The following is a 60,756-nucleotide window of genomic DNA, read 5'->3' as shown; positions in this document are numbered from 1 at the left end:
AGACCTAAATTATTTCAAGTTTAGTTATCTGGTCCCTAAATAAGATGAACTTGAAAGGTCTAGCATCCATAGTTATTTGTCCATAACGTAATAAAGATAATGGGGCAGAGTGGTTCAATTGACCACACATGGCTGACAATTGAAACACTATGTGGGGTCAATTGAAACACCCTAATATTTTCGGCACAATTAAAGTAATTTTATCTGTTATAATCTTTTTCATCGCTACCATAGTATACAATGAGCTCATCAAAATTCCACATGCATAACATAAATATTTTACAATTTATGACCTTCTGAACATCTCGATTTAAAAAACGCGCATAAAAAAAATGTATAGGACTTTTAGCTGTCTTTGTTGCTGTTACCTTATAAATTTAACTTAATCGAAGTAGTTATGATTCAAGAGTAAACAAAACAATACAGAATTAAAGTGGAAAAAGCATATTCATTTTTCATACAAAAGTGCTTGTTTCAATTATAACAATGTTTCAATCATAACCACTCCGATATTTTATTTATAAAAATATTTAAGTTCATATGCCAAGATGAAATAAAAATGTTCTTAAACTTTTTCTGATATAAATATATGAATTCCATAAAAATTTAATGAAAATTAAAAATTAGGTCTGTTAGAAATGTTCTTAATATATAAGTAAATGTGTCTACTCCAATAATTATTCGTGATACTTATATATTCTTTATAAACGAAAAATTGTTAATGAACGGTTTCTAAAGAAAATAAAAGTCTATCACGAATAATTATTGCATCAGACACAATATATATTAAGAACAGTTCAATCAGAATACATTTTTAATTTTAATTCAATTTTTACAGCATAATCGAGAAAAACTAACAAAAATGCACCGTTGCCAGCTCAGCAGGTATAAACGCTCTTACAATAACCAACCTTATCTGTTAACAATTGTAGGTACCTACTTATAGTCAGTCTCGTGAAAATACTGAAGTATGTGTAGTTTATACCTAACGCCTTTATGCGAATTTGAAAAAGGAATATTATTAATTGCACATCAAATAAATAATTGCCTATCAATTTATTTTCATCATTTATATACCTTTGTATGTACATCAATTAAATTATTTCAATACAAATAAACTAAATGTTTAGCAAAACTAGTACTGCAGATAATTCGAAAATATACATCAACACAAACTATACAAAAATACTACAATCACATCAAAAATACTGACTGCACAGCAAAAATACTGACTCCACAGCAAATTAACTAGAGCTTGCGTAGATGATACTCATTCTCATAGCAAAATAACTTTTACTGTAAATTTGGCACCGGAAAATTAGGTACGACGACGAGCGGAGCGAGAAAGAGCGTCATTGGCGTATCTAGGGTTATTATTCAGGGGAGGCCTGGCCTAGATTTTTGTGTGAAGATATCAGTATTATATAATTTTGAATCGGTAGCCCAACAACCTGGGGTGGGTAATAGACCATACTGGGGTGGGCACGGCCCACCCGGCCCCCCTCTATACGCCTATGAGGAGCGTTAGGTACAATTGTGACCAGAACCTTATTTATTTGGCCCCTAATAGTGCTGGTTATGTAAAAAGTATACCTATACATGCTGAAAATAAATTGATAGGTAATTATATATTTGATGTGCAAAAATAGAAGCTATATAAAAAAAGAGTTACAAGGTTTTGTATTTTTTTATTAGGTTATATTTTGAGTGGAGTATTTTGCTGTGTTATCCGTAATTTTGATTCGATTTTTTTTTTTTATAAAAAAAGTCTTTTATGTGCGTTTAAACACTATCCTTTGAAATATATATTAAAAAGTATTATTATTTAGCGGTTTTAATTTGACACTACTAAATAAAATATTTTTAACTAGGTCAAAAATAGCAGCAATGTTTGTGAACAGCATGTGCATCGAACACAGAACCTCCTTATATTTGAAGTGGGTTACTTTTGGGGACGATTAAAACGCGTGGATGATAAAAACGTTTCAATCGTCCACAAGCAAGTTGTTTCTACCGTCCCCACATCACATTTTTTAATTCAAGGTCAAATATTACTCATCAAAGACACTCTAAAGCTGATCCATAACAATCAAAACACGCGTTTATTCCTTACTATTACCCTCCAATAATTTAATCAGTCAAAATACAAGAGTAAACAAAGTTATAAGAAAACATAGTAGATCACAAATTCATGTTTTTGACTGCGAAAAATTTCGATGGCTCCTCGACAAGTCCACGCCGCTCGGTCGCTCGAGCGCTATTGGTCGAGGATTCAGCCGTGGCCGACCGCGTGTTCTGAGTGTTGCGTCATACCCGTAGGTATCATAGTTTTCGAGAAATTTGACTTGTTTCAATCATAACGTGTTTCTATTGTCCCCGGTCTACCCTACCTACTCTTTTTTATTTACACCATGCCACCGCCAGGAAGTATGACACTATTTTCCCGGGATAAAAAGTAGCCTATGTCACTAACTATTTTTATGCCAAAAGTCACGTCGATCCGTCGCTTCGTTTCGACTTGAAAGACGGACAAACATACAAACACACACGCACACTTTCTCATTTATAATATTAGTATAGCTATAGGAGGCCGTTTAAAATAAAACATATAACAAATGTGTACCTTACCTATGTATTCCTTAAAAAAAAACAGCAAATCCATATTTTCTATTGCATTTATTAACCGATTAAAAGCGATACAAAAAAATTCTATTAAATCAAAAATACAATAAAATAGTACTTAAGTATAATATGTAGGTAAGTAGGAGCGGAAGGGGCGGCCCGCCCCGTGCTTCCAGTCCCGAGGGGCCTCCAAATGTCCACAAGTTCTCTTGATCAGGTCCACAAATTGGTTAAAAATATACTTAGTATTTATATCGACTTCTAAGGTTTTGAGGCTCATTCAGCTAAAACTGAATGTACCGCCCCATGCCCCATACCATGCCCATACCATGGTTTACCGTGGAGGGATAAACCGACCCAGACCCCGAACGAGCTTAGTCCGCCACTGATTAATTAACTTAAGTAGGTGTACCCTAATCTAAAATACAAACTGAAACATAGATGCACAGAAAAACCAGAAAAAGAGACCAGCGCTGGGAATCGAACCCAGGTCCTCAGCATTCCGTGCTGCGTGCTATACCGCTACACCACCACTGGACAGTAGTACAGTACAGACACAAATTTCTCCTATGCACCACATATCTCAGCTTGTTTTGTTTCTTGTTCACTGCAGCATGCTGCATGTTTCAGAACAAAATTTGGAGTTGAAATAAAAAATAGAAAAAGAATCCAAAAACCAATCTTAGGTACCTTAACGTCTAAAGTTTATGTTTACTCAGAAAATCTCGTATCAACTTGTTGACTAGGACCGGTTTCTCTTGCTGTATGAAATGTCCGCAGTCTGGAACTAAAGTGGTTTCGATGTGAGCGTATTCCGTCTTCATACGTTCGAGGACCGAGTGTGCGATGTACCTGTCTTTGGCAGCGTTTGCTACCATCATAGGGATATTGCGTTCACAGCGCGGTTTTACATGCAGATTAGTGTTGAAATTGGCTCGATAGTAGTTGATAGGCGGAGTTAGAGCATCTGAAAAGTAAATTGTTTCTTTAGAAAATATTTTATACTTAAGTCCTTACATTTTTTACTTAAGAGTTAAGGTTTATTGCTCGAAAACTTGAAAAAAATATATGGAGAGTAATACTCAGAAGGCGTAACTCGAAGAGATGGTCTGGAAATAATCTCCCAAAAGCTGGAGACGTCTATAAGTAAGTAAGTACTTATCGCTGTTTAGCGGTTTTTCTCCAAACGCTCCGGTACACAGTAGGGGAAAGATTTTGGAGGTCATGATCCTAAACATTGGGGGACTGACGAGGTCATTTATCATTGCATTTTCATCAGATCGGATGCATAAAGCGATCTGATGAAAATACCATAATTGACCAATGGAAGTGGTCTGGAAGCTCATTAAACGTATAATAGCGATCTCCCGTAGAAAACCGTAAACTGCTTCAACTTTGCCCTCTGGCCCCAACATTGCCTGATTCAATTTAGAATCGATAACTCAGCACCCTTTAGGTTTTTAAAATTTATCCCTCCGTAATAATAATTCCCTTGTAGTTAAAGTTTAAAACCTATAAGAGTTCTAAGTTATCGACTCTAAATCAAATCAGGCAATGTTGGGGCCAAAGGGCAAAGTTGAAGTAGTTTACGGAACCAATCTTATTTAGTTTAACTAAAATTTTCAAGGTCTCTATATTCACTTGCAAGGTTTAAAGCAAACAAAGAAACATACCAAACATAGTTATTAATGGTTAGTGGCTAAAAGCATACAATAATAATAATTTTAATTAGACTGATTTGTCTGCTTTAATCAGGGAAGCACAGCCAGACTTCTGGTTTTGGGGGCAGCAAATGTTTCGAACTTACAAGGTTTTCCAAACCAGTATTTGTAGCATTCGATATCTTGAGAGCCTTCTTCAGCTGGGATGGTCTTGTCGAATATAGCCATGTCGTCCATCAAGATGAACCGCTCAGGCAGGGCTGGCATACGGAAGAAGAGCACATACCTGGAATGAAGATTGATTTATTTTAGACCTGTGATCTAAATGTATCATTACGTTTTGTTACCTACCATTAGTTAGTTTTCTACGTCGTTCTACGCCTATAAATTACACCAAGTGACTGAGCTAAAACTGGTTGAGCTAAAAAATTAAGTGGCATAATTTTAAAGAGACGTGTTCATGGTGAGCAATAAGAAATTTCTCACTCCATCCACAAATACTCACCAAGACATTTTCTTCTGGACGGCGTCATGCCACATAGCATGCCACCATGCCTCCCGCGATGTGCTGCCAAGCACGATCAACGCGTCCAACGCGTCGGAATGCACGTCGCGTAGACGACACGCGATCAAGCCGCCCCAATCGTGGGCAACTAAGATGCACTTTTCACGACCTGAAAGATCAAGCAAGGTAGGGCAGGTAATCACTACCGTAAGTGGATACAGTTTGCATCGAGAATATAATGTAGGGCTTAATGGTTTTCATTTTATTTTATCGGTAAAGTTCGTTTTTATCGTGCTCTCTCAATTAACTTCAGTACCACTGTACAGCCGTTTTGACTTTTTACACTAAATAATAAATAGATTCCTTATTAGTGGATATGAAAATGTCACTCATTTAATACAATAATTGATTAACACTTCGGGAACCGTCGTATTCCGATTGAAATCCGACATTTCCCGATGAAAATACATAAATTTTGTACTACCTGTACGACTTGTAGGTATGTAAACTCTTTATTGAGTAAAAATAAAGGTACCTACTTACTGTTAAGGTACTGTTACTGTTACACAAGCTAGTTACTAGCACGAAAGCACAATATACGTAACGTTAGTGTTAGTTGTGTGTATTGTGACGAAAGCATGCTACTATTGAGCAAATTCTAACTACTAGCATGTGTGTATATGACATACTACTATTAAAGCAGACCCTGTTATCTTTGAGCATGCTAGTTGATGCGGGGGTGGAAGGGGGAAAGGTAAAAGCAAGTGTGAACGTGTTTGCTTATGATGCTAATGAACGTGCTAGTATAGGTAGTACCACGAGAGTTGAAGTGAATGATTACACACACAGCTACATGAAGTAATGAATGAATAAACAAAGAGTGAATGAAATGAATGAGATGAGTGAATTTAAATGTTAACTTAAACAAAAAACAATTATACTTACTTCCTATTCCTTTTTTTCCTCTTTCTAGCTGAGATAATTTTTTTGGATGCATTGCATTGCCAGTAGAATGATAATTTAATTTAGCTCCATGCAGATGGCTGTTTGATTTTCCATGTTTCGTATGAACTGGCAAAGAGCACGCTATCAAAAAGCTTGTGTATCGGAGTGTTTGCTTTGAGCATGCTTATTTAGAAGATTTTTTTTTTATTCGACTGGATGGCAAACGAGCAAGTGGGTCTCCTGATGGTAAGAGATCACCACCGCCCATAAACATCTGCAACACCAGGGGTATTGCAGATGCGTTGCCAACCTAGAGGCCTAAGATGGGATACCTCTAGTGCCAGTAATTTCACCGGCTGTCTTACTCTCCACGCCGAAACACAACAGTGCAAGCACTGCTGCTTAAAAATAGCATACTTAAAAATAGCATGGTTATTGCTAGCAAATGTAAACGGTCCATGAGCATGCTAGTAATGAGCTACTTCCCCCTTCCACCCCCGCCCCCGCATCAACTAGCATGCTCGAAGATAGCAGGGCCTGCTATTTGATAATATTGCCACTAAAAAGCATGCTCTTATACACTCATGCTAGTGGTAGCATTTGCTCAATAGTAGCATGCTTTCGTGCTAGTAACTAGCATGTGTAACAGAACCTATACGATACAATTAACAAACGTTGAGATACATTTAGGTACACAGGTGACCTTATACCTTTAACCAGTCATCCTTTGAGTATTTTACGTGTAATTATTAATGTAATCAATAAAATATGTATTTGGTTCCCCTGAGCTTGCAGGCAAAGAATATTCAGAATATCTACTTATTAAACAAATATCTAACACTTATTGCTTTGACATGCACCTCCATTTGGTTAAACAAAACTCCTGATTGCGACTGTAATGTTGTTATATAAATAAACCTATTTGTTTTATGCAAATTGTACTTTAAATTCGGTCATAAGTACCTACAGTCAAACCATTTGATTCCTGATCCACCCTCGTCAAGCAATGTGATGTCACTACTTATAACTTTTTCTACGAAAAGGTTCCACAAGTGGGTCACGATTTGGTTTGATAGTACCTACCTAATGGCGTTGCGCCGCTATCTGTTTTAATTTGAGCTTAGCGTTCGAGGCGAAACCAATGCCACTTTATTTTATGTCGACCATTATCTTCAAGTGGTAATAATTAGGTACACGCGGTACGCATTGATTGATACACATCGTATAGGTATGTATTTGGAATTGGGGAAATTACATACATAGCTTTTTGAAAACGATAATCAAGCGTAGGTATATAAGTTAAGTCTTAAAAAAACAGAATAAGTAATAGTATAGAACTGCAGAATTTACCTAATTGACGTATAAGATCCCGAACATCTTCGACAAGCAAATCAAAGTGATAGGCAGAAACATCATCTGGCCTCTCTGAATCACCATACCCTCTCATGTCCACTGCAATACACCTGAAATAACAAAGTAAGATATCTTGTGTTTTGAACGGGCTTTTAATAAATACAGGTGATTAATACAACTTAGTTAATGTATAGCAGTCGTTTACCACCTAGTGCTTTTCTAAGTGTTTATTGCAAATGCCATTTTTTGAAGTTAATAATTAGTTGTAAAGCCACGCCATTTTCTATGCGGGATGTTCTTTAAAATATTTAGATTTTTATTTTTCAGTTTCTTAATGCTCGGTGTGAGAAGATGTATGAGCCACTCGGGAGCAAAATTATTTTCGTCTTGGGCGTTATCACTTGAATTTCGCTACGCTCAGGATTCTATTGTACAATCCTTCGCTACCTTCTGAATTCAATGTACGCCCTCGCCGTAAAAATACACCATTTTGCTCCCTTGTCACACAAATAACTGAAATAACTATTCTTTATTATTTGACGACCAGATGGCCTAGCGGTTAGAGAACCTGACTACGAAGCTTGAGGTCCCGGGTTCGATTCCCGTGTCGGGGCAGATATTTGTATGAAAAATACGAATGTTTGTTCTCGGGTCTTGGGTGTTTAATATGTATTTAAGTATTTATCTATCTATATAATTATATTTATCCGTTGCTTAGTACTTTACCCATAACACAAGCTTTGCTAAGCTTATTTTGGGACTTGGTCAATTGGTGTCAATTGTCCCGTGGTATTTATTTATTTATTATACTCCAAAAGAAACAAAAATCGATCGAAAAATCCGCAAAAAGAGGGGCGTCATAAGTTTGACACCAATGTCTGTCCGTCTGTCTCTCTGTCTGGGGCATCGTAGCTCACAAACGGATGAACTGATTTCGATCGTTTTTTGCGTGGAAGTGAGTTTCCTAGCGGTGGTTCTTATCTTACCTATATTTAATGTGATTGTGGACTATTTTTTTTTATTTTATAAGTATTTAATTTTATCGTCTTGACATTGCACCTAATTTTAACTTTTTGTCCATGTTTTACCCTTGATTATTATTATTATTTTTAAATTTAATTCTAATTTTAACTATCATATGCCTATTATTATTATAATTATTTTGTATACAATCTGACGATCCTTTTGTGAATTTCTTATAATTACCTGACATGTAGGTATTTATAATGTATTTTTTCAATAGGTAATAAATCTAATCTAATCTAATAAATATCGCTTCGGCCATTTTTGTAATATTGAACTTTTGAAATGACAATGTCGGAAGTTTCTCAACTTTTGTAAGTTACTCACAAAAGTTTTGTAAGTTTTTAGTCTGTGTTGGTAAACGGTTGTGTTGCTCTGAAGATGAGCTCGGGTTGAGTTCGAAACGTGAAAGTGTAGTGTGGTGATGGTGATAGATGGGTTTGTGTAATTTGTTTGTGTTCTTACAGTGTGGAAGTGGGAAACTACATGAACACACATTTCTTGCATAAACTTAGCTATCATAAGGTCTCGGGTGCGCAAAGTAATTGTTTCAGTACGTTTTTGTCAGTTGGTTTAGTTATACACATAATGTACTTGGTAGTAATAAATAACAATTATTTATTAGTAGAAAGATAGGTTTAGGGGCTGTTTCACCATCCATTGATTAGTGTTAACTGGCGGTTAGGTGTGATGCCATCTCTATTTGTTTTGTTCGAATAGACGGAGACGGCATCACATTTAACCGTCGGTTAACGCTAATCAATGGATGGTGAAACAGCCTCTTAATGTTTATGGATTTACCAATAGTCCTTATTGAACTCCACGATCTGATGCCTCCATGAAAACCAGAATTCCGGAAATCCGTGCAGGAAAATCATGAGCGGCTTGGACGGATCTCCACTCTCCAGATAGTGTAATTTAACATTCTGAAAACACAAACACCATTATTGTGTAACGTACATAAATAAATCAGAATAAAATCGCACCTATTAAAATACTCAGGTAGGTATGTTATGTATGTTTTGTATAACCGTTGTGTAATGGCCTACCAGTGCCCTTAGTGTAGTTTACAAAATACGTCTCGATCGCGTTTGCGTAAAATCTCAATTTGTATTCAAACACGAACATCGCAAACGTGCCGCTAGAGGCGCTGTTTCGTATTTCCATACAAATTGAGATTTTACGCGAACGCGATCGAGACATATTTTGTAACCGAAAACTTACACTAAGGGCAGATGAGTTTACAGTGACCGTACCGCCGTCGCTATCGAGTACGGTCACTAACTCATGGTAGTGGTACAGGCCTCTCAAGCCTAGGTTCTTGGGTTCAATCTAATCCGGGCTCGCATCTCTTAGTTTTTCGGAATCAATGTGTGAAATTACATTTGAGCTTCATCACGAGCTGTACCGTAAAGGAAAACATCGTGAGGAAACCTGCACTGATAGTCTAAATGTAGAAACACCAATCTGGCTGAAGGGTTACAGGGGCTTTAGCGAAACCATTTTTTGCGTGAAAAGATTCTTCGGGTAAATTGAAAGTCGTTTACGGAAAACGTTGGTTTACATAAGTACTTAGAAGCCACTTCTCCATAAACAGCTTTATTTTCTGAAGCACTATCTACATAATTTGATAGTTAATATACGTGATTGCAAGAGTAAGATATCCCTTAGTATCAAGTTCTGTGCATATAGCTAACTGCATTAAAACTGAAGCACGAAAGCCGTTCTGCTTTCTGGCCGCGCTGCACTCTAGGGGTGAATAAACTGCATTGCATCGCGATGCGAATCCACTCGTTTTCTAAACCACTATGCTATATTTTATACAGGTAAGGTAGGTAAGTATAACTAGTCTAGAAACAAAGTTACATAGTCACAGAAAGTTAAGTTAAAAAATGATATTTTATGTTGGCAAAATCTAATTTTATAATTAGACTTATGTATATTAAGTTAAGGTTATGCGAATGGTCGGAATATCTTATGTCTTTAAAAGAGCAATTTGTATATTTATTTCAGGGATCTCGATAACGGCTCTATGTAAGGCTCTATTTGGCATTTGGGGGGTTTTAGGGGATGAACAACACTCGATCTAGCTTGTTCTTATCTCAGGTAAAATACGTGTTTTGAGTTCTTGTACGTTTTACTTGAGGCTATATTCCATGCACTACAAGATCGATAATTTCAACGGTTCTGTCATCAGCGGCAACGTGGTGCTTCAACAGCGGCATATAGCATCTAACTTGCAAACTGGGAGTTTGGGGTTCAAATCTGTTACAGACGAGACGAGACATACTTTATTATTATTTGTAGAGTCATTCACGATGACGCGTGCCGTGGTTCCTATTACAATGTCATTAATGGCTAATTTTAACAAAATCACGCGTCTTCGTGGACTCCTAAAGTTTTTATCCTCGTTTAAAAAGTAAGTACGATGGTAAAGTCGGCCCACAACAGTCGAGTATTTCTGTTCCTTGTATTGTAATAAGGGGCAAAAAATGTATGTAGGTAGATATAAATATAAATAGAAATCAGAAATCAGAATCGTTTATTTGCTAGAATACAGTATAAATGGTGTTACAGTCTTCTTGTCCATTGTATCCAACCTGCATGCAGGCGTGCAAATTATTAACACATTAAATTTACAATTATAATAATTATCATTAAAATATATTATTCTTTTATACTGGTCTAATGTCCACTAATAGTCGTTCACAAATTAAGTCAAATAAAATTACCTAAAATAAACATCACCCGTTATCTGCCAAATATTCTTTTACACTGTAAAAAACATTTATGTTGTAGCCAATCGATTAATTTAGATTTGAATCTTTGCTTGCTCTGTAGTTTAATATCTTCAGGCAAGCTATTATAGAGGACTATACTCATATTGTAACAGTTTTTCCTATAGATGGAGGTGTGGCAAGGAGGCTGACATAAAAGGCTCCTGTATTGAGCCCTTACGTGCCGAGAACTCGCTTCTGTACGTCGAGTGAAGTAACACGTATTGTCTCTGACAAAAAGACATGCTTCTTTTATATACATGCATGGGAGCGGAAGTATATTAAACTTTTTAAATAATGGTTTGCAGCTATCCAGAATCCCTGCATTATCGAGAGCGCGAATACACTTTTTCTGAATTTTAAAAGCTCTTTCAACCTCAACGGAATTTCCCCACAGCAATAATCCATAGCTTAGAACAGAGGAGACATAACCATGGTATGCTGTGATAGCTGCTTCTGGCGTTATTGTTTGTTTCAGCTTTCTTAAGGCAAACACAAATCTAGCCAATTTCTTGCAGACCTGGTTAACGTGATGCTTCCAATTCAAATTTTTGTCTATGTTGAAGCCTAAGAAGGACACAACATCAACCGTTTCTATGCTTGAAAGGTTGTATCTAATTTGTATGGGTAGTGGCTTTGCATTATACGGACCAAATTGCATAGCTTTAGTCTTAGTCAGGTTAACTTTCAGATTATTGTTATTTAGCCAGTTGATAGCGTCTGATAGTGTACTATTTACGTTTTTTTCAAATACCGAGATATTTTTGTGGTCACCTTTAATTATAAGAGTAGAGTCGTCAGCGAAAAGGATGCAGTCATGATTCAAAGCATTGGGAAAATCGTTAATTGCAATTAGAAATAGTAGTGGTCCGAGAATGCTACCTTGAGGTATTCCAATCTTGTTTGGCAGAAAACTAGATCTAATTGTTTCTTTAGTAATGGCATTCTTGTGTTTCTTGGTGACTCTTTCGATTTCTATGCACTGCATTCTACCAACCAAGTAACTTTGTACCCAGTCGTATGCTTTACCTCGTATCCCATATAACTCCATTTTTTTTAAAGAATATCATGGTCAACGCGGTCAAATGCTTTGCTCATATCCAAAAAAACAGCTATGATCGGTGTGGAATGATTTAAGCTTTCGGAGACTTTTTTTACTAAATCATAGCAAGCCAACGTTGTAGATTTACCCTTGCGAAATCCAAACTGCTTAGAAGTAAGTAAATTAAATTTATTTAGGAAATCGTTGAATCTATGATGTATGACTTTTTCAAAGACCTTTGAGAAGATTGGGATTTTAGTTATCGGTCTATAGTCGTTTGGATTTGATTTATCTCCCTTTTTAAATATAGGAGTAACAATGGAGAGCTTTAGTTGTTCAGGGAAAACTCCGTCTGTAAAGGATAGGTTTATTATGTGTGAAAGTGGATGGCAGATAGCACCAGCACAAAGTTTGAGAACCTCAGTAGTGATTTCATCGTATCCAGAAGCTTTACTATTATTTAAGGACATGAGTATTCTGTAAATTTCACGCTCATCAGTTGGTTTCAGAAAGATAGTGCTAGGGTTGTGCAATGATCCATCAATAGTCATTTTAGGTATCTTAGATTGGTTATCATTACTATCATTAGTCAGGTTTACAAAGTAATTATTCATAATGCTACATATGTCATATGGATCAGAATAAGATTTATTTTCATAATTTATAATGTCAATTTGTTGTTTGCAGCAGTTTTTTGATACCGCAGTGGAAATTATGTTCCAGGTTGCTTTGCACTTATTTTTACTGCGTTTTATGTACTTATTATTGATAATTCTCTGAGCTCTATATATCTTTGTACTTGACTATTCTTAAGAGCCTTTGTACGGTCAAGGACTTTAATTCATGGCCACCATGGAACCATTTCACAGTAAACGTCATAGTGACATCGCATTAATTTTTTAGACTTTTCCTTTGAAAAGGCTCCATAGTGACTCATGAATTAGTCCTTGACTGTACAACTCGTTTTTTTTTCGTTTTACTTTATTTTGTTAGTAAGTACAGTTATCTTTTTTATACTTCCGTCTCAGATTATTGTAGAATGACATCGGTTATTCCTCACGGCACGACTTCGTTCAAAGTTAAGTACGCGTCGTCAGTGCTTGTCCTCAAATGTAGAAAAATTTGCAACGCGTCGTAATATGCGCTTTGTGAATATTACGACACAACCATTAGGTATTCTCATTGTATAAACCACAACGAGAACACGAGACTAACACTAACATAAGAGTTGTCATTCGGTCCGGAAGTTCGTATCGTACCATTCCGCTCACTCTCGTATTAAATAATATAAGAGTCAGCGGGACGGTAAGATAAAGATACCTACGAAGTTCGAATTTTGCACTTCGTAGTTTCGTATAAGGCCTGGCGTGCCTCGGCTGCTGTTGAAAGCAAAGTTACATACCAAGCAGTTGACACTTCAAGTCTCTGTTGCTACTTTACATAAAAAAGACACTTGGATAGGTACTCATATAGAGTCATTAAACGTTTTAGTACTAAGGTAGTAAATAGTAGCAAATAGGTAGTAAATGCTGATGGTACAGTCACCAGCACCATATCTGACACAACAAGCGTGCATAAATATCTGATACGACGCTATTTCTAGGGCCGGAAGGACGTGTCAGATATTTTTGCACGCTCCGCTGTGGCAGATATTAATGCTGGTGACTGTACTCTAATATTGATCTGCCACTTCGGTCAGTCATTCTATTGCTCACAATTTAATGGACGTTTCTGAGTAGGACAAATATGGCAAAATCAGTCCGCTGTCCCATTGAGCCTTATTCAGAGATACGAGTAAGATAACATTATGCATTGTGTTAATTATCCCCACTGAAAATTATCTTTATATAGAGAGATAGGTATCAATCATGATTTTTAACCGACTTCAAACAAGGAGGAGGTTCTATGTTCCAATGTTTGTTTTTTTTATGTATGTTCACCGATTACTCAGTCAATTGTGGACCGATTTTCAAAATTCTTTTTTTAGTCGAATGAGTATTCTTCTGAGGTGGTCCCATTGTCACCAAGTCAAGATCTGATGATGGAATTCTAAGGAAATCGAGTGCAAACCTCAAATTTTATAAGCACACCTATGGCGATTTTGGCATTTTTAGCATTAAGATGTGCATTTACATCCAGAAAATATCATTTGGTAACCTGGACCTGATGAACAAGACCGTAGACGATCAATGGAACTCATCAAAGGTAAATGTATAAACGATCATGATTAATATACCTAGATAAGCGACTAAGAAGAAGCTTTAAGTTAGTCAGTTCTTTCGAACTGATCTGATGCTGAAGCCAGAAGGTAGGCAACGGAACTCTGTTATAAAACAAAGTAACTAAGTTTGGGCTTAATGGAATCGTTGTGAGATGTACTTTGGCTACGAATCACTAAAAAGTGAGAAATAAGTTTTTTTTTAACAAAAAAGTAAAACTTACTCCAAAAAAAAAAAATACTTAACAAAAAATGGAACCGACTACAAAACTCTTGAAAATATTTTTCTAGGTAACTACGTACTATCAAAGTCTAATGTAGCTCGAAGACGGTGACTCAGCACGACCCAACAGGAGGAGAGATTTAAACCCATAGTATGTAGGTGAGGTAGACGACTAATGTCCCACTTCTGCTAGCTCGTGCTGAGGCACCGACTTCGAGCTTCATAGTACGTACCTAGAAAAATATTTTCAAGGGTTTTGTAGTCGGTTCCATTTTCTGTTTTTATTTTATTTTTTTGATCGGTTTTACTTTTTTTGTTAAAAAAAATCTTATTAAGCGTAAGTTTTCAAGTGTAAGAACTTATAGCAAAAGAAAAAAAAAACCTAATATGTTTAATTTACAATTATACATATTATACTCGTAGAATAAAAAACCAAAGCCTCATTGTTTAAACAAAAAATATTAAACTTTTATGACCCCTCATTAAACAACGGTTATATTATAAAATACTATTGAATGCTACGAGTATCTACTATTCAACTATTAAAAATCGCGAATATCTTTTATTGACGGTTTCATTCAAACTATGCAAAAAGCTGGGAAGTTTCTTTACAGAATTTAAAGACTAATTAGCACTTTTATTACACACACCACAATAGCCTCGGCCGACATTACCTGCTATCAGACATTGTAATAAATTATGATATTATGTGCTATTGCGGGAAAGATTATACCGCCTACAATGCTGGTAATTATTAAACTTATGATGAACAAGGAAGAATACTTACATTGACTTTTATGTACTTGTGGTTCCCATATTTGAGGTCCGTAAGGCACGCCGGTGGTTCCAAGCGAAGCTTTTGAGCCCAAGGATCAGAGAACGGATTCCTGATGTATTTCACAGCAAAATATCCAAGAGTCAATATACTGTAGTAAAGCGTCAGCGCATTTATGATAACAATGCGTGAAATCGTTTCTAGGAGGCTCATGATTGAAGCATTTGCAAATTGGACGCGCGCGGATGGAGATGGCGGCACGGGCCGCCGTAACGACCGTACAAGCTAAACTGCGGCGCGAAACTGGTTGGTGGACTTTCAAAGGATCGGAATCGGAACCCATTAGCTAACGCTTGCTAATTCTTTAAACAACTTGAGAGTTCCCTTTGTCTCTCAAAATAACTTTTTTTTTAAGTCAATTATACTATAATGTAACTTAGTATGAGTAGCCCAAATTTAAGTGACCTGTCACTATATAATAATAAGGCAGCACAAGTACCTAGGCAGTTGTTGTATGGTATTTTATATGTAAAGCACGGACCATATCTTTTGAACCACTGCTAATAGGTATGTAATAGGAAATTTAAATACCTACCTACTCGAATTGTTTATTTTTATTCAGGAATAAATCTGTATCGTAATGAGATTTCATACATCATTACAGCACCGAGGGTGACCGGGAGGGCGCAGCTCGTGGGGCAGACATACGTAGTTCTGGTTAATGCAGGTCATTCTCAATGGTTCTTGAACACATAATAGGATGATAGGATTTAATATTATGGATATAGATAAAATATTGTACGCAACTGTACGTAATTAGGCCTTAAAACACTCATGTGACCCTATTATGCAAACTCGTGCTTTAAGGACCCCTATTACGATACAGTTGCAGAATTAACTATTTAATACAAGCTGTTTTGCTGACTGTAGGTACTTGCATTATCATCCAACCTTCATACTATACCAAATTTCAAGACAATCCGAACACTAGGTGTGGATCAGAAGTAATTAGGTACCTAACAAGATTTGAAACGAACCTAGTGAAGCAAATCCGATTGATCGGACAAACGGGAAACACGATTTCCCATTTGTTATAGATCAGTATGGCGAATGGGAAAAAAGTCTTACTGGATCCATTGATTGGTCAAACCATCGGTCAAACGGGAAACACGATTTCCCATTTGTTACAGGAGTATGGGGAATGGGAAAAAAGTCTCACTGGATCCATTGATTGGTCAAACCATCGGTCAAACGGGAAACACGATTTCCCATTTGTTAGATCAGTATGGCGAATGGGAAAAAAGTCTCACTGGATCCATTGATTGGTCAATCCATCGGTCAAACGGGAAACACTATTTCCCATTTGTTACAGGAGTATGGGGAATGGGAAAAAAGTCTCACTGGATCCATTGATTGGTCAAACCATCGGTCAAACGAGAAACACGATTTTCCATTTGTTAGATCAGTATGGCGAATGGGAAAAAAGTCTCACTGGATCCATTGATTGGTCAAACCATCGGTCAAATGGGAAACACGATTTCCCATTTGTTAGATTAGGTAGAATGGCGAACGGGAAAAAAGTCGCACGGGATCGATTGATCGGCCAAATGTTAAACACCCATATAAAAAGCTTGTAAAAATACAGGGAATGACGTATTATTATCTCAATGAAAAACTAATTTAAACGTAATAATTTTTTTATTCGTGGGTTAAAAACAAGTAGATATAAATAAAAAATATTGCTTATAAAACCACATGTCTCATGTCTAACTCATTTAGGTCACCACCTGAAAATAATCATCGGACCCTTCTATGTACTTCGATGATAAATCTAAATATTCTCCCTGGTGGACATAGTTTTCAATAAGCAAGAGAAACAATCAGTATAGGTACCTACGTGTGGTATGTAGCTATCATACGATGCTGTACGTACACTTTCCAATGTCTAAACCCACAGGCGTGACATTTTATAACAAGTACCTACATATTTATCTAACTATACAACGTACGACGACAAGTGGCTAAGACGAGAAAAAAGTAAGCGACAGAAAGACCTACATACTTACCTGGCATTTGTAAAATAGTGAAAGTCTCCACTCACCTAAAATCAACAAAAGTTAGGTCAAAATGTTATACAGCAATCTTACATCAAACATTCACAATTAAATACGATTTCTTTATCGTATCGAGCGAGAGTTACGAAATATGACAATGTGTGAAGAAAGAAAGCTAACAATCCACATTGGTAATATCTCTTTTTAATGTTTGGATTCAACAGTAGTCGTCATGAGGTTTTTGAATAGTACGTCGACTTCGAGTCTTGGATCGGCCATCGGTCCATCCCCTAATCGTGTCCACACATCGCAGTCACTTGAAACTTCGAAACTCGCCACTGATGCAATATCACCGCCGCTTTTACAACTGTACGTCTCCTCTTTCATTTCAGCTTCCTGTTTTAGTCGCTCTAGAGTCTCCCTTTCTATGCTCTCCAATCGTTCAATGGCTCTGGTAGCATCCCCATCGTTTAATCTTTCGTTGAAATCTATATCGATGTCGATTCTAGAAAATACAAAATAATATTAATAAGAGTCAGTAAATAGTAAATATAGAACAAGCGTAGACAATTTCAGCTCGATTCTAATATTCTAAAGGAATAAGTATGACTGATAATGGAAAGAAAAACAAATAGAAATAAGTCTTGAATCTTGAAAAACTATAGGCACTCTTATATTTAGTTAGCACGTCATGTACCTATGCTATATTATTATTAATTCACACGCAAGTGCTTGCAAATTGTTGTGAACCAGTATTAAACTTAATCGCAATCAGTTAAATGTCGGTATCAGGGCTTTAAATACCGTTAAAAAGTGGTAACGTTACCAACTGTCAAACCGATTTAACGTTAAATCATAATTAACGTTAAACGATTTACCGTTACTTATACAACTTTTTATTATATATTTATTGGTAAAAAAAATGGTGACGTTATCAGCTATTCATTGAATTAACGTTAATTCAAAAGTATTGTTAAATCATTTTAACGGTATTTATATTACTATTTACCGGTAAGCTTGGGTAACGTTAAATGGCAGATTATCCTCATTTATCGAGCGAGTATGCACGCGCTAAATTGGCAGCACTCGGCAGCATAGCAAAAATTACCGATAGTGTTACTTCGGTATCGTTATAATAATGTGAATTGGGTAACGTTAACAAGCCCTACAATGTAAAGTAAATTAACCGGTAAAAATAACGGTAATTAGGTAACGTTAAATAATGTTAAGTTACCAATTAACGTTAAATTTTAATACCGGTACTAGGTATTTTTATGATTTTTACCGTTATTTAACGTTACTTATAGTGTGAATTTGGTAACGTTAGCAAGCCCTGGTCGGTATAACTAACTAAGTACCTATCATACCTAAGCTGGCACATTTTTTATTTGAACTTTGCAACACCCTCGTGTTAATTTTCCTTTCAAGATTTTGAACATGGCAGATAAAATTTAGTACGTGAATGAACTTGTAATATAAGTAATATTATTTTTCATCATAATTTTATAATGTAGTAAGTAGGAGTTCGAAAACAAAACGTACGTGAATAGACTTAGTGAAAATTTCCTCGATCTAGATTTGAGCTCAAAAAAAGGTCGAAAACTATAAAAATTCATACTAATGTTCTCTTAATTCAACACTAAATTATATAGAATAATAATAAATGTTTTTATTTTCTTAAATTGGGAGAAATAATTGTATTCAGTCGCTTGGTTAACTTTTTATGATCCATTTTATATTTTTGGGCTTTATGTCTCATACGCGATACGGTCTTATGAACGAATTGTAATGGGTGGGCGGTGCTAGCTTTGAAATATTTTCTGGTGCCTCGTCGTTTGAACGAAACAGAACTGACCAATCATCTGTCCTTCCTTCTTGTATCATTTCAAGAAAATGTTACCCGGTCTGTTCCTTGAACTTGACCCAGTCTTCAAAACTGGACGGGGCGCGCGGGATCTCAGAAGCAAGCGTTTTCTTGGCTTCAGCCATGCTTCGCTCCAGTAAGAGTCTCTCTTCTTCCACTGCGGGTGTAAAATATCCTGTTTTAAACCACTTAAAAGTATCCTGTTAGAATAACCATGGGGCCTATAACCTGTTGGTAGATTTATTATTTTCGCGCATACATTCGATTGTAAAAACAACTACACGTCATTATAATGAACAGTTTCCGCGATGATGTCGTATTATACGACTCTACCTACCTCGCATATGTAACTATACGACTCGTAGCTATACGAAAGCTGGTTAAATAAAAACAACGAAAATTTTATCTATTCGCTATCTTTTTAATGTCTATATCGGCTTTTGTAGGTGTAGTGTAGTAGTGTGTTGCGTACCTAAGCGTATTTATATAAGATGGACTAAGTGATATTAAATGATATTATAACGGATAACTCACGTCTTAAACCGAGTTTAGCTCGACATGTTTCGGGCTATTGGACTGAGTGTGCGTGTGGCGGCAGCCGCCGAGTCGCGTGCTCCTGAGAGGAAGGGCTACGAAATAGTCCGAAACATGTCGAGCTAAACTCGGTTTAAGACGTGAGTTATCCGTTATAATATCATTTAATATGAGTGAGTCTCACGGTAGTTTCATGTTCAAAAATGGACTAAGTGCATAAACTAAGACTAACATAATAACATTAATATCTTAGCCATACTCAGCTTCTGTAGGTACCTAGAGTAGAATTTTGTAGGTTTACTTAAATAATAGTAACGGAAAATAACATTCGATATTATTATGTAACTCAAAAAGAAAAATTCAGCAAATCATTAGTACCTTGATTCCTGACCCACCGTAGAACGTTCTCACAGTAGGAGTCTTAATGAATTCTTCTTCTTTTCTATGAAAAGGTTCCACAGTGGATCACGATTCAGTTGGTTGGATAGTGCAAAGAATAAAGTAAAAAAAAAGTACAATCGTACACACCTCTAAACATAGTATATAGAAATAAAACAATTCATAGCATACCTACTCGCACCGTTAAATTCGTAGTTAACCGTTAAATTGAATCAAAATAAGGTATCTAATATGTACTATTTTATTTATTCTGTGACCTACGAATACCTATGCAATAATGGTTGTAAGTATGATTAGGTACAGCACCTCCAGTTGCTCCAACAAGAAAGTATGTACGTACGGGGATTTTTTTGTAATGTAAAACTGGTGAGTTGTGAGCATTAGTTCGGTCTGCGACAAGCGGATTTGGACAAATTTGACAACTAATTTGTCCTATTTTTATCTCTTATTTCAATATCTGGGGTAAACATATTTAGTCACACTATATTATGTGACCACTTTCATAAAGATTGATAGTAGTATATTTACCGCTCCTAATTATTTAATCGTTTTTAATTTGAGATTAAACTACCTTAGTAGGTAGGTATTTTGTTTTGATTTGAGTTTTCGTCGTACTTACATATTATTATGTATCTTTTTTACTTATGCACATTATAGACACACTACTCATTGATTAATGCGACTGCATGTGCATAAGTAACAAGTTCAAAGTCCACTCAAGTTACACAAAACATAATCAAACACATGATGTCAAGGATAAGTTCGCCTACCTATGCATAACCGATATAGGTACGAGTATTAGTATATCCAGGTTAACTTTGTAGTGGGCATAATTTCAATTATAGCCCTAATATAACATAATATTTATAAATTTTAAAATATAACCATTACATACAATATACTCTCGTTGTTTGCCCTAACTTGTCCATAAAAATTTATATTGTACTAGCTTTTGCTCGCGACTTCGTCCGCGTGGAATTAGGTTATCGCGCGCTGTTCCCTCGGGAACTGTGCATTTTTCCGGGATAAAATGTAGCCTTTGTCACTCTCTGGCCCATAAACTAGTTAGTTTATGCCAAAAATCACGTTAATCCGTCGCTCCGTTTCGACGTGAAAGACGGACAAACATACAAACAAACATACAAACACACAAACACACACACTTACACATTTATAATATTACTTAGTACATATGTATATGGATGCACGTTGCGCCCATTTAAGGCAATCGGGACGCTTAAATCCTAAGCTACCAGAATGGTGTGGTGGCCCAATTATCTGAAATAGATCTTGACTCCCGACACGAAACGACTACAATTTAACTAAGTATGATCCTTTCGTGACGTGATAAAGGTCTAGGAAAGTCTTAAAAGATTACAGAAAAGCGGTGTTATGTCAAGGTTGGCCAAATACTTAGAGCCAAGTTGTGTGCTTGTGTGCTTAAAGCCTATGAAATTTACCCAGCCATAGCGATTTGTTTACTCGTCATGACCGTTTGTCAATGTTTGTTTGTGATTTTCTTTTGTACCGTTTGTGATGGTACCGTCCTCATCAATCCATAACTACGATATTTTTGTTGATGTGATGACAGTACCGTAGTTTTTACGGGTAAAGATGCAAATGAAACAGAAGTTTCCGAAATTAATATTGAGATTATATCCAAATTTTAATCCATATTTTAATTGTTATGCTTCATTTCATAATCCTTCATAATAATTAATGAACGCTTTTTGTACGCCAATAAACAAATCATCAAACAAATATTTATACAATCATTATAATTTATAAGCCTTATGTTTGGACAAATAAAATATTCCGATTCAAATTCTGATTTTACGAAAGTATAGTGAGATCAGATATCTAAAGTCACTATTAAAATTACATAACGAACTTGAACGAACCTAGTCAAGTCTAGCTTTCACACCCCGCTGCATTGGAAACCGCATTTCTCATGTGATGAAATCTATTCCGTTTTACATCATCATCAGCCGGCAGACGTCCACTGCTGAACAAAGGCTTCCCCCTTAGAACGCCACAATGAACGACAACATGCATCCACCGGTTGCCCGAAACTCTCACGATGTCGTCAGTCCACCTAGTGGGAGGCCTGCCAACGCTTCGTCTTCCGGTATGTTATATTAGCCATAGCCAAGTCGTTGGACACGCGCACCGAGGATTCCTTACATTTTTTAAGTAGGTATGTCAAATCAAATTATACGCTTTAAACGGCCGAATTTAGAAAATTATTCAATGTTAGACGAGCCCTGCTACAAAGCAAAATATACGAAGTGTTGTGTCATCCTAAGAGCGTGCGACGTGTCGTGTCGTGACCAGTGCCCTTAGTGTAAGTTTTCGGTTACAGAATACGTCTCGATCGCGTTCGCGTTTAAAATCTCAATTTGTATGCAAACACGAACAGCGCCTCTCGCGGAACGTTTGCGATGTTCGTGTTTCCATACAAATTGAGATTTTGACGCGAACTCGATCGAGACGTATTTTGTACCGAAAACTTACACTAAGGGCACAGTAGTACTAACCAACAGGCCCTATACTACAAAATGCAAAATTCGAAACTTTGTATCTTGCCGTCCCGCTGACGCTAATATTATTTAATACGAGAGTGAGAGGGCCCTATACGATCTTCAATTTTCGAATTTCATAGTAGCTCACCAGATTACGCTTTATATACGAATATAGCACACGCGGAACGCGGTTCCGATGCGCGTTCTCTTAGGAGGAGAAAGTGTACACATTTCTATTGGTGGTGTAACAAATATAAACATTTGCATTCGCATTGTGCGCATTGATACGGCATTTAACCCTTTACCAGGCGAAGGGATATATTCCTCCCACATCTTATATCGGTTACCGTAGTCAGGTTTTAACTCCAAACCTACAAAATATTTTGTCGATCCCTGAAAATAGTATTCTATTATCTTCATTCACAACACGCTTATAAATCGCGTAATATATCTTTGGCAGCCGTTTAGATTCACTTGAACTCTAATTTCAGTAAACTACGGAGAAATTGGAACACTTTCCTTAATTTCTATGAAACAGAAGTACATAGATCGAACAATTTTTTGATATTTTATAGATTTTGAGTGTTGAAAGGTAATGTAATCTTAAACATTGCTAAATATTCATGCATTTTTGTGTATGACCAAAATTAGGATGTGGGTTGACATTATCCCATGGCCTTATTAGAGTTTAACTGTGCGGGAGCTATTCTTCCCATGGCCCGGTAAATTGTCTTGTCGAGTCATAAAAACTCGCGTAAGTAATAAAAATGTTTTTGTGTTCAACCTAGAGCGAATTCATGTACATACCTAGCTGTAAAATCTCCTTTTAAAGACTTTCCCTGAAGAATAAGATGTGGGATGAATATGTCCCATCGCCTGATCAAGAATATAATAAGACAAAATCGAGTATGACAGTTAATTACTTAGACAGGCGATGGGATAACCGTAACCCACATTTTTATTTCTGGTTTAAAGGAACATCTCCGACTTTCGTAAATACATTTTTTACAAGGCGTTAAATACGGTTGTAACAGTATATAAAGTACGTATGAAGACACGCTAGTTCTAAGGGGTCTGGTAAAGGGTTAAAACTGAAAATAATTTTTAAATTAATCGTTACAATAAAGCTATCAATGAGCATTTCAGTGAAATAACCTTAACGGCAGAAACTGCTCAAAGTTGACTGAAAATTCCCAGAATATTCCAAAATGTAGATAAGTATAAGTAGATCATTATTAACCTTAGTTTTTTTAGTTCCGTAATAACTAAACTATCAAAATGTAAGATAGTAGGACAGTCAAACTGAAAGGTACTAGCTGAATACTTGTTACCTAACTACGTTGTCACAATAAACCACCTAAGAACACTGGGTTGCGACGCTTAGAATGTTTTGAATTAATGACGGTGACAAAGTAGTACGGGGTTAAGCTACTTTTGAGCTTGAGCTTGACTGTAAGTATTGTAGGTCGATTCACAAGAGCTGATACGAGTGTATATGTAATGGCACTTGTCACTGTTTGAGAGTCGTTCTTATAAAAAGGCCTCCTAATATTCTTTTAAATAAGTAGGTACAAAATCTATATAATAAGTTTTTGGTAAAAAAAAAACATTTGTAATACAAGGTTTTTTGCTGACTGTACTTCTATTGCTGGACTACCAAATTTCAAGTCGATACATTAACCGTTGAAGACTTCCGTCCAGACATCTTGTTAAAAACTAGCCAAGTCTCGATGGAGCTGCTTGTTTATCTCTAAAAAGTAATGAAATCTAGACAAAGTCGTGCCAAGTCAAGGTTCCTTACTGCGATTTCTTTATTATTATAGTTAATGTTGTGTGACTTGGCCGTTGACTTGTACCCACTAACGTAAGTATAAAGAATGTTGAGTCTTATCCAGTAAATGTGGAGACTCAATACGCGGACAATATAAACATTCTTTATAGTATACTTTTTTGTAAAGGCGGTATGTCGATCTCTAATAGTTTGGTTGAACTCTTGTGTTTTCTAATCAGGGTCACCATGTACTCCAGATCTTCGATTATCCTAGTTTTTATAGTTTTCCCTTTATGTGGCCATTAAACCCTAACTCTGTACCAAATTTCAGCTCTGAGTTTATGGGAAGCAAGTACTAGTTCTATTTTGATGATCATGAGTGAGTGAGTGAGTGTCATAAATGCGAAACTTTGCTTTCGCTTAACTTTGGAACTAAATGACCTACAGACTTGAAATTTTGGATTTTAAGTATGTGATTATAGCTTACTGGGTGACGAAAATTTCTGCGTTCTGGTATTATCCAGAGGTTCTCAAATAGGGGCCTGAAAATGCGGCGAAATGGTTCCAGTAAAGGATGGTACGGCAGTGTTTGCTTCGCACTCGACTTGGCCAAATTTATTACAGTAAGTATGTATGCCAAATTTCCTACTACTAGAAGTCCGACTACTAGAAGTTGGTCGAATTTAACTTGCAAGATTTGACTACAGACAGACAACGGGACAAAATGTCCGCATTTTTTTGTCCTGGCAATGTGATGAAAATCATTGTGTGTATCACGGGCCGTAAAGGGATTACAAACTCATTAGTAATCCCCCTTCTTACGACCCTTAATGCACAATGTACTATTAAAACGAGAGTGAGAGGGACGGTACGACACGAACTTCGAATTTCGTAGTGCCCCCTGGCTAGCATAGATAGGCCCTTACTTACCCAAGCTCCTCCGCCTCGCGTCCGGCACGCGGCGCAGCGCGTGCGCCAAATTGCCGCAGACCGCGCCGCGTGACGTCAACTCGCTCCCACTACAACGCCACTCCTCGTCTGTCACCAGCATTACGTTATTGTTAGATTGTCAGTATTTCTTTCTCTGTCTAATCTTGATTATAAAAAAATCTTAAAAAAATAAGTATTTTAAATTAAATAATCAAATATCATAAGTAGGTCATCAAATATTTCATTTAGTCAAATACTTCAATGGTTTATTTCATACTAACTAGATAAGTACTGAACGATTGTATTTGCTTGCTCTGAGAATGACTGTAGTTGAGTCAGTTAACTAGGTGTGGTGGTGGTGGTGGGGTGGTGGTGATGGTACTAGTAGAGTTTGTGTGATTAGTGTGTGTTCTTACAGCGTGGAGGCGGAAGAGCTGCATGAACACACATTTGTTGCAGAGATAGCTATCGTGGATAAGCAAAGTAATTATTTTTAGTACTATCATACGAAGGTCTCGGCTGAGCAAAGTAATTATTTATAACTCTTACCCATAAGCGTACTCATGACATGGAGCCGGCTCGGGCCGGGCTTCTCTCGCGGTGCGAGGGCCGTGCGCGGGCGTGGCGGCAGCGCGGCGCGCGCGGGTCGGGTCCCGGCGCACGCGCTGGTGGCGGGTCGCCGCCGGCGGCGCGGGTGCTCCGCCGGGCGGTAACACTCCAGGGAATCCCCGTCCGGACCCAGCTCAGGGCTCTAAACGACATACATTTTTAAGGCTTTCTTCCTCACTTCTTCCATGCCTCAGCTAAAGCAAAATATATAGTTAGCAATATTGAGAATGGCTCTATGGGTCTCCTTCGTAATCCATAATATCGTTTGTCCTAATAATCATAAACCATAATATCACATGTCCTAATACTCTAAATCCCTAATATGTTTTGTACTAATATAGTAAGACATAAAACTTACGAGTAATAATATTAAATGCCATAACAGAGCACTTGTTGGATAACAGCGACTTGCGAGCCAGAAAAGTAGATTATGTTAGAACTGCGACCCCAACAGAAATGAACCGCAGCTAGAAAAGTAGGTTAGGTTAAAATTGCGACCCCTACAACAACGAACAGCAGTCAAAAAAGTATTTTATTTAGAATTAGTTATTCATAAAAAGTGACCCATCGTTAATACGATGTGATATCGACATAGCCCGAAGAATTGCGAAACTGAAGTGGCAGTGGGCGGGGCACATTGCTCGCAGGACTGATGGCCGATGGAGTCAAAAGGTTCTCGAATGGCGTCCGCGGACCGGGAGACGAGCTGTCGGTATCGGTATGCCTCCAACAAGATGGAGCGACGACCTGGTTAAGATCGCGGGATCGCGGTGGATCCGAAAAGCACAAGACCGGTCTGAGTGGAGTCTTGGGGGAGGCCTATGTCCAGCAGTGGACGTCTTTCGGCTGACATGAATGAATGAATGAATAAAAAGTGACCCATTTTTTTTTAGTTTATTACAACGGTAGGACAAAAATGAATGAGGGCTATCGCGAATGAATTCGCCACTAGAGGCGCTAGTGTAGCGTGAGGTTTCCGAAATGTCAAATCTCATAGTTTTTGAGTGAGCTACGCGGGTTTATTTTTAATAAGAAAAATTTTGTGAATATTTTGTAATATCTGAAACGAATTATGGCAAATATGCGTTCCGGGGCAATGAATGTCTGTGTTTTGAGACAGTTTTCTCTTTCGGAAACCTTTGTCCTCTTTTTTCCGAACAAAACGGGACTATGCAACACTGTGGCATGCTCAATATTTTTATAGTACGGTTTTAAGTTGTATTAAATATGATTTTAATCTAAACTTTGTTTTCACGCCCATAATAACAGACTTTGAAAGCCATACTTAAAAACCTCACGCAACAGTGCGCCATCTAGTGAGACAAAAAACGATAGCCCTCATTGACAATTAGGACATGTGATAATCAGTACTTACGAAATTAGTGCAAATAAGCATTAGGGTATTCAATATTAGGACAAAAAATATTATGGCATGTACATTATGGCAAACGTTATTATGGCAAAATATCATTATGACAAAAGATGTTATGGATTTTAAAATTAGGGCAAGATATTATGGATTCCAATATAGACCCTGGCTCTATATTCTCTCTTTTCTATCTCTATTGTTATCATTTTCCTCATTGGCCATAAAAAAAACTGTTCTAGACTATTTAAGCATTCTTATAGTATAGATAGAGGTGCCTCCTTTAGTTCTTATTTTAGTACAATACGAGAATTGCACCTATTTCATAAAGGTTTTACAACGATCGTAGTACTTAAAGAGGTAAGTACCTATATGAGTTTGCTTTCGACATTACGATGCATGGCCTTACAACCCAATGTATCACACATCTGATAGTTAGGCAATAATCATTCAAGCTCATACTTTATACCTCCTCCACGCCCAGAGTTCCTGAAGTGCCGGGTTGTGGTTCCGTCAAAGCCTCTGGCGACATTGACGGGGCAGTCGTGTCGGCCTCGCACTCGCTGTCGGTGTCTGACTGGAGGGCGCGGAGCTCCGGTTCCAGAGAGCTCTCTGACAATGACAACACAATCAAACCTCATTCAGAGCCTATGCTAGCTGCAGTGCCGGATAGCCCATAAGCAAATTAAGCAATTGCTTAGGGCATTATGTCTTGGGGGGCACCATAAACAGCAACAAAAACAAATTTGTTAGCACATAAAAGGTAAGTATTTTTGAAAATACGCTCGCTCGTGCCTCATTATCTCTATCGTCTTTCATAAATATTCAAGGGGTAGTGGCACAGGCGTGGATTGCTTAGGGCATCAAAGCCATCAAAGCTAGCTGACACGGTCTGCACGGAGCGGGTGGGTGGACGCCTATTGAAAAACAGTACCTATGAGCAGCGCAAAACTGCATGCGGCGGATTTTACATGTTCCCGCGCCCGCAGGCGTGCGCCCGCTCCATGCACCCGCGCCAGCCTGCAATGCGTAGATCCTTAGACGGTGTGAGAAATATACCTACCAACTGACTGAGCGGCAAAAAATCTGGCCCTCAAATGTATGCAGAATAGGTAATTATGTATGATGCGTGGGCCAAATAGAATTTTAAAGAGCAATATAGAATTCTGTGATCACTGTACACTGTAGGTTAATCGCCGCATAAAACACTATCAGAAATACCAAAATTAGATATCGTCTACATCCGCCATCTTCGAATGCTACAAAGTAAATCTTGTCGAACATTTCTGACGCTCGCGCGATCACGTTTCTGACGCTCTTCTTCTTCTTCTTCTTCTCCTTTAAAATATGGCTTTTCTGTCCTAATTAATAGGACAATTTCGCCAGTGTCAAGGTAAACTCTCTTTGAGAGGGATGTTGTACGGTAATTGTAGTTTTTGCAACTTGATAGTAAAATTCCAGAAACCACGTGGAGACCACTTGCGCATTAAAAAATGTTAGACACGAGAGCAATATAGAATTTTGGGATCACTGTTCACTGTTAAGGTTAATCGCCGCATAAAACACTATCAAAATTATACTTCAACTAGCCAAAGAAACAGAAATAGCAAATTTAGATATTGTCTACATCCGACATCTTCGAATGCTACAAATCGAATCCTTTCTGACGCTCGCGATCACAATCAAATAAATGACAGTTTTCGCATACAAAAACTGTCACATGATTGCGATCACGAGCGCCAGAAACGTTAGGCAATACGACCTCAGGCCAGAATATTGATCGCGAACCTTTCTATGATGATTTTGCCTTACCTTCGTCACCAACCACGTGCAATGGGCGGTCATCCAGGTACAGCAACAGTGGCAGTGCCGACGCAACCCGCGCACGGTAGTCCGTGGCTGCCGCCATTGGGGTCCCTCGCAGTGTCAGGTGGCGGAGGGAGCCACACACCCCTAGGGTCCAGAGACGTCCTGACTCTGCTATCGGGTTGCTAAAATTGTTGAACATTGTTTCTTTACCATATAAACCCTGTAGATTAATTTCGATTTAAAAATGAGGAAACCATCACAGACGTTACGTAATGCCTGTGGTGCACAAGTGGAAGTACCTAGGTTTAATCCATCCATCCTTACTAATACTTATATACTTATACTAATATTATAAATGCGAAAGTGTGTGTTTGTATGTATGTTTGTCAGTCTTTCACGTCGAAACGGAGCGACGGATTGACGTGATTTTTGGCATAAAGATAGTTTATGGGCCAGAGAGTGACATAGGCTACTCTTTATCCCGAGAAAATGCAGTTCCCGAGGGAACAGCGCGCGATAATCGAATTCTACGCGGGCGAAGCCGCGGGCAAAAGCTAGTTTCTTCTATAAATAAACTAATCTTCGCTTTTTTAATAGGTACTTAATTACGTTTGTGATAAATATAGAATATCTACATTTTTTTTAAATATTTCTTTTCCCGATGCAGGACGTTAATAATTTAACAGTTCTCCTTGCTTCGGCATAGGTAGTAGTGGTTAAAATAGATACTTAATCGAATATTTATTATTGAGTAGGTTCGATGCAGTCTGTGTCCTTTCATCAATTCCATTTTACCAAATGGTGCTTTTTAAGTGCAAATAAACTTACTTATTACAAATTAAAAACCAAAACTTGCAAACAAATAATTATAAGAACCTCGCCCCTTTTTAAAGTCGATTAAAAAGGCAAAAATTTTATAGTGCGTATAATTTTGAAGAGGACGCTTTACCGCAATATTAGAAAGCCTAGGTGAAAGGGACCCACTTAGAAGATATCGCGAAGTGTTACTATCTTGGTGCTAAGGTAGGCACGCCCGACTATATAGTTTTGACAGTCAAAATACTATTGTTGTACTATTGACGACCGGATAGCTAAGTGGTTAGAGAACCTTGAGAACCTACGAAGCTTGAGGTCCTGGGTTCGAATCCCGGCCGGGGCAGATATTTGTGTGAATAACACGAATGTTTGTTCTCGGGTCTTGGATGTTTAATATGTATTTAAGTATGTATTTATCTACATAAGTATGATTATCCGTTGCCTAGTATCCATAGTACAAGCTTTGCTTAGTTTGGGACTAGGTCAATTGGTGTCAAGTGTCCCATGATATTTATTTATTATTTATTTATTAAATGTCCGAGTCGAGTCAGTACCGTTTAAAATTATACCTTTCACATCCCGAATCGGGTAGTAAAATTATTAGCCAATTCCTAAACAGAATCTATGAAAGTATTCGAAAGTTACTCACTCAGCCAAACTTAGTGTGTGCAATTTCTGAAGCGCAGCCAGAGGCTGTAAATCCTGGAGTTTATTGCCAGCGGCGTGGAATTCTCTTAACGCGCTCAGACCCCACACTCCGTCCAGGCATGTCAGGCCACATCGGTTAACGCTTAGCATCTGGATATAATTTATTTCTATACAAAGTATCACAAAATTAATCTAGACTAGATACGTTTATTTCAGCCAGGGATCGGATTAGTTCAATTGAACACCTTGTGAAAGTTTTCCATGATTTGTTAAACTGTGGTTGACATACCTACATTATATACCTAGTCCACGTAGTACAGTACCACAGAATATATAATAGTACTGACGACAGTACTAAGTATTCGGTGCCAAAGCAAAGATGTGATTCCATATTCCGGATTAATAGAAATTCGTGTTCTCATTCTTATGCTCTTGCAGGGTCAGATCGTCACATTGTGAGGCCTACCTAATTAATTGTGATATCTTCGATACTACCACGAGTTTCACCACTCGTCGATCAATTTTATGCGCCAGAAAAATGTGATAAGTACAGTGTCTGTTTATTCAGACAAAACAAACAGAGACGGTATTACAGCAGATATCTGTCACAAAATGTATCAACGAGTAGTGAAAAATGCTTTAATAGCGTTTTTTACCTGCTGAGCTGACAACGGTGCATTTTTTTAGTTTTTCTCGATGAATCCATAAAAAATGAATGAAAATTAAAAATGTGGTCTGATAGAACTCTTCTTAAAATAAATTAATGTGTCTACTCCAATAATTATTCGTGATAGACTTTTATTTTCTTTAAAAACCGGTCATAAACATTAGTTCGTTTTTAAGAATATAAAAGTCTAGCACGGATAATTATTGGAGTAGACACATTAACTTATATATTAAGAAGAGTTTATCAGACTACATTTTTAATTTTCATTCATTTTTTATGCAATAATCAAGAAAAACTAATAAAAATGCAACGTTGCCAGTTCAGCAGGTATAAACGCTCTTAAATCTCCAATGGGGTTTCGGCTCTTCTTATCTACCCGTTCATAATATACAGAGCGGCAAAAAATCTGGCCTTCAAATGTATGCAGAATCGGTAATTTTGTATGAAGGGTGGGCCAAATTTTGTACCGCTGAGTATTTAGGTAGCGTATTGGTTTGAAAAATTTTGCATTAGGTAGGTAATCATTTCAATACAGTCTTTACTTTTATTTTTATAGGTACAATACCCTTAGGTGCACCAGCCCAATGCCGAGGTCCCGGAGTGAAGAGACAGCGCTCCCGTCTAGTGTGAGGGCGCGTAGACGCGGAGCCAGAACGTGCAACCGTCGGAGCCCTATTTGCTCAGCCACCACGCGCAGCCGCACCTCACGAATACGGAGCACCTCCTCGTCTGTATTCGCGCCACTCGATTGTTTCTAGATGATACAATTGCAGCTGGATATTCCTACCTACTAAAAGCTTTACCACGCACCGGATTTAGCGCGCCATACCTCTTCGGAGTATCGCTTGAGAAAGAGACGGTGGGCTAAAATCGCTCCAGCGTTTATGCTAAGCCTAAGAGAAGGCAGACCTCCTTATGCTACATTCAAAGCAAGCTAATACAACAGCGAGATACTGTCAGCTGATGTCAAGTAGGTATAGGTAAGTGCCCAGTGCGAAAAAAAATATTCAGAAGCTGAGATCCTAGATCCCAGTAAGTACCTAACTTATATAATAGTTAGGTAGGTAAATACTCAGATTATTATTTTTATTGTGACAAAATTTGCAATAAAAGACTTGTTATTTACCTACTGCTACTTACCAGTAACTCGATTAGGGTCAAATCGCGCGGTATAACAATGCGCCGGTAGCCTGGTAATCTTCGTTCTAATTCATCCTGCCCGGGTGGTTGATCCGGTTCGGGCGGTGTCATAGCGAGAGCCCTATCGCAAAAATTTCATTACATCATCATCATCATCATCACTCCAGCCTAACATACGGCCCAGTGCGGATTGGGAACTTAAAAACCCCCGACACAAAAAAACGCCAGCAAAAATATAAAAAACGCCCGAAAAAAACGCCGCCAAAAAATACAACTAAAAAGTAATAAATAATTATGCACTACCTAGCTGTTGCCCGCGACTTCATTTGCGAAGAATTCGTATATCCCTAACCCGCGGGGACTATGCTGATTTCCCGCAAAATTAGCCTAAGTTAATTTAGTATAAGTACCTAGTAATATTTTTTCTATCTAAGCGTCGTCGGTGTGGGGGACCGCTAAATACCCATTATGCGTCTAAGATTCCTACCGCAGCGAACCAAAAGAGCTGATGATCTTGAAACGGCTGAACCGATTTTGATAAAACATGTCTAAGATCCATCGCTAGAAAACCTGCTTTCAAATAAAAAAAAAACGCATTCAAATCGGTTCACCCGTTTAAGAGCTACAGTGCCACAGACAGACACATAGACACACATAGCGGTCAAACTTATAACACCCATCTTTTTGCGTCGGGGGTTAAAAAAAAATGAATTGCTTCTTAGTTTTGTGCAGATTTCTTCACGATGTTTTCGTTCACCGTAAAGCTCGCGGTAAATCTGTATCGTAGGTAATTTCGCACATAAATTTTGAAAAATAAATAGGGGCGAGCCCGGGTTTGAATTCACAATCCTCGGCTTGAGAGGCTAATAGGTCAAACCATTAAGCCACCACGACATACGCTGAAAACGCTTAAACAAACAAAGCATTTTTTACTACGCTTCAAAATTCAAAAGAAGGTAAGTACCTAAACAAAGGAGTAGGTCGTATGTTCTGCGGTTCCAATGAGCTGGCACTAGAGACAGACGGCGAAGGTGAAGGCCCCACACTCGGCGTCTCTGGTGCATTGCCGAGCTCAACACAGGGCGCTTCGCGCTCTGGCATTTTTCGTAGAATCTGGATCAAACACATTATTATTTACTTTGACATAGTGTTTACTCTACTCAGTTATCGTTATCCCGTATTTAGGAATACGCAAATCGCAAATTTCACACGAATAGAAAAGTTTCAAACGCTATCTTTATTTTACACAAATTTTATGATAAATAAAATTACCTGTTTTGTTTGAAATTTATGAATTGTATTTTTTTTTCAAATTATACCTTTAAATGTTTTCGGTTACCATGGTTACAGCTAAACAAATTGTTTTGGGCGTTACAAAACCCTGACTTTGAATACATAATAGCAAAAAGAAAGACATTTTATTTTAACTAAATTTAATGAGAAATATATTTAAATATTAAATTGAATACTTTATTAAATATATGTTACAGAAATGTTGTCACTGGAATAAAATGCAAAATTTGGGAAAACACGAATAGAACAAAACGCTGCAAGGCTAGATTAAGAACAAAAACTTACCTGTCCTGTCACTGTCAATGTCAATATCGAAGTTTTGGCGCGCACGGCCAGTGCTAGAACTGGTAGATTCAGGCGATTCAGCAGATTTAGAAAGGAAGTAAACGTTTTCTTTTCTCGATTTTATTGAAGAATAAGACCGGATAATCTAATATTAATAATAATACTTTAAAGAAGCTCTAACAGTAATCTATCATGGAAACCAACGGCATTGCTGAACAACATGATGAGTACCAGTACATCAGGCTCATAAAGCAGATAATTGACACCGGTAAGATATCTTTGAATGGGCAATAATAATCCCATCAAATCAAGTAAGTCAACTGTCCATTATTTCATGTAAAAAATAAACGTTTTAGGTGACAAGAGAGTTGATAGAACTGGTGTTGGCACTCAATCTATATTTGGAGCAATGCAAAGATATTCACTTAAGAACAACACATTGCCCCTTTTAACCACAAAAAGAGTGTTCTTTAGAGGCGTTCTAGAAGAACTACTTTGGATGATCTCTGGTTCTACTGATGCCAAGGCCCTTGCCGCTAAGAAAGTCCATATATGGGATGCCAACGGCTCAAGATCCTTCCTTGATAACCTAGGTTTTGTGGATAGAGAAGAAGGTTTGTTGACTAAAACATTTTTGATTTGATATGCAACTTCTGATATGATGGCCTTTTAAAAGCTTTATTCCTCATTTACAGGAGACCTAGGACCTGTGTATGGGTTTCAATGGAGACACAGTGGAGCTCAATATGTAGATGCTAAAACAAGTTATACAGGCCAAGGAATTGACCAACTGCAAAATATAATTGACACAATAAAGTATGTATTTAATTTATTATTTTATCTTTTCTTGAAGTTTGAATACTAGAACTCTGTTAAAAAAGTTTGAATTTCAGAAAAAACCCGGCTGATAGAAGAATGCTGATGTGTGCCTGGAATCCTTCTGATCTTGGCAAAATGGCTCTGCCCCCATGTCATTGCCTGGCACAGTTCCATGTGGCAGATGGCAGGCTGTCCTGCCTTTTGTACCAAAGAAGTGCTGACATGGGACTTGGTGTGCCTTTCAACATAGCTAGCTATGCTTTTTTGACCCACATGATTGCACACATTACAGGGCTTGAGGTGAGTGTACAGTCAACCTACACTCAGCGGCACAAAATTTGGCCCACTACATACAAAATTATCTATTGTTCCACACATTCAAGAGCCCTCAAAATTGGTATTAGATGAGCGCATTAGCAATCCCTTCAAATAACGAACCTACTGTGTTAAAAATAAAGTTGTGTTAAATACTTGTGATGTATGGATATCATTTAATAATATTGTAAATCTGTTTAAAAAAATATACCTTGTTGAGTTTCTTGCCGAATTCTTCCCAACAGAGGTTTTTCCGAATGGGTGGTAGATTTTTTTTGACATTCATAAGTGCTTGTTATAGCCTAAATTGAATAGAGATATTTTGACTTTGCAGTCGAGACTATACTTCAATTATTTTAGCATTAGAAAGAGTAAACAATCTTGAGGAGTCTTTATTGAAAAATGTTTTAAAAAAAACTTATGAAATCAAGAAATTCAAATGACCATAATGTCCTTGCTATATAATTGTTATTAGTTATATATTTGCCGACTTTTTTTTCAAGCATTTTTCAATAAAAGACACATCAACATCACTTACCTCCCTTCTAATGCTAAAAAAACCATGTATAGAATGTAGAATTCTCTTCTCTCTCATTTCGTGGCTTGCAAATCGTTAACTCATCAAATCTGGGTTGAAAGTTATGTCTGATGACAGTAAAATCTGTCTTGGGAGCAATCCATAAATTGTCACATCAATTTTTAGACCCAAGATTCATTCAAATTTCTGTGCCCATTTTTACAGGCTGGAGAATTTGTGCATACAACAGGCGACACTCATGTTTATCTGAATCACATTGAGCCATTAAAAGTCCAACTGGAGCGGCAGCCGAGGCCTTTCCCCACATTGGAGTTTGCTCGAAAAGTGGGGTCCATCGATGATTTCAAATATGAAGACTTCATTATCAAAGATTACAATCCACATCCCAAAATTGATATGGAAATGGCTGTTTAAAGCTTGTTTTATAATATAAAACATAGATATTACGTATAGTATTATTAGTATGTTTCTAAATGATAATAGTAAAGGCTGACCAGAATTATAAAAAACCTCGCCATATTGCGAAAACCAATAGAACTAATTTTTTGCACTGGTAACACTTCATTCAAATGACATCTGTCTATTGCTGTCAAAGTTTAACGATGTTTGCGCGTGGTATTTCAAATTAAAGTGTTATTTTGTGTTTTTGTGCGTTAAAATGCCGAAGGTTATCCAAAGCCTTCGAAGGAAAATAATTCACAATGTTATAAAAGTATTGGTCATAGAAAAAGCCTGAGTGAAATATTCCTTTAAATAACATCACCAACACTGTTCTGAATGACTGGTAGGTATTGTATAGTTAGGTGTAAAGAATGTTGCAATATAAAACGTAGAAGTGCTGCCCTCGCGTCACGTTTTTTTATATTCCTGTTCAGCCTTTATTAATATTCATACAAAAATAGGTGTCAGTTTTGAAAGTATTAAATTTTTGATAATATCATTTCTATAAATTTATTTTTTTTCCAAATTGTACTATTACAAATGTTTTACAACTAAAAATGAAACCCCAATTTTTATTTTTACTTATTGGCAATGCAGTTTTATAAATAAGAAAATAAGTGATGCTAATATCCACTTATTACAAATGTTTTTGGAAAATTTTCATTAATATCTAACAAATTCATATTATTTATCATCTTACAGCTATTTAACAATTGGAGAACTGTACAATGTACATTACTTATTTCCTAAGTAACCAATTTGTACAATTTATACCAATCAAATGATTTACAAATTTTGTTAAACTGCCAATTCTGAATCAATATAATAAAATAATAATTTAAAATCTACAAAATGCATTATTGATCTATAAATAAAAATAAATCCATTAAATAAAAGATTGAGTGAAGAAAATTATAAAGTTATCAACATTTTGTGATGTAAAAGTTCAGATTAAATTAAAAAATATATTGTGACGGCACCAATTTGTATCAACACATTTGGTCATCTTGTGGTGGCATCTGTAACAGAAAGTAATGCAAATTAAAAAAAACACGCAGGTTCTAGGCGTGCCAGCGTCGCCGGAATAGATGCCTGTCTAATGAGACGGCAACTGCAATGGTGTGGACGTGTCTCCCGCATGGCTAACAACAGGGTGGCGAAGCGCATCTTTTACAATTAATAAGCGCAATTACAAGACTGGCAGTTTCTGCGGAACAAGGATGTGCTAAAGCGACATATGAAGAGAGCCAACATTGATCCATCCAAGTGGGACACCCTGGCAGAGGCATACAGTGCATGGTAAAGTGAGTAATTTTGAGGCTGGCCGCCATGGCGAACTGGACGCTAAACGCGACGAGATGAAAGCTAGACCACCTGCAGCTATCCAGTATAATTATGTCGGAAGGTTATTGATTTGTTGAGAGTGAGTGTGGGCACAAATTCGGTGCGAAAATCGGATACGTCAGCCACCTGAGAGCACATCAGCGGCGATCTCAGCGTTAGGAACTAGTCGCTGTAGCCAAATACGGCTAGGAGGATAAAGAGAGAGTACATAAGTCCGTAGGGGTGTAGGGCAGAGTAAATTTTGAAATCTGATTACAGATTACGATTATATATTAGTTAACTACAAGTAGTTAAGATTACAAGTGGTTAAGTAACTTTAACTACAAGTAGTTAAGGTTACATGTAACCTAACTACTAACTACATTAATCTCGTTAAATAAGATACATCTAACTACTTTATTTTAAAGAATATGTATTTTGTTTTGTTTTACAATCACTTAAAGTGGTTCAAATATAACTTGCAACATTTGACTCATACATACACAAATACATTGCAAATAAAAGCTTGTAAAGGAAAGTAACATGGTTGGTTTTCATACAGATTGAGGAACTTGGCTTAATAGAGCTGTTATCTGTGGTCTTTACATTTGATATATCTTTTTGTACTAAGCTAAGTATGTTACATACTAACATACTGTATGTAGTTAGAAAATGTAATCAAGTAAACATGATTGCAACTACAATTTGTAGTTAGTAACTGAAATTTTTAATTACATTTCATGGTTACTTTTTGTAATCTGTTGCTGAGATTACTAACTACAAAATGTAACCACAATCAGTAATCTGTAGTTAGGTTACATATTGCCCAATACTGTTATACAGACTAATGTTAACACTATGGAATCCTAAAACATTTTTTAAGTTAAAAAAATGGATATCAAATGAAGTAGGTATGTTTGAGCAAAAAAAAAATCATTATTTACCTGACTAACATTAGGTGTAGTATTATCTTCAGCTCTACTACTGGGGACGGGCAAAGCAGCCAGCTGTTCCACTAAGGCCATGGTCATCTCTGATTCCACTGTTATTTCCACCCACAATGTATCTATAATAAAAAAAATTGAGACACACATCACATAAATGTTATTATAAAATAAAGCCTTTGTTTCCAATAATAGATGTAGAATGATTACAATATAAAATAGAACCTTTTATCAGTTATAATGTAAAGTCCTAATTTCGTAAGTGTAAAGTAGTACCTATATCAAACTTGCAGACTTGTCTTATATTGCAATTCATCATAATAGGTGCTTATCTGTTCAGGTTTCATAATGTCAATGACATAATTTATCATATCATTTATTACATAGAGGTAAATTGTGATTCATCGTTGCCCATCTTTTAAGGAGTGCCACTAGATATGTTTCCTCTACAATTAAATACTGCAGTGTGCAAATACATTGTTGTATTTATTAATTGCATTGTTCACACTAAGTTAGTTAGTTTAGTTCACATTAATTAAACCACACAAACAAGCATTCTTCTCTGCTTAGTTTTGCATTCTCATTAAGTACAACAAAAATATTTGTTGTACTAAAAAAACCTTATCTATTTCGGTTTAAAGAAGAATTTATTTTTCTCATAAGAATATTCACAATTCACTTACATGAGAAATTTAACAATTATAATCTAATATATGTATTCGCATTCACAGAGAAAGAAATAATACTTACCTAACTAAATAACATTTATTTTTTATTTTCTTTGTACTAGAATTAACTATACTTATAATAACACTAACACCTATGGATGATTTGTGCCTAAATGTACGATAATATCAGGAATACATATTTCGAATTTAAATTTATAATACTGAAAAAAACATAACAGAATGACAAAATAGAAACAGTATTTTACGTGTTCGGTGGTTAACTTAAAGTTAAAAGTAGGTAGACCAACAAAAATAAATAAATAATAGAATTTTACATATTTTACGATATTTTACCTCCTATTTGGTCTCCTTTGTCAGTCACTAAATGGAAATATCCTCTATGTGTGCCAGGCTTGCTAGGTGCTATTAACTTTAACATGACCGTTGTTGAATGTCCAGGTGGTAATGGAGGCACATAGATTGGTATTGCACCAAGATGCTCTCCTCCAGCTTGGATCAGTCTACAACTCCCTGGCCATGCTTCAGTCCCTGTGTTGGCAATATTCCAATTTTGTTCGAAACTGTAACAAAAGTATCTATGTAAGGGTTGTGTGTGACACACGACATTATTATTAGTCACACATCTAACTGATAAAACAATGACTTTGTTTGAGTACTTAAATACTGAATAGCCAGTAAAATCCTTTGTCCCTGATTTAGTACCATAAAAATTAGAAGCCATAATAAGCAATGGGCAGCATAATAAGCAAATTGTGTTATTAGTTATATCAAACTTTAGCATGAATATAAGGCAATTTGCAATCATGGGCTGCCCATTAAAAAAAAGTTAACTTATCATTGATCTTAATTATGAAATGAATAACTTTAACATATTTTGCTAAGATGTTGTAACAGAGATTAAAATCTTTGAATTGGTCAAGTATCTTACAGTTTTTTTAAGTTTTATGCTCAACAGCCAAGTAACTTACCAAGCTCCAGGACTTACAGCTGTTTCCTGGTTCTGAGCAGCTTTCAATGACATTGATGGAAGTTTTGGTGGTATAGTATAGTCTAAATAACAACATATTGCTGTTTGCAGGTTCCTGAAACATTTGACATAAAAAATAACTAGATAAGTTAAGGGATAAGTTCGCCTTTGTACATCTCTTTCTCTTGTTAATTGTAATTTTCATATGTTTTATGAACAATAAAGAGTTATAACAACAACAACAACAAAATTATAGTTAATTATAGTCAATTTAAGTAAGTATACAATAAATAATAGTTAGATTATTACCAATTGCTCATATCCAGAAAGAAGCTAGCTGTGTTGTGGGTCAAACTAGGACCCAGTAGCCTCTGCATTTGACCTATAAGTTCTTCCCGGTCCGTAGTATTCATACAGCTAAACTGAAGAAGTAAATTCTGATCTATTTCCCCAACATTTTGGGGATTTGGCATAGAGGACCCATCAATGTCCATAATTACCGTAAGGGATCACAAGTAGCAACAATTATGGCAGTTCACAGAAAACTACCATGCCCTTTGTTTACGTATGTCAGCTGATTTTCTGGCGCAGTAATTATTCAGAAACAAAAAATATTTTTTGATCTTTCTTCTGTGATTAATTGATTTAAAATTTGACACTAATAGGCCAATCGGTCACAACAAAAATTTAGAACAAGTAAAACGTAAAGCCAGTGAATCTCACTCGAACGAATCACGTCATTATTTATCATGTCAATGTCATGTCACCACAGATATTGCATGCAAGTAGATAGGAAGAAAGTTATTGAATACCTCTAGCTTTTAAATAAGATTAAAATAATTTGACCAACTTTGTAAATGAGTTATTCCAAATGGTAACACTGCCGTGAAACGAAAAATAAAAAACAGAAAACAGAGTGTTTTTAATAGTAGCTCGAACACAACACAACATTTTGACACGAGAATTTTCTTTATTTTTTGAGGTTATGTTATGTGCGAAGTTTCAAAATGTGATACAAAGACCACAGTTTTTATATAGGGAGATACACGCATGATAGTATGATACACATACACGCCATGACGCCAGTCCTATCCTCGACCTGTCCTTCCTGTAGTCTTGTTCAAAGACTACAGTATATATAGGGAGGTCTTGTTTGTCAATGTGATCAGTTCAGAGCGCTAGTTTATTTATATTAATTGTAGCACAAGCACATTAATAATGAATAACCAAAGATTATGATTTCGTCGATCGTTCGATTTCGTTGATTATAAATCGTATAATTAAAAGAAAACATGCAAAATAAGCAGAAAAACTTGCACCGGTGTAGTTACGAAGGATGTACCTCTGTATTTAATAGACCTTACAGATTGGCACAACATTTACTAGTACATAATAACGTTGTAAGTACCTAAGCGCTTTCATTTTAATATCCTGCTGATTTAGTCGAATTAATTCTATATTTTTTTCAGAAAGCATATCCTTGCCCAGAGAAAGACTGCACTAAGGCTTACACTAATAAAAGCCACTTGGATAGACATATAAATAGCGTACACAAAGTTCCTGACAATGACATGCTTTACAGGTAGGTAGTATAGCTAACAATTGCCACTTATTTTTGCAAGAAAAAACTTTTTGACTTCTTCTTTAAACTTTATAAGAATCTTTTAATAGAAAAAATACTTTTCTCAAATAATAATTCCTTTTATTAGCTGTCCAACATGCAGTAAAAGGTATGCAAATAGACAAAATTTGAAAAGGCACATAAACTTACATCACAAATTGAAAATTCCATTCTCTTGCGACATTTGCAAGCTCAATTTCCTGAAGAAGCATCAATTAACTTCTCACATGTACGAACACACTGGCATCAAGTCATTCAGGTATGTTCAAGTTCTCATATATGATATGGGTTGCATTCAAATCAGATATGATTGTTCTGATGTAGATCTTACATGAAAGAAGTTTGTCACTTTTAATGTTTTTCATTTACCAAGTAGTTACCAAGTAGTTAGTCTGTTTGGTCTGTTACTTTTTATATTTGTTTATAGGTTTGGAAGATCCTTTCAAGTTTACCTTTTTATTATATTAGTAGTATAGAAAATATTTGCATCCCAAGTTCTAAAAATAATATTAAAAATTTACAGTTGTGAACTGTGTCTCAAAGAGTTTGTGAGTCTTCATGAGAAGAAGAAGCATGTCCGCTCGCACAAGACTCATCGCTGCAACCAGTGTCCTGCTACATTTAACTTGTGGTCTAAGTACCAAAAGCATGTGAAGAATGATCATTTAGGCAAAGGTAGGAGAATTATGGTTTCTGTCCTAGCTGTATGGTGTATGTATGGTGTAGCTTACTTACATAAAAGATACTTGATAAAAATAAAATAGAAAGTGACTTCTATTAGGTCATGATGATCAAGTGAGCTGTCTTAAGTTAAGGCTGCTATTAAATCACACAAGGTTGTACAGAATGACGGCTGCTATTGTAACTCTCAAACTGAAAATTATTTATGTTAAAAATAGTTTTATGTATGTCATGAATGTACTACTTCTAGGACATGAAACATACTGTATATGATTATTTTATTGCTATTATATATATATTAACATACTTAGTCATCTAATTTTCAATTAATTACTTATTAAATCATTTTAATTACAAACTTACATACATGACTGAGTAGTACAGCCAAGGGCATAAATATCTATACAGCCATAGTGTCAAGTATATGTATACATCAACCTTATGTTTAGCAGCATAATGGTGTATAGATATGTTTGACGTCTTAGTAATATATATCCATTCATCCATCCATCCCAGCCTATATACGTCCCAGTGCTGGGCACAGGCCTCTCAGAACAATATATATATACTATACTCAAAAGAATATAAGGGCCACTTGAATTTCACCGGTAAAATGAAATCAAAAATATGTTTGCGTTTTTAATGGAATACAAATTTAATTGGATGATTTACTGTTATGTTGTATTGAATAAATAAAACCATTTTTAGACAAGGAATATTATGAAGAATTATATTCATTAGTATTTTCGTTTTACCCATAAAATTCACGTGGCCCTTATTTTCTTTTGAGCAGTATATAATTATGCCATTGACTGTACAAATGTTGCAAGTTAAATAAAAGCTTGTAAAAATGTGCTGCTCCATGTAAATATAGGGGTGTTATAAGTTCGACGCCAATGTGATCAATGTTTGACTGTGGCATCATAGCTCCCAAACGGATGGACCAATTTCAATGCGGTTTTTTCACGTAAAAGCGAGTTTCCTAGCGGTAGTTCTTAGCGATATTTGATAAAAATCGGTTCAGCCGTATTTTGAGATATTGCACTTTGAACTGACAATGTTGGGGATTTTTCACCTCTTCTAAGGTGTCATGGCTCAGTACTGACAATGCATATTTACAACTTAGCTTGGTCACTGTGAAACTCTAACTAGCTTTCTATTTTTCAGAATTTATTTGCAATGAATGCGATAGGCATTTCAAACAAAGGAGTCATATGGTGCGGCATGTGAGAACCCATTTAAAAATCCAGACTAGAACCTTTCCCTGCCCATATGATAAATGTGAAAGGTAGTTTTATGAATGTTATGCTTATGTTGCATTATTTATTTGTGGTAAAAAATGGAATAAGACGGAGCCTTTTATCCTTGGAAACCACTAATGTGGATAAAAAAAATGTTTAATAATAATTGTTTTTATTTTTCTAAAGACAATCTGCATTATTACCAAATCATATTTTAAAAATTGAGTGTTTGTGATCCAAGGCTATTCTTATTTGTAATGTGACAATAGTAGTGCTTCTAATTTAAAAAATTTGAAATGATTGTCAAATATGGTAAAGCACTTCATTGATTATTTTCATTCTAGATATGATGTTGATGTGTGAATATTCTGATTATTCCAGGATTTATTCAAGAAACAGTAATTTGAGGCAGCATATTCTTATGAAGCATGAAAGGATAACTCATGAATGTCAAATTTGTGGAGCTGAATTGTGTACTAAGGTAAAAAACTTCCATGGATATGTTTTAAACATTTTACTGACTGTTAAAAAATGCATGTTGAAAGCTATAATTTATCTTTATCTCCATTCTAGGCTAAGCTTACAATGCATTTGAAGCTGCATAGCCAACCTGTAATGAAGAGCAAACCTCCAAAAACGAAAATGACGGGACGCAAAGAAAGGAAAGATCTTGGAAGTTTGAAAGTGTCTACAGCCCACAAGCTAGCTGGTATCCCGCAAACCTATAAACCGGAAATCATTAATGTAGCTTTTTGATCAATAAAACTACTTAGTTAAAAATTTAACTTTTTTTGTGCTCAGCTTGTGTTCAGACTCGTTCTCTGCTATGCCTCTGGGTAAAGCAGCGTTTCCACCAATAATGTGCGAGGATGCGTTGCGAGGGATGTGTTTTTCATTAACCAATAGAAACTCTTCATTTACGCACCCTCGCACAGCACATCTCTGGTGGAAACAGCTGAGCGGAGTGAGGCGAGGTAAATGAAAAACATATTCGCTGTTAAACGCTGTTTCATATTGGAAATTTAATCCTATGGAGATGGAGTATAACGGCAGGAGAACAATCTCTGTGTAAGTATACAAAAGTGTGTCGAAAAATATTAAATAAAACGTCACTAAATTACTTAGCTAGGGAGTAAGTTTTAAAGGAAGCTTTGTAACGATAAACAGTACTAGTAGTCACTCAATAGAATAGATAGATAGTCGCGCTACAAACTCGCCTACCGCGAGGGCGATTGAGCTTCTGAACTTATTGGTGATTCCTGGTGACTCAGCTCCCGGATGCTGATGTATTCGCTGACCACTGGCCACAGACCTTATATCAAGACAAGATATAAGGTCTGTGCCACTGGCAATCGCTTCTCAATAAATGGAAATGTTTGTTGTGTGCGTCTTAGAGGTGGGTAAATCCGGATCTGTAGATTCAAAAGAGTCAGATCCTCAAGCGGATCCGAATCCCTTAATGACTCCTTTCAAATCTTATTGACTCCGGAGTTACTAACTCCGACTGGATCGAGCGGCTCGCCTCGCTCGTGATCGCCGTCACGCTCACTCACACTGACTCGCTCCGTCCGCCTGCTTTCGCTCTCGCTCGGCTCGGATCGGATCGGCAGGGCTACTACGAAACTCGAAGTTCGTATCGTACCGTCCCTCTCGCTCTTGTATTAAATAGTATAAGTGTCAGAGGGACCGCACGACACGAACTTAGATTTTGGAGTTTCGTAGTAGCCCTGCGGATCGGATCTTGGACTTGGATCTTATTATCTATGTTTGGTTGGTCGGTTCGGTTCGGTACTCGGACTTGGACTAACGAACGAATCTTTCTCTCTCTCACGAATCTGTACTTCAGTTCAGTCAGCGGGTGGGGCACCGCAGTACCGTACCGACACCGACCGACCGATCCGAGCCGGGGCGGATCGGCCATAGATAAATTAATAATCGCTCGAAAGAACCGGAGTCAATAAAGGAGTCGGATTCAATAAGCGGATTCGGTACCGACACCGGAGCTGGATCTAGTGAGTCAGATCACTTCGCGGAGTTGAGATTACCCATGTCTAGTGCGTCTGTTTAATGTGTTAATTAAATAACTGAAAACCTCAGACTGGCTCAGACACCACAAAAATATATTTTCATTTTAAGTCAGTTGATTGCAATAATTTTGAATACCTTCATTATTTAAAAGATTCGTGTGTTTTGCTGTCAGTAATTCTACTTCATTTCTAACTGGTGGTTTATAGCTAGCTACATATTAGTAATCTGTGGCTCTCAAGCTTGTCAAAAGTTGACAGGTATATACAAGCCGTCACAGACTACTAAGAGATACTAACGTATCAAGCCATTCTGTCTGTTAAGTGTTAGTACGTCAGTACTATTATATATTCTGTGGTGTTAGGTTAGTTAGAAAAATGTTAAGGTTAAGTCAAGTCAGCTGAGCGCAGAAGTTATTTTAATTAATTTCTTAGTAATATACGTATACCCTTGCTAATACGGTTTTGGCATTATTTCAGTAACAACAGTAAGCAAACTTAACAAATATTACCCGATTCTATTGTTCACTTTCAGTAAAACTGTTCAATCCCTACCCACCTCAAACTTAAAAAAGTTAACGAAGTCAAAAAAAACTATTGTTTCCGCCTGGATATTATCATAAAAATGTCGGCGATTACTTTGAATGTGTTTTCACTTAACTGTTGGTAAGTGACAATTATTTTAAAGCTATTCAATAGGTTGTAAGAATAATTTACAAGCATTTATAATTTTTATGTTCTAGGGGAATACCTATTATCTCTAAAGATCGTAAAGAAAGAATCGCAGCGATTGCTGCGTATCTACAACAAAGTTCCCATGGGTTGGTGTGCCTTCAAGAGATCTGGAGTGAAGATGATTATATTTTCTTAAAAGAGAAACTGAGCTTAAAGCTACCATATTCACATTACTTCTACAGGTTCATTTCTTTACTCTTTAAATGTGCTTTGACTTTTTTTTTTATTGTACGGTCAAGGGCATGTATTTCTCCACTAAGTGGAAAATTTGAACAGCGTCCTGTCAACTCTCTTCAAATTATGATGAATTTAACAGTAAAAATGGTTTTGTACCATAACCACAGTGTTGTCTAGACCTGCATGCCATTTTATTAATATTTTTAATCAAATATTGTCCCAAGAGTACAAAAACAGTTTCCTGTTGCCTGATTATAATTAATATAAAAATAATAAGATTCACATTTGTGCATACATCTGTTGCCTGATTAAAACAACAACAACAGCAACAGGGTACTGTTTTTGTACTCTTGGGACAATATTTGATTAAAAATATTAATAAAATGGCTAATATTATCTGATACTTATCAAATTCTGGGTTGGGAATATGTCAGGGGATGTTTTAAAATTTGTAATTAAATAGGTAGTTTTATTTTTGGTATTATATTAGACAAGTTTTAAAATATGATAGTTTTTAAACACACAAACATATTTCTTTGACATTTATCTTAACATGTTTTTCCAAAAAAAGCCAAGGACAAGGATTTTCCATATTTTGACTCTATGGCTGTATATATATTTTTGCATTCAACTGTACAGTCACCAGTGTTAATATCTGCCACATCAGCATGCAAAAATATCTGATACATCCTACCGGTCCTAGAAATAGTATTGTATCAGATATTTATGCACACTTTGTTGGGTCAGGTGTTGATGGCTGTATTATCTCAGTCATTTTTGTAGTAGGTAACAAAGTGAATCCCAATCCCAGTTTTCAATAGTCTTCAATATATGATACAAAAAAACATGTACTTACTTCACACAAGCTGCAACTATCAGTTATCTGACTGGAGTAAGTAGTGTGTTAAAGCTTGAAACACACAGAGCGGTGGCGGGGCGGTGCGGCGCGGCGCGGAGGCGGTAATATTCAAGCTAACATGAAAGAGGGCACACAAAATACCTCGCCACGCTTATTTCTCGCGCGGTATTCTGTATGCCCTCTTTCATGTTATAGTAGAAGATCCGAACTTGAAAAGATCTTCACCGGTCTGATAATAGAATGAAATGTATTTTTATAATAAATTTAGTATTTTAGAAAACGTATTAGAAATGATTTTGCTAAAAAATCCTGGACAGGCAGTTTTTTTTTATTTTATTTTTAATGATTTTTAATTAAATGCAGACAACCCTATATCAACGTGTTCACAATAAAATGGCGCTTACGTTGATATACAACTATTATCTTATCAAGTGAAAGTAAATGACGTCGACATACCTGTTTAAGTTTATACCTGGCAACCCAGTAGTTCGTCCAGGTAAACAATAGCAAACCCAACGTCTACATATTCTATATGTATTATACTTTTAAGTTAATGTAAAATTGCCTTATAATCTCGATGATGCAACAAAAATTGATTAAAAATCTTTTTTTTTTAAATAATTAAAAATAGCCTGTCCAGGATTTTTTTAGCAAATCCATTTCTAATATATTTTCTAAAATACTAAATTTATTATAAAATACATTTCATTCTATTATCATACCGGTGAAGATCTTTTCAAGTTCGGATCTTAGACTATTAGCTTCGCTCCCGGCATCGGTGTGTTTCCAGCTTAAACTCTACTCTCTTTATTATAAGTACCCGGGCGACCGAGTTTTGCACGGGCTAAAACTTGATAATAAGCGTTTTCCCAGATAAGACCAACAAGATCGATTTGTCGTTCCCCAAAACACCCACATAACAAATTTAATTGAAATTGTTGGAGCTATTTCCAAGATTCGGATTTTTTATATATTATGTATATACAAAAATGGCTGTTTTAAAGGTATTAGATTATACCCACACTAGAGAATATAATTTTCTTTGCAAAAGTCTTTTTATAAGTTTCTTACAATCCCTGATTTGAATATTTTTTTATCTTACAGTGGTGTGCTTGGTTCAGGCCTCTGTGTGTTCTCCAAATGGATAATTCAAGATGTTTTCTTTCATCAATGGCCTTTGAATGGTTACATCCATAAAATTCACCATGGGGATTGGTTTGGTGGCAAAGGCGTTAGTCTGTGCCAGCTTCAAGTAGGTGACTGCCTGGTTAACATTTACTGCACACATGTGAGTACTATTTCATACTAGCAATGCTAAGTAATGTATTGAAACATTACACTCTCTACACCAATTTCACACTTGGACGACCAGCTGGCTTTACCAGGTGCACACATACTTGATGTGATATGTATGTGGTGCTTTACCTTCCTCATTTATAATTTAAACCTAAACCTATATCAAACATACACATGTCAAATTTGAAGAATTTATACTGAAATCGTCCTAAGGAATACATAAATACAATTAAAAACAAAAATGTGAAAAAGTAAATCCCTACTAAAAAATTTTCAATATAAAATTATCTTTTTCAAAAAAAAAATTGCCGTGGTGGCCTAGTGGTTTGACCTATCGCATCGCCTGTCAAGCAAAGGGTCGTGGGTTCAAACCCCGGCTCGCACCTCTGAGTTTTTCGAAATTCATGTGCGGAATTACATTTGAAATTTACCACGAGCTTTGCGGTGAAGGAAAACATCGTGAGGAAACTTTTTTTCTTTCTTTATTTCTTTTTATATAGGCTGGGATAGATGGAGAAATTAATTTTTCACTAGGGATCCTCAAATCTAAAAAATAAATAAAATTACCAAATTTATTAAGTAAACAATTTTTATAACGGGATTGTCAAGGTGAATTTCAAAATATTTAAATACTAGGTTTTGCCCGCGGCTCCGCCCGCGTGGTATTCGGTTATCGCGCGCTGTTCCCTCGGGTAAAGTAGCCTATGTCACTCTCCGGCCCATAAACTATCTCTATGCCAAAAATCACGTCGATCCGTCGCTCCGTTACGTTGTGAAAGACGGACAAACACACAAACACACTTTTGCATTTATAATATTAAGTATGGATGTATTTAGAAGTAAAACTTAAAAAATGCCAAAAATCACTAATGTAAAGCATAAATAAATATAAGGCATTTAAAATGGTACTAACATTATTGGGTTTTATTTAGGTTTTATTGTAATCTTAAATCTTTTTTTACAGTTGCATGCTGAGTATCACGAAGATGACATCTATTTGGCGCACCGAGTCCTACAAGCACATTCTGCTGCAGAATTTGTGAAATTAACATCTGCTTCAGCTGACGTTTCTATCCTTGCGGGAGACCTAAACACGGGACCAGGCGACTTGTCTTATAGGTATTTTTCTTATTTAAATATACATTAAGAGCTGCTGCACTGTCAACAACGGTGGTAGCAGTGAAGCGCAAAACACACAGGACGGGCCCCGTCCGAGCGTTTGGCTCAGGAGCGGGTCGGATCAAGAGTGCCGGCAGGCCTATTTACGTGGCTGTGTAGGAACATTATAACGACGGCGGGCGCGAGGCGGGTCGTGTGAACTCGTGTGCGAGCGCCGCGTTCTGATGTTGTTCATAAATTATACAGCCATCTAAATAGGCCTGCTGTATTCCTGTCCTGTGTGTGTTATGCACTTGACTGTCATGTATTGGAGGTACAGTCAGCAAAGCAGACAATATTATAAATGAAATTGTTAATTTAAATTATTTAAGCCAAGGTTTAATTTTTTTGCAGCCTGATTACTAAAATGCCATCTCTCATAGACCCCTATTATTGCGAGTCTCTGCAAACCAACCCAAGTATTCGACCAGCTTCAGGAACAAGCAACAATGCAAACAACAGCTATTCTAATAAATTTGCAGCCAGCTGTTGCCCTGATGGGAAGAGGATAGACCACATTCTATTTTACCATACCCCGCAATGGCAGGTGAGCTTACTTTAAATATTTATATTCTAAATGCAAAAAAAAACAAACATAAATCTATCATTAAAAGAACATTTTTGATTATTGGACTTATTCTAAATAGTGGTAGTGTAGTTTCATTATAGGTATCTTTTATGTAGAGTACCAGTACCACTACTCGGAAATAATGAAATAGGGTACTACAATATTTTCTTTTCCAGGCTGAAATACGAAACTTTGGAAATCCTCTGGAGGACAGAGTGCCAGGGCAACCATTTTCCTACTCAGACCACAATGCTGTGACCCTGGAGCTGCGTCTATGTCGCACAGACACCACTTCTAACGAAAGACCAGGCCCGGTCGATGACGTATTACTGGATCAGACAATAGCTAAGGCTTATCAAGTCTTTACGGAGTCTGCAAATTCCCTGAATAGATCAAAAAACGTTTATCTTTATACCGGATTGTTCATTTTCATGTTCTTAGTGGCCACTGTTGGTTGTTGGCCGAACCAATATTTTTTTAACGTAATTAAATTAGGTACGACGGCCGTATGTTTCTACTACATCATAATGGGAACGTTGTGGAATAGAATAGAAATGAATAGCTTGAAAGAGCGTCTAAGCGCCCTTGATAAGTATGTAACTACGAGAAGCCGGATGAAATATATGGAGAGATTAAAGGCGGCGGCGAATAAGGAAGAGGCGTCGAAAGAAGACGAAAAAAATATTTAATGCTTCGGTTTTATTTTTTTTAATGTTGCCCAACGATAGCTACATCTACTGGCTGGAAGTCTGACGCAACTGTCATTAAAAGATTTGATTTGGTTACTTACCTCTTGAATAATATCGCAATAAAGAGTAAGAAACTTGTTACACTAGATGCGTTCTGCGTCCTGTGGTCTGGTCAGCTTGTAGCCTTCATATGATGATGAACCGACCGATTTCAGCCATGGCGACTGGCGACCACTTCGACTCCTAATTACTAAAAGACGTTACTTTGCGGAGGTCGATATCAATCAGTTCATTCCTAATTATTAATTATTTGTAGTCTTTAAATGAGTGAACTAGACCGCAGGATGCAGGACTCCAGTGCGATAAGTGTTTAAAGCATTTGCATATTAGATTGGACGTTCTGAAAGAGGTAATGGGGGCTATCGTTTTTTGTCTCACTAGATGGCGCACTGTTGCGTGAGGTTTTTAAGTATGGCTTTCAAAGTCGGTTATTACGGGCGTGAAAACAAAGTTTAGATTAAAAGCATATTTAATACACCTTAAAACCGTACCATAAAATATCGAGCATGCCACAGTGTTGCAGTCCCCGTTTTGTTCGGAAAAAAGGGAGGACAAAGGTTTCCGAAAGACAAAACTGTCTCATTCATTGCCCCGGAACGCATATTTGCTATAATTAATTTGAGATATTGAAAAATATTCACAAAATTATTCTAATTATAAATAAACCCGCGTAGCTCACCCAAAAACTATGAGATTTGACATTTCGGAGACCTCACGCTACACTAGCGCCTCTAGTGGCGAATTCATACGCGATAGCCCTCATTGGAATGTTATTGGCGCTTCAATAACTTGTGTCTTGTGTCGATATCATCTCCCTTCCTCTCGCCTTCACAATGGTTGGCAAACAAAAGACAGCTTGTGCACGAGTTGCTGATACCAACTATCACAGAATTACTAATAAGAGAAATAAAAATGTCACGAGAACTAAAAGCGCGAGGCGCCCGTCTGCCAGATATTTTATTTAGTAAATTTAGTAAAATATGTTAGAACAATCAAGACAGGCGAAAAAGAGGCATTATCAGGTATGGAATTAAAACACGACAACATTTCTATTCCACTTATTAGTTCTGAACTAATCATGCTCCAACTCAACCGATGTGACCTTTGTTGGAACTACAGCAGAACTACTGTGCTTCACTGCTTCAGCAAGATATATATATTTGTACAGTACCTACTGACAATTTAGAACATTGAATACCTACCTCTGGATAGCAGGTGAAAATCTCTAGGGAGATTTGAAACTTGCATCAAGCTGTAAAACTATGAAGCTTTATGCTTTATTAGCACACGCAACGCACTGGGAAGTACAGTTAACTACAAAGATATCGATACGGCCAGTGACAAAAAAATATGTAAACTAGCGGACCCGGCACTCCAGGCAGACGTTGTCTTGCCCGGAAATGCAGGACTGCATTAAATACGCTAACATGCCGACAGCAGCGCCACCTACCGGGTCCAATTGTGTTTTAAAAGCTTCCACAAACCCATTGAAATATACACACAAAATTTCATCCAAATGGTCCAGCCGTTTGGAGGAGTTTGGTGACAAACACACGTGCAGAAGAATTATTTATATTAAGATAAGAAACACGACCTTAATGTTAAGTCAATAAAGTCGTAAACATATTTTTGTAAGTTTGGCCGTATCCCCGTATCGATCTTTTTATAGTTGAATGTATTGTACCACTGTACCATCTTGTCCTAGACTAGAAAAATCTAGAATACTCTTACCTTGTAAGTACCTACCTTTCTTGTGCTTTCCAGGTGGTACTCGAAGGTGCACCATGATTCCACTAAATAATAATACTGTCCTTTTGCTTTCAAAATAAATGTTAAAGCATATTCGAATATTGACATGAGCATGAGTAACTAGAATTGTAGTTTTTGACTCTTTATTGTCAATTTCAGTATTAGTATTACTGCGTAATTAAAATAGGTAGGTATTTAATTTTCAAATAATTGTAACTGAACATTTCAAATACACAATTATGATTAATAATATCCTGATGTAGTATTTATCTTTAATTAAATGTGATATTGGCTCCAAAGAAATTATATTTTATAAGTACATTTTATGCTATGATGCTCTAATTAACAAGTTTCTCATAAATCTCGATCTAGATTCCATCAATTAAACGCTGTGTTCCATTTGATTAATATTTTTATTTTGTAATAAAAGCCAGTCAGTTTCCTTGTCGATTCCGTTATATTATGAAAAAAAAACGAACATAACATAAGAAAATTCCCAAAATTTACACGTTTATGACACGGCAGTTTATGTCATCTTCACCAAAAATGACACTATAATATTTTAACACATAATTTAATTTCGCGAGCCATATTTCGTTTAGTCACGGTTTGATTCTCAAGGTGCATAAATATGTAAATAAAAAACAATAGTGTACCTTCTAGGAAACTACCATCTCAGAAAGTGTACCCATTACTTTTTGGGAAAGTGTACCCATTGGGAAGTAGGTATGCTTTACATTCATCGTCATCATCCCAGCCTATATACGTCCCACTGATGGGCACAGGCCTCCTCTCAGAACAAGAGGGCTTGGGCCATAGTTCCCACGCGGGCCCAGTGCGGATTGGGAACTTCACACACACCATTGAATTGCTTCGCAGGTTTGTGCAGGTTTCCGCACGATGTTTTCGTTCACCGCAAAGCTCGTGCTTTACATTACAAGATAGAAAGTGCACGTTTCGGAAAAAGGGTTTTACGGGTCTAAACCATGTAAACTTAAGTAATAAAATATCAATATAATGTAATGCAAATACCAAAATAAAATTTTATTTATTTCGTTTAAATTTTACAATTTTAGAGCAGTAGGTTGGTAAAAAAAATACTATTTTGATAAAGAAATATTTTTATTTCTAAAACTTAACAGAGATACCAAACCTTTGGGGATGGTAAATATCACATTTTATAACATAATATTTTAAGATATATTCAAGTCAATATTGCAGATCATAGTTTTATTTACATTTAAATAATTTCATTCGTGAAGTGCAGGCTACAGAGTTTATTTATTCGCTTCATAGCATTTATTGAATATACAAAAGAAAGTTTTATTTTGGTGAGGAATGTTTTCTAACCTTATGTAAAGCTCATTTAACTTCTTATAAAAACTTATTGTGATTACATATTCCATTACATTCATATAAAACAATAATTATGCATAATATTATGACATCATGTACATCAAGCATACGTAGATTGAATTAAATCTACATTTAAATAAGTAAACACTCTTTTCAAGCCCTACTTATTTAAATAGGTACAATGATTCAAAAAAGGAAACAAAACATTTGAAAATCATAAGTAAATAACTAGCCATTAGAACTAGAGCGTAACTAAGAAACTTTACTCTCGTAAAGTCTGTATTCCACATATCTATTTATAACTATACATACTTTATTAATAAAAGAATAATTACTGTCCTTATTGACGGCATTGTTGGAGATGAAAATGATGTGGAACACAGTCATTAGTCGTGGGTAAAGTATTGTCTAAATCTATACTGTAAGTTGTACACGTGTCTCATACTTTCGGGTCGCGGTTGGATCGTTCCATGGAGTCGAGAAGCGGTTCGGTATCGGAGGCCGAGGCAGTCACTGTGGTGTCGACGGAACCGTAGGTGGAAGGTCGGACGTCGATGGATGGTTCGTCCACCGTCAAGTTTGGCGCAGAACTGCTCGTCGGCTCGCTGACAAGCCGAGAGCTCTCGTCATAACCTCGCGCCATGTGGTACATGGATTTACCACGCAGCCGTCGACTGAATGAGCTCCCTGTAAAAAGCAGTGTTCATACTGTAGCGAAATATGTAAGTAGCTGAAGAAAAAAAAAAGGGAATTCAAATTCCAAGTTACCGTCCGTATAGGGAATAGGGAGATAGTTATGATGAGTAAATATGACCTAAATGATGCAAAATCATGTCAAGGAACATCTGTTATGCCAATGATTTCGGGGAGAAGAGGTGGTGATTTCGAACACAATTCCCATAGTAAGAAATAGGTAAAATTGTAAAAGTGCAACATAATTTGAGGATAACTTCTCATCGTGCTACGGGTTTATTAGACGGAAAGCGGACTGCAACATTTCGTACCTACTTGATACCGCGATGAAACGCACAATTATGATGCAGTGAACGAATGTCAAATGACAAAAGCAGATAAAGAATTAAATATGTCTACTTAAATAAGTTAAAAGATAACACAGGTGCAAGTGCAATAAGTTAATACATGCAAATAAAATAACGACGTTAATGATAAGTGAGCACAAACAGATGTTGGTTCTATTAATGATCATGTTACTTTAAGGTATAAATGATAACATATATTATATGTTTCAAGGTGAATGTGGTAAGTGGCGGGTGTTAGTAATGTAAGACCGCATATTTAAATAAATAAATTTATCGATCCAGATTGCCCGACCCACAGAACACTAAAAAAATATTGTTCTGTGGCCGACCTGATAATAATTGTTTTCTTTCTTTCACAGAGATAATCCATGCTCCCATGTAGTTTCGGTCGATCGGTACATTAATCATGATCGGTATAATCATGGTTGACGGCGCTGGGCAGTCGTGTATATTATTATGATTATTTTTGATCGTACCACCTACTAACACCACTTGTATTTTCATTGTAACTAACCTCTATGGATTCTGTCAGAAATAAATGTCTTATTATTATTATTATTAACCTCACTTGATACTTAAGTCTGTGGTATAGCCGGCGCCGGCTTCAGGAATCTAGGGGCCCATGTTTAAAGTATGTCACACCGATTTTTAGCTTTTTAGCCCCCCCCCCCCCCCGCCCCTTGTCACACGTATTGCTATGAAAATTAATATGTGACGTGACCCCCCTAAATATGTGACGTACACAGAGCTCATCTTCAAAAGAAAAAAGAAGAAGATGAGCTCTGGTTGAGTTCGAAACGCGTCAGTGTAGTGTTGTGGTGGTGATAGATGGGTTTGTGTGATTTGTGTGTGTTCTTACAGTGTGGAGGTGGAGGAACTGCATGAACACGCATATTTTGCATAAGCTTAGCTATCGTAAGGTCGCGGGTGAGCAAGGAAATTATTTTAGTTCATTGATATGGACCTCCGCAAAGTAACGCCTGATTCAATAAATTATTTAAATTAAAATAATCTAATTTATTGAATCAGGCGTTACTTTGCGGAGGTTCATATCAATGAACAAAGCAATGAACTAAGAATCAAATTGTCGAATGCTTTACGTACGAGTTAGTTGAAATTAAACCAAGATTGAGAGAACACGTCTTTTTCTATCACCGCCGCTGCTTTCACCAAAAGAACCTTAATACCACAAACATATGGTCCTAAATCGAACCGGATCGATGAACGGAGCAGCGAGCGGCCGGCCGGCGAATACAAAAGAACCCGCATTCCTTAGCTAATGAGGCGCTTGTTTACTATCATCATGCAGTTAAAGTGTTACGCTAAATATTAAGTGAATAAAATCTTGTCTACAAGCTGTTATGAAACGTTATTAAGACTGTTGATTCTACAAATACAAGTACGCTGGACTTATATAGACTATTAATGTGAAGTGTTTTTAGTAAATACGTGTACCTATACTTAATTAATGATTTGAAGTCTTCGTCAAAAAAATACAACTGCAGAACAAAGTGGCTATTTATCATTATTAGAAGATATGGCTAGCATGATTCAAAAAGCGCAAACAAACATAAAGAAATGTCCAAAACAAAGACTGACTGAAGGTTATATTAAGACGAGATTAAAAACGATTGACGAGTATTGGGATGCATTTAAGCAAGCGCATAATAACCTCACTAAGTGCACGCCACGAGAACAAAAGGGATCAATGCAGTATTTTCTTAATGAAGATTTCTATAAAGTCGAAGACCTTTACACGTGTTTACAAGCGGATTTAAACTGATCTATTAATGAAAATGGAGGCCTTAAGGAATACCGTAGCGGATTGTGATATCTCGATGTCATCGCAAAATGGTCAATTTGTTAATCTACCACGAATACAATTGCCGACATTTACGGGAAAGTACGAAGATTGGCCTACTTATGAAGATCTGTTTACAGCCCTTGTACACACACTAAATTGACCAGCGTACAGAAGTTACATTATTTAAAGACGAGCGTATCTGGTGAAGCTGAATTATTATTACGGCATATACAAATCACAGAAAGCAACTATAAACAAGCATGGGATTTACTTCGGAGTCGATTCGGGAATAAAAAGATGATCGTTAATTCTCTGTTAAAAGATTATTTGGACAAAAAAAAATTAACCAGTCCGCAAGCCAAATTAAAACATTATTAGACACGACGACCGAATGTCTCAATAGTTTGAACAATTTAAGCGTGAGTACTGATTCTTGGATCCTGTAATTATATTTCTAGTGGGACAAAAATTGGACTCGGAGTCTTTGCTGGACTGGGAGAAAAATGCACATAAAGACAGCTGCGATGAAATGCCTAAATGGAAAGATTAAAAAAGTTTCTTGAAGCCAAATTTCGAACATTGGAGTTAGTTGCACCTGCCACCGGAACTTCAAGAAAACGACACAAACACACAAACTTTCCATATCGTAGCTGATGATAGTGAAGACAACCCTAATCGAGCTTTCCATGCCAGCATAACCCCACGCCCTTCGTGTACCTATTGCAAAGGTGAACATTATATATTCAGCTGCAAAGAATTTACAAGCCAACCAGTAGAACAAAGACAAGATTTCGTGAAAAAGAATCGCTTGTGTTTCAACGCCTTATACCATTTCACAGCGTATTCAAATGTAAACAGAGAACGTCGTGCCGAATTTGCAGAAAAGACACCACTCTCTTCTACATCAAGTGAAAGACATACTTCAAGAACAAGAGGCACAAATACCTCCAGAACCAGTACCAGACAAAAAGTAGTAACCGCACACTTTTCCAAAGAACAACCCGGTCATCAAGTGCTTTTAGCCCACGGCACAAGTAGAAGGCATATCGAGTGAGGTGCTGCACACATACTTCGTGCTTTATTGACCGGGATCAGAAAATCATTTATCTCAGAGAGAGTAGTTCCAATTTTAGGATTAACAAAAACTCATACAAAGGTGTAGTCTCTGGAGTGGGAGAAGGAACACAGATAGCAATAAAACACATCGTTGACCTCACAGTTTCATCGCGATTTAAAACAAATGAGATGCGGGTGAATGCTTACGTTTTGAAGACTATATCTACACGTTTGCCCTCGAAGCACATTGCGATGGAATGCTCTCAGATCCAAAAATTACAATTGGCTGACCCTACCTACAACACACCGGGAAAGATTGACATCTGCTCGGCGCGGATGTATTCTGCAAGATTATTGAAGATGGGCTGGTCAAATTGACAGATGGTATTGTTGCACAGAAATCAAGTTTGGGGTGGATATTGTCAGGTCAAATACTTCATGAAGTTATAAATGACATAAGCTTCATAACATTCTCTCAGGGAATCCATATAGATGGATTGTTCTGGAAACTCTAAACCTAGCCATGCATTTAGAGCATATATTGGGACCATCCATAGTATTCTGAGGAAAAATTAAATGATATGTGATATGATCAAAGTAAACATTTTAAACAAACACAAAAACTAATATCTCAAAAATGTGATTGCAACATAATTAGGTAATTGCTATTAAGCAAATTAAAATTGATGCTCTATTCAATCACAATATTGAAGCATATTCTCTACCCATTTATTCTCTACAACAAGGACTAGAATTTTTTGTGAAAGGAATCACTGAACCTTTGACATAAACATCCTGTATATAGTTATTAATTATTATACTTACATTTAAGACTCACCTTATAATATGCTTCTGTAGAGAAGGCTTTGTGTAGTGTACTACATGTTGAATTATCTGCCATATTGAGATCGGAAGAGCCAGGAGAACAAAGCCACCTCCCACCAAAGATACCTGGTCCAAACTACTGAATCCATTGCTAATGGAGTGAGCTATCAAAATTGGCACCAATACAATAATAAGTATTACGTACAGAGCTATCAGTAGCGGTCTAATCCATAACCGCCATTTACTAAAGAAAGACAAAACCGAGTAAGAACACATCTTATTTTATTATTTTACATAACTAATAACGTAAACAAATTCAACTTCACACCATATTATATGCCTGTTTCATTGGAAACACACGATTTCCGAGCTAATTGGTAAGTTAGATTAAAATAATATAAATCAATTTAGTAAACAATAAAATAAGAAATCGTGTGGGTAGACTGATTTACAAAATTTTAATTAATTTACGTAGGTAATAAAAGCTAAAGTATCGCATCGACTTGACTCGACTGACTGACTGACAGTGACAGTGACACAACAAAGTCGCCGTACAATACCGACATGGAAATACCGACTTGATATTTCGTGTACACTACAAGCCCGCCCATAGAAATTGTCAGTTTGACACCAGTTTGTATGGGCGTGTCAAGAAGCTTACACTGTGAGATAGAAGATAAAAGTAAAGGTCAAAACAGGTCAAAAATTCAGAGTTCATACTATTTTATGCAACTGTATCGTAATAGGGGTCCTTAAAACACGAGTGTGGGTTTATGAAACGAGGCGTAGCCGTGTTTCATAATGGGGTCACATGAGTGTTTTAAGGCCTAATTACGTACAATTGCATACAATATTTTATCTATATCCATATATTAAATCCTCTATCATGTGTTCAAGAACCATTGAGAATGACCTGCATTAACGAGAACTAGGTAGGTATGTCTGCCCCACGAGTTGCGCTCGCGACTACCTGCTGCTGCATTACGATAAAGCTGTGTTCATAATAGAATCCAATGTCGTAATGCTGGTCATTACCTATGGTTTTTAAACGCATAATTGAGGATTTACTATATGGGTGTAGATAAAAAAAATAAAGTATTGCGGGGCATTTAGGATCTAAGCTGCTTGGAGCGTGTACACGAAATATCAGGTCGGTATTTCCATACCAGTATTATCCGTGGCCGTAAATAGTGTCACCCGTGGTCATTGCATGCTTGTGTGTTGCTATAGTAAATAGTGTGTAGCGTTTGTGACGGGTGACACTCTTTCCCGGCCCGTATAATACCGATACCGATCCTGATTAGATAGATAGATAGATTTATTTATTACTTCTATATTATATATATATATACTTTTAAGGGCGGTTAATAAGGAATTACGAACGAGAGTCTATTAGAAGCCCGAAGTCGAAGAAATATTGGCGAAATGGCGAATATATTCCAAATATTGGCGATACCTTAGGCTGCGGCCTACGGTGCGGCCTGCGGGCTACGGGCACTGACTCATTTACCGACCTTGGGCTTCATGACAAGAAAATTTGTACGGGCAATGACTCATTTACCGACCACGGGTTCATGACAAGCACATTAAGGCCGAGGGTTTTATTTGGGGGTTGCAACCAAGTAGCTGCATGTTTCGACACTGTTTACGAGTAAGTGTGATGAAAAATACATTATAAACACATGTCAGGTAATTATAACACAAAAGGATCGTCTAATGTATACAAAAAATATAAGTAAATAGAATTCACAATGTCAAATTAGGGTAAAATTAAATAATAATAATAATTAAAGGTAAAAACAGAAATGAATCTATGTCAAATTTTTGAAATACGTACCTATATGAACAATAAATAAACAAATAATAAAATTACTAAAATGTCAAGGCAATAAAATTAATATAAAATTAAAAATTTCACAAAACTGTGAAA

At 36.6% G+C, this 60,756-nt stretch overlaps 7 protein-coding genes across 12 annotated transcripts; 3 read left to right on the top strand and 4 right to left on the bottom strand.

Moving 5' to 3' along the window:
• Nucleotides 1-2,657: 2,657 nt before the first annotated feature.
• Nucleotides 2,658-15,434, bottom strand: LOC141444818 (epoxide hydrolase 3-like). Its single transcript, XM_074110481.1, has 6 exons — nucleotides 15,157-15,434; nucleotides 8,911-9,035; nucleotides 7,084-7,196; nucleotides 4,789-4,957; nucleotides 4,430-4,569; nucleotides 2,658-3,589 (listed from the first exon to the last, which is right to left on the bottom strand). Exons 1-6 carry the CDS (start codon nucleotides 15,355-15,357, stop codon nucleotides 3,321-3,323), a joined length of 1,017 nt encoding a protein of 338 aa, XP_073966582.1. The 5' UTR covers nucleotides 15,358-15,434; the 3' UTR covers nucleotides 2,658-3,320.
• A 1,389-nt stretch (nucleotides 15,435-16,823) lies between these two features.
• On the bottom strand, nucleotides 16,824-33,928 carry LOC141444791 (uncharacterized). 2 transcript variants are annotated; one of them, XM_074110452.1, is made up of 11 exons: nucleotides 33,852-33,928; nucleotides 33,238-33,386; nucleotides 32,274-32,394; nucleotides 31,699-31,887; nucleotides 30,468-30,616; nucleotides 29,006-29,184; nucleotides 27,663-27,805; nucleotides 25,768-25,969; nucleotides 25,219-25,326; nucleotides 19,099-19,219; nucleotides 16,824-17,703 (listed from the first exon to the last, which is right to left on the bottom strand). In XM_074110452.1, the coding sequence occupies exons 2-11, from the start codon at nucleotides 33,372-33,374 to the stop codon at nucleotides 17,403-17,405; spliced, it is 1,650 nt and encodes a 549-aa protein (XP_073966553.1). In that variant the 5' UTR covers nucleotides 33,375-33,386; nucleotides 33,852-33,928; the 3' UTR covers nucleotides 16,824-17,402. The 2 variants fall into 2 exon arrangements, with proteins under 2 accessions (XP_073966553.1, XP_073966544.1); XM_074110443.1 differs by lacking the exon at nucleotides 33,852-33,928 and adding an exon at nucleotides 33,546-33,781.
• On the top strand, nucleotides 33,886-36,465 carry Ts (Thymidylate synthase). Its single transcript, XM_074110522.1, has 5 exons — nucleotides 33,886-34,119; nucleotides 34,208-34,465; nucleotides 34,547-34,667; nucleotides 34,745-34,970; nucleotides 35,728-36,465. Exons 1-5 carry the CDS (start codon nucleotides 34,044-34,046, stop codon nucleotides 35,935-35,937), a joined length of 891 nt encoding a protein of 296 aa, XP_073966623.1. The 5' UTR covers nucleotides 33,886-34,043; the 3' UTR covers nucleotides 35,938-36,465.
• LOC141444828 (protein ILRUN) lies at nucleotides 36,461-40,677 on the bottom strand. Its single transcript, XM_074110538.1, has 5 exons — nucleotides 40,197-40,677; nucleotides 39,889-40,002; nucleotides 39,254-39,480; nucleotides 38,232-38,353; nucleotides 36,461-36,983 (listed from the first exon to the last, which is right to left on the bottom strand). The coding sequence occupies exons 1-5, from the start codon at nucleotides 40,379-40,381 to the stop codon at nucleotides 36,954-36,956; spliced, it is 678 nt and encodes a 225-aa protein (XP_073966639.1). The 5' UTR covers nucleotides 40,382-40,677; the 3' UTR covers nucleotides 36,461-36,953.
• A 136-nt stretch (nucleotides 40,678-40,813) lies between these two features.
• LOC141444825 (transcription factor IIIA-like) lies at nucleotides 40,814-44,215 on the top strand. Of its 2 annotated transcripts, XM_074110495.1 has the most exons (7): nucleotides 40,817-41,287; nucleotides 41,357-41,469; nucleotides 41,597-41,767; nucleotides 42,032-42,183; nucleotides 43,357-43,477; nucleotides 43,812-43,911; nucleotides 44,004-44,215. In XM_074110495.1, the coding sequence occupies exons 1-7, from the start codon at nucleotides 41,180-41,182 to the stop codon at nucleotides 44,184-44,186; spliced, it is 948 nt and encodes a 315-aa protein (XP_073966596.1). In that variant the 5' UTR covers nucleotides 40,817-41,179; the 3' UTR covers nucleotides 44,187-44,215. The 2 variants fall into 2 exon arrangements, with proteins under 2 accessions (XP_073966607.1, XP_073966596.1); XM_074110506.1 differs by lacking the exon at nucleotides 41,597-41,767 and having other exon boundaries at nucleotides 40,814-41,287.
• A 1,517-nt stretch (nucleotides 44,216-45,732) lies between these two features.
• Nucleotides 45,733-53,149, top strand: nSMase (neutral sphingomyelinase). Of its 2 annotated transcripts, XM_074110474.1 has the most exons (7): nucleotides 45,733-45,819; nucleotides 45,990-46,120; nucleotides 46,198-46,371; nucleotides 48,330-48,513; nucleotides 49,486-49,640; nucleotides 50,034-50,226; nucleotides 50,424-53,149. In XM_074110474.1, the coding sequence occupies exons 2-7, from the start codon at nucleotides 46,080-46,082 to the stop codon at nucleotides 50,934-50,936; spliced, it is 1,260 nt and encodes a 419-aa protein (XP_073966575.1). In that variant the 5' UTR covers nucleotides 45,733-45,819; nucleotides 45,990-46,079; the 3' UTR covers nucleotides 50,937-53,149. The 2 variants fall into 2 exon arrangements, with proteins under 2 accessions (XP_073966575.1, XP_073966566.1); XM_074110465.1 differs by having other exon boundaries at nucleotides 45,788-46,120.
• Nucleotides 53,150-53,225: 76 nt separating this feature from the next.
• LOC141444832 (uncharacterized) lies at nucleotides 53,226-55,773 on the bottom strand. 3 transcript variants are annotated; one of them, XR_012453217.1, is made up of 2 exons: nucleotides 55,106-55,464; nucleotides 53,226-54,788 (listed from the first exon to the last, which is right to left on the bottom strand). XR_012453217.1 is itself a non-coding variant. In XM_074110547.1 (2 exons), exons 1-2 carry the CDS (start codon nucleotides 55,643-55,645, stop codon nucleotides 54,541-54,543), a joined length of 423 nt encoding a protein of 140 aa, XP_073966648.1. In that variant the 5' UTR covers nucleotides 55,646-55,773; the 3' UTR covers nucleotides 53,226-54,540. The 3 variants fall into 3 exon arrangements, 1 of the variants encoding a protein (XP_073966648.1); XR_012453220.1 differs by having other exon boundaries at nucleotides 55,110-55,464; XM_074110547.1 differs by lacking the exon at nucleotides 55,106-55,464 and adding an exon at nucleotides 55,471-55,773.
• Nucleotides 55,774-60,756: the final 4,983 nt, after the last annotated feature.

Source organism: Choristoneura fumiferana, chromosome 2 (assembly GCF_025370935.1).
Source record: "Choristoneura fumiferana chromosome 2, NRCan_CFum_1, whole genome shotgun sequence".
Classification (NCBI taxonomy): Eukaryota; Metazoa; Arthropoda; class Insecta; order Lepidoptera; family Tortricidae; genus Choristoneura; species Choristoneura fumiferana.
Note: the sequence above shows the minus strand (reverse complement) of the source record. Positions and strands in the feature narration are given on the sequence as shown.

Coding starts and splice junctions, on each gene's coding strand:
- LOC141444818 (XM_074110481.1), bottom strand. CDS start 15,357: ATGAGCCTCCTAGAAACGATTTCACGCATTGTTATCATAAATGCGCTG. Junction 7,197..8,910: donor GAGTTCAATAAGGACTATTG/GTAAATCCATAA, acceptor TTGTTATTTCAG/GTGTATTGCAGTGGACATGA. Junction 4,958..7,083: donor GGATCTTATACGTCAATTAG/GTAAATTCTGCA, acceptor TTGATCTTTCAG/GTCGTGAAAAGTGCATCTTA.
- LOC141444791 (XM_074110452.1), bottom strand. CDS start 33,374: ATGCCAGAGCGCGAAGCGCCCTGTGTTGAGCTCGGCAATGCACCAGAG. Junction 25,327..25,767: donor TGTCATGAGTACGCTTATGG/GTAAGAGTTATA, acceptor TGCTGGTGACAG/ACGAGGAGTGGCGTTGTAGT. Junction 17,704..19,098: donor AAGTTCAAGGAACAGACCGG/GTAACATTTTCT, acceptor TGTATTTTCTAG/AATCGACATCGATATAGATT.
- Ts (XM_074110522.1), top strand. CDS start 34,044: ATGGAAACCAACGGCATTGCTGAACAACATGATGAGTACCAGTACATC. Junction 34,120..34,207: donor AAAGCAGATAATTGACACCG/GTAAGATATCTT, acceptor TAAACGTTTTAG/GTGACAAGAGAGTTGATAGA. Junction 34,668..34,744: donor AATATAATTGACACAATAAA/GTATGTATTTAA, acceptor TTTGAATTTCAG/AAAAAACCCGGCTGATAGAA.
- LOC141444828 (XM_074110538.1), bottom strand. CDS start 40,381: ATGGACATTGATGGGTCCTCTATGCCAAATCCCCAAAATGTTGGGGAA. Junction 38,354..39,253: donor CAAAGGAGACCAAATAGGAG/GTAAAATATCGT, acceptor TTTTTATTATAG/ATACATTGTGGGTGGAAATA. Junction 36,984..38,231: donor CTACACCTAATGTTAGTCAG/GTAAATAATGAT, acceptor TTTCTGTTACAG/ATGCCACCACAAGATGACCA.
- LOC141444825 (XM_074110495.1), top strand. CDS start 41,180: ATGCAAAATAAGCAGAAAAACTTGCACCGGTGTAGTTACGAAGGATGT. Junction 41,470..41,596: donor GACAATGACATGCTTTACAG/GTAGGTAGTATA, acceptor TCCTTTTATTAG/CTGTCCAACATGCAGTAAAA. Junction 43,912..44,003: donor GAGCTGAATTGTGTACTAAG/GTAAAAAACTTC, acceptor TCTCCATTCTAG/GCTAAGCTTACAATGCATTT.
- nSMase (XM_074110474.1), top strand. CDS start 46,080: ATGTCGGCGATTACTTTGAATGTGTTTTCACTTAACTGTTG. Junction 48,514..49,485: donor TTAACATTTACTGCACACAT/GTGAGTACTATT, acceptor CTTTTTTTACAG/TTGCATGCTGAGTATCACGA. Junction 49,641..50,033: donor CCAGGCGACTTGTCTTATAG/GTATTTTTCTTA, acceptor ATTTTTTTGCAG/CCTGATTACTAAAATGCCAT.
- LOC141444832 (XM_074110547.1), bottom strand. CDS start 55,645: ATGAAAATACAAGTGGTGTTAGTAGGTGGTACGATCAAAAATAATCAT. Junction 54,789..55,470: donor AAGAAAACAATTATTATCAG/GTCGGCCACAGA, acceptor TGCTTTTTACAG/GGAGCTCATTCAGTCGACGG.